The sequence below is a fragment of the Quercus suber genome, unplaced genomic scaffold (assembly GCF_002906115.3).
Source record: "Quercus suber isolate HL8 unplaced genomic scaffold, Cork oak 2.0 scaffold_627, whole genome shotgun sequence".
NCBI lineage: Eukaryota > Viridiplantae > Streptophyta > Magnoliopsida > Fagales > Fagaceae > Quercus > Quercus suber.
In genome coordinates, this window is record NW_027070069.1 from 10573 (window position 1) to 82661 (window position 72089).

Here is a 72089-nt window from a genome sequence, read left to right on the forward strand (position 1 = left end):
AGAATACGAAATCCAATCAAGAATTCGTAAATCATCAGGAAGATGTGGGGGACGTAGGCAGCATCATTCATTCTAAGAAATTTAAGATTGTACATCTTGGAAAAGGCCTCACGGTTCCAATGTGTCTCTTGTGCTTTGTCATAATTATCCCAAATAACCATGGCTTGAATAGCTTCTGTTCCCTAATAATCAAGAAGGAAATGGTGAATTGCAAAATATTATTAGCAAAACAATTCAAATTTCAAATTTGTTGAAGATGAAGGTAGGGAATGAGCTCAAATTCTCTACATAAACCTCTTACCTTATTTTTTCTTAACACTTTGTCAATGTCCTCATAACGCCACAATCTACTATGCTTCCCAGGATCATCAGGGTACTCTTGAGAAACAATGCTCCTACCCATTTCTTCAAGTAAATCATGCATCCACACTATATCCTCATTAATAATCTTCAAGAGAGATTTATCAACGAGTTCCTTCAATCCTATACCAGGGTAAAGGCCAAGAATGTTTAGTTTTTCGACTACATAATCTTTTTTATGATGATTAAAAAAGCACGCAATATGCAAGAATATTTCCTTCTGTGGTTTCTGTAGCCCATCAAAACTTATTTTAAGTACTTTGAAAATATCTTCCTCAGGATACTGTTTAAGTCTCTCTAGCACACTATTCCATTCGTCAAGACTTCTTCCAATCAAAAAGGAACCCAAAACCTCAAGAGCTAAAGGAAGGTCGGCAGCATAACTCAAAAAACGGATAGATGGCTCTAAATAATCATTTGGACATGCTTTTCTTTAAAGGCTTTTGAGGAAAATAGTTGAAGAGAATCTTCACGATACAATCCTTTAACTTCATATATTTCATCCACTCCATGTGCCTCCAACACATGCTTATCTCTTGTTGTTATGATAATTCTACTGCCGAAACCAAACCAATCACGCTTCCCAGCTAACATTTCTAAATGAATCAGTTTATCGATATCATCAAGAACAAGCAGAATCTTTTTCTTACATAACCTATTGTAGATCTTGAGAACTCCATCATACTTCTCTTGTATTTTCATATCCTTTTCCTTCAAAACTTCAATAATTTTCTCTTGCAGTGGAACAATACCATTTTTTTCAATCTTTTCCCTAACATCCTCAATAAAAACACAATCTTCAAATTTTTTAGAAATCATATTATAAACAACTCTAGCAAGTGTGGTCTTGCCCATTCCCCCCATTGCCCAAATTCCTATAAAGCGAACATCATATGATCCTAGAGCTAAACTTGACTTCAGTTCCATCACTCGAGGGTATATTCCTACTAGGTCCTTGGCAATATATGGGAATGCATCATATTTCAAGTTAAGTGATATCCATTCCACTATGTCTTTGATGTCTTTTATCTCAGGCCTGCAATGAATAAAGTACAATATACATGCCTTGAGTTTGAACCACCCAAATAATATGATACATATTTAATGTTCAATTCTGTTGACTGAAACAAAAATATGTAAATCGATTCGCTTAGGACAAAATTGAAAGAAGTACAATGAAGCATGTACGTAAATCTGCATAAGTTTCCAAATAGAGTTATATTAAATTACCATGTATCCTCTAAATGCCATCCGCGAATGTTGGCTACTTGTCTCAAAGCATCACTCCACTTTTCCACCCTTTCTTTGTTCTCTTTTTCTTCATGTTTAGCAAATGCCTGAGCAAAAGTTCCCGTTGTTTCCGTACATCAGATGGGTCAACATAGTGAAAGACAGGCAAAACTGTTATTCCCATCTCGTTTTTGCAGTGAATGATCTTTGCAAGTTCATCTAAGCACCAAGTAGAAGAAGCATAGTTTTCTGAGAGAATAACTATAGCAAATTCTGATTCTTCTATCGCTTTCGACAGCTCTGGCGAAACGGGTTTTCCTCTCTCGAGTTTTTCATCGTCTTTAAAGGTGACAATGCCTTTCTGTATCAAAGCTTCATAGAGATGACCCATAAAATTGTTGCGGGTGTCCTCGCCTCTGAAACTGAGGAAGACATCATACTTCTTCCTCCGAGCAGTAGTAGAATAAGAACTTGGGAAATATGATGAGTCTGTTTCCATCTGCAAGCAATTTTTTATTTTTTTTATAAGAACCGAAGAAAGATTAAACAAGAAAATTAGAGGAAAAGAAACTACTTGATCCCAAAACTGAAAATGAGTTGAATTGGAGAGATATGAATCGAATCTGAAAATTGGAACTGATGAGCGAGAGAACTGAGGAGAAGATTGAAAATTCCAAAGCTCCTTTTTATTTTATACAGTATTATTTTTATTAGTATCACCTCTATTGCTCCACCATTGCTCGTGGAATGTAACTTTTTTTTTTTTTTTCTTTCTTTTTGATAAGGACAACAATGCTCGTGCAACAGTGTATATATTTTTTAGAATCAACAATAATATATATATATATATATATGTAAGAGAAATGATAGCATTATCTTGTGAGCCACGTCACTTATCTATCATTTTATTAAAAAACTTCTATTTATTTAAAATTATTGAATTTATAATTAATTTCTGTTTAAAAATTTTTCTAACTAACAATTTTAAATAAGTAGCAATTTTTTAGTGGAATGGTGAACCACATCACTTGCTTACTACGTAAATTATGTAATTTTTTGTGCTGGTGTAATAGAAAAATCTCTCCTCCGTCAGCATGAGACCTGTAGGTAGGCCCCACATCCTGTGTCAGCATGAGATCTGCCTGTTGCAAGCAGGTGGACCCCACACATGTAGGGCCCACATGCTTGTGAGAGGATGGCTTCTTACTCCTGGTCCTGGAGCATAAGATGCCATCTCTCATGTAATATATCTTTATATATTCTCTTTTATTTATTTAATTTTTTTTTTTGGTCAGCATTCTCTTTTATTTTTTAGAGTTAACAAAAGTGTACCATCTTTATATATTCTCTTTTATTTTTTAGAGTCAACAAAAGTATATCTTTATATATTCTCTTTTATTTTTTAGAGTCATTCTACCATACCCCCTCTTTTTTTAGGGGGGTGCGGTACCCTCTTTAATCTTGACCATAGATTTTACGCATTTGAATTCTGACCATTTATTTATTTTTAATGAAAAACAAGTTACCGGTTAAGTAGGTAATATATAAAAGCAAGAATACAACAACGAATGAATTAGTGTTCTGTCTCTTGTGTCTTCTCTCTCGCATCTTCTCTCTCAAACTGAAAACCTTATGGGTGTTCCTTCATTTACTTCAAAATACTAAACGATGCATCTCTACAATGCTTGGCTTCCCCCACCGATGGCCCTAGAGAGAGAAGGACTCATTCTCTCGGGTCGTGTGCTTTGTCAATAACTGCTTCAAACCTAATGACCTAGATTTTGTCTACTTCACTCTCAAATGGATCTCTATCATCAACCTGTGAGATTTCTTCAATTCCCTTTACTCTTAATATTTTTTTTTTAGTCTTATCAATTTTTATTTGATATTGGGTCTTCCTTTTCTTCTTTTATTTTTATTTTTATTTTTTTCTCATTTTGACTCTAAATTTTTGGGTACTTTTAACATTTTTAGTATCATTTCAATTCTGGGTATATTTTGTTTTTCCTTATCTTAATTCAAGTTGAAAATTCGTTTTGTTTTGTTTTGTTTTTGTCTCTAGAATTTGGTTATGCCTTTTGTTTGCATGAGTAAATAGCAATAATTTGCTGTCTCTGAATTGTGGATTATTAAACACCCATTTGATCAATGATTGAGTTAAGAAATGAATCACTGACGGTGAATATTGGGGTTTAAGGTAAAGTGAGACTACATAACGAGTTGTTCTTCACCTATGGTTTGGCCCTTTTCCTTTTTGTTTCATTTGTCATATAGAAAGCTTGTTTTGCTTATATTTTGTCCTACCTAACAATGTGGGTGGTTGGGGGTATTCGGATGACATTTATCTATGGAACTGCTAATTTCACTTAGAAAAAATGTGTTTTTCATTTTTTATCTTTTTTTTTTTTAAGTTAAATTAATTAAGCAATGGTGATAGAAGACCTTTAGGGGTTGATTTGTGAAATGCAATAGATAATGAACTTGTGTATCTGTCTTGATATTGAGAAATGGAGGAATTTCTAGTTATCTACTGAAATGCTAGCTGTAAAGTATGCCTTATCTTGAGTCAAGGAGTAGGGAAAGTTGCGAGGGAGTAGAGTTGTTATTTCTTCGTTTCTATTTCATTTCTTTTCTATGTGGTGTACATCTAAGTTGTAATATGTGTAGTTGGAATCACAATAAAGAAACTTTTATTGGTAAATAAAATTATAAGATATAGTTAATGATAAATGCAGAGTATGTTTTTTGGTACTAGTGGAGATAAATGACAGAAAAGAAAGAAGCAGAATGTGTAGAGAAGAATAACCTTGTTAAACATGTTAGAGACTACTAAAATATTAACAAATTCTTTGTATGACTGAAAGAGATTAATTATATATATATATATATATATGCATGAGTGACTGCTTGTTAAAAATGATGTTGTGTACAATTTTGAGCTTGCAATTGTGAACTTTTCTTTGTGAAAACTTGCAACTGATAAACAGGTATGAGGGTATGCTAGATGAGAAGAGTGTAGCCTAATCACGCCAACCAAAGGCCTTAGAAAGATCACGCGTAGTGATGTACCCTTTCCTACTATACAGGACTTTGGTATGTTGTTTGCTTATTCTATAAAGATTGGAATAACTTGAGATTTAGACAAAGGTGATTATGCTACATACCCTTTTGATATGCATGTCTCAAAGAGTAGTTTCATTAATTTAAGATCTCCTTTGATTTTATGGGCATCTTGTTCAATTCTCCCTGTAAATGTACACTAATCTTCTAACTTTGGCTTTTCATTTTAGATAAGGTATGCCTGGTATGACCACCTATGCTGGTTTCCATGAAGTTTGTTCTCCTTAGAAAGGAAAATATGTCTTCATTTCAACAGTATCTGGTGCCGTTGGCCAGCTTGTTGGACAATTTGCAAAATTGTTGGGTTGTTACATAGTTGAAAGTGCTGGAAGTAAAGAAATGGTATATTCTATTTGTATATATACCTTTTAGTACTCACTAGCCCTACTTTATCTACAAGATGCTCTTTATCTAATTCCACATTGATCAATTCGGACAGCTTGTTGGACAATGTCACATGTGATATTGGAACTACATAATGTGAGAATAGAACAGTCAAATGTGAGAAAAAAGTTAGAGAACCGCCGAATGTGACAAAAGAACTGTCACATATGATGTTGAAACTACACAATTTGAGAATGACACCTTCAAATATGAGAGAAAAGTAAGGGAACCACCAAATGTGACAAAAGAACTGTTACATGTAATGTTGAAACTACACAATGTGAGGATGGAACCATTAAATGTGAGAAAAAATAAGGGAACCACCAAATGTGATAAAAGTACAGTCACATGTGATGTTGGTACTACACAATGTGAGGATCATACCATCAAATGTGAGAAAAAATAATAGAACTAACAAATGTGATAAAAGAATTGTCACATATGATATTCGAACTATATAATGTGAAGATGGAACTGTCAAATGTGAGGAAAAAGTAAGGAAACTGATGGGTCCAACAAATTAGTAAGATCGTCAATCCTATAAGGACGATGCAGAAGGACGATCTCATTTCTATCACAGTACGAAGAAGGCCGCCTGACCAACCCAACCAAGGACGGCCGTTACGAGTAGCTGCAATAAACACCAATGCCGTTGGAGGCACGCCGGTTAACTTAACACCTGACACAAGCGTTACGAGCCCAAGCAATAATGCTCCCATAATGACGGAGCCAACGGCTAAAAGGGCACTGAAACAACCTATATATATCCTTAAACAAGATCCAGAAGGGGTAAGAAAAATCACATCACTCTATCCTCATTTTAGTTTTCTCTACTTGACTCCGCTTGCTGAGCTTCTCTAACTTAATCATCGGAGGCGTTGTGGGCAGCACCCCACCGATGATTCTTTCTCTTTTGTTGTATCCCAGGGCTGATACCAGAGGAGGACGATCTTCATCTGGACGAACATCTTGACTGACGATCCCAGCATCATCAGAAACCACCAAATGTGACAAAAGTATAATCACATATGATGTTGGTACTGCACAATGTGAGGATGGTACCATCAAATGTGAGAAAAAATAATAGACCTACCGAATGTGATAAAAGAACTGTCACATATGATATTGGAACTGCACAATGTGAGAATGGAACTGTCACATGTGACATTAGAACTGCACAATGTGAAGATAAAACCATCAAATGTGAGAAAAAAGGTAACCTAATAAAGCAGATTAATTACTAGTGGGTATCATACCCCCTTTTTTTGAGGGGGGTACGATAGAATTACCCATATTGTGATAGTTGAAACTATCAAAAAAAAATTATATATATATATATATTAAGATACTTATATTTATTCCAATATGATATTCTCAAATTTATTCTAATTTGAAATTATTATTTTGTTAGTTTGTGTATTTTTGTTTCTATATTTTTTTTACCATTCTCACGCTTTTTTTTTTTTTTAATTTTTTTTTTATATCTCTTTCTCAAGTCCCTTTCCAAAGTTCCTTTTCCTTGCTTTCTCCCTAACCCTTTAAGTGATCACTTCCCTTTTTAATTTATGCTCTATGCTAGTAAGTAGTTAATTATGTTCTTAATTTTCTACACATGCTTGAAAAAATGCTTAACAAGTCATTATTTGATTCTTTCATGATATGCTTGGATGAACATGCCTATCTGTCTCATTGATATTCCTTTTACATGCTTAGATGAACACTTCTAGGCTAAAGCACAATTTTCTCTTGAATGCTTAGATGAACACTTCTAGGCTAAAGCACAACTTTCCCTTGAATGCTTAGATAAACATGTCTAGGTAGTTGTTTTACTTTTTTTTTAAATGCTTGAACGAACATGTCTAAGTGCTTTGATTTTTTCTAGATGAACATATCTAAGGATTTTCCTTTATTTTTTTCATAATTGCTTGGATGATCAAATATGCTTAAATGTTTTTTTTTTTTTTTCTCTTTGCAATTATGTTGATGACAGATAATATGACAACTTTGTATGTTTTTCTTCACATGCTTAGATGAACATGACTAGGCTAAGAATTCTTTGTTTACATTGATTTCTTGGATGAACATGCCATTACATTCATGCTTTCTTTACATTAAAATTGTTATCTAACAAATTTCACTTTTTATTTCTCTTTATGTCAAATTCCCCTAACACATATTTGTTTACAAGTCCTACAAATTAACATGTTTATATGACATATTGTTTGTATTTGTTTGACATGACATGATATTGACCACCTTAACCTAAGAGACTGGCTTTACCAGGTGAGATGGGTGCTTAATCCTTTCCCATCTCATAAATTAGCCTCCGAACCAAGATCAAGGGTTCTAGACTATACTCTTGTATTTGCAATTTTACATTTTTTTAGAATGTAACTAGAAATAAAGCAATGTAATTTACTTTTCTTAGATTGTATCTAGGAACAAAAAGCATTGTAAATTTTTGTTACAAAATTGATGTAAATTGTCATATACATTAATACAACAGAAGCAATTTTTATATTGAAAGTTTTCTTATTTTTCCATTTAAATTAAATAAGTGGCGACTCCATGTAAAACCCTTGATCTAGAGGGGAGTACATTTTACAATGAATTTGATATTTTGAGCATCACGATCCCACCTGTTCACACGAGTTAGGCCCAATATAAGAAAAATTGGCAAGCAAAGGTTGCGGTTGCTCACACTCATGCAAATTGAAAGGTGTGTCGTATTTAGAAGCAAAGGTACATGCATAATATATATATATATATATATAACAAGCCTCATCACAAGCGTTTTGTGCGTGTGATGAGGCTCTTTTTTTTTTTTTTTCTTTTGAAAATTCTCCAGATATTTATTTTACTTTACTATCAAAGTCTCATGATTCCTTGATTTTGGATCAAATAAATAAAATTTAAATATATTTATATTTGAATTAAAATTAGTTTAGCCACGTACACATGTAGTTTAATTTGAATGCAGCCTCAAACATTCCATTGTCATACTTTTTGCATAGAAATTATAGAAATTACAATGATAAGGCACAAATCACAAAAATGAAAAAAGAACATTTATTCATTGGGTGTAAAGTTCATACAAGTTGAAATACTTATACAATTCTTCAGTATACACATTGTGTACATCCAAAATTTGTGTACATCCAAAATTAATCCCTCCAATATCTCATTTGTTGCTCCATCTAATTTATGCTTCTCACTTCACTCTTCTACAAAGTAATGATTTTCACAATATTAGAGGAGAGATCAAAGGACTTGTTGAAGAGATAGAGAAGAAGATATTAAAGTAACGTAATATTATTAAAAAATCAACAATGTCAAAGGATTTCTCAAAAAAGAGAAAAAGAAAAAACAATGTTGAAGGAACAGACCTTTTGAAATGAAAGATAATGATATAGTGAGAAAAAAAATTATGGGGATCAAAGGAACTTTGGAAAGGGACTTGAGAAAGAGATATAAAAAAAAAATTAAAAAAAAAAAAAAGCGTGAGAATGGTAAAAAAAATATAGAAACAAAAATACACAAACTAACAAAATAATAATTTCAAATTAGAATAAATTTGAGAATATCATATTGGAATAAATATAAGTATCTTAATATATATATATATATAATTTTTTTTTGATAGTTTCAACTATCACAATATGGGTAATTCTATCGTACCCCCCTCAAAAAAAGGGGGTATGATACCCACTAGTAATTAATCTGCTTTATTAGGTTACCTTTTTTCTCACATTTGATGGTTTTATCTTCACATTGTGCAGTTCTAATGTCACATGTGACAGTTCCATTCTCACATTGTGCAGTTCCAATATCATATGTGACAGTTCTTTTATCACATTCGGTAGGTCTATTATTTTTTCTCACATTTGATGGTACCATCCTCACATTGTGCAGTACCAACATCATATGTGATTATACTTTTGTCACATTTGGTGGTTTCTGATGATGCTGGGATCGTCAGTCAAGATGTTCGTCCAGATGAAGATCGTCCTCCTCTGGTATCAGCCCTGGGATACAACAAAAGAGAAAGAATCATCGGTGGGGTGCTGCCCACAACGCCTCCGATGATTAAGTTAGAGAAGCTCAGCAAGCGGAGTCAAGTAGAGAAAACTAAAATGAGGATAGAGTGATGTGATTTTTCTTACCCCTTCTGGATCTTGTTTAAGGATATATATAGGTTGTTTCAGTGCCCTTTTAGCCGTTGGCTCCGTCATTATGGGAGCATTATTGCTTGGGCTCGTAACGCTTGTGTCAGGTGTTAAGTTAACCGGCGTGCCTCCAACGGCATTGGTGTTTATTGCAGCTACTCGTAACGGCCGTCCTTGGTTGGGTTGGTCAGGCGGCCTTCTTCGTACTGTGATAGAAATGAGATCGTCCTTCTGCATCGTCCTTATAGGATTGACGATCTTACTAATTTGTTGGACCCATCAGTTTCCTTACTTTTTCCTCACATTTGACAGTTCCATCTTCACATTATATAGTTCGAATATCATATGTGACAATTCTTTTATCACATTTGTTAGTTCTATTATTTTTTCTCACATTTGATGGTATGATCCTCACATTGTGTAGTACCAACATCACATGTGACTGTACTTTTATCACATTTGGTGGTTCCCTTATTTTTTCTCACATTTAATGGTTCCATCCTCACATTGTGTAGTTTCAACATTACATGTAACAGTTCTTTTGTCACATTTGGTGGTTCCCTTACTTTTCTCTCATATTTGAAGGTGTCATTCTCAAATTGTGTAGTTTCAACATCATATGTGACAGTTCTTTTGTCACATTCGGCGGTTCTCTAACTTTTTTCTCACATTTGACTGTTCTATTCTCACATTATGTAGTTCCAATATCACATGTGACATTGTCCAACAAGCTGTCCGAATTGATCAATGTGGAATTAGATAAAGAGCATCTTGTAGATAAAGTAGGGCTAGTGAGTACTAAAAGGTATATATACAAATAGAATATACCATTTCTTTACTTCCAGCACTTTCAACTATGTAACAACCCAACAATTTTGCAAATTGTCCAACAAGCTGGCCAACGGCACCAGATACTGTTGAAATGAAGACATATTTTCCTTTCTAAGGAGAACAAACTTCATGGAAACCAGCATAGGTGGTCATACCAGGCATACCTTATCTAAAATGAAAAGCCAAAGTTAGAAGATTAGTGTACATTTACAGGGAGAATTGAACAAGATGCCCATAAAATCAAAGGAGATCTTAAATTAATGAAACTACTCTTTGAGACATGCATATCAAAAGGGTATGTAGCATAATCACCTTTGTCTAAATCTCAAGTTATTCCAATCTTTATAGAATAAGCAAACAACATACCAAAGTCCTGTATAGTAGGAAAGGGTACATCACTACGCGTGATCTTTCTAAGGCCTTTGGTTGGCGTGATTAGGCTACACTCTTCTCATCTAGCATACCCTCATACCTGTTTATCAGTTGCAAGTTTTCACAAAGAAAAGTTCACAATTGCAAGCTCAAAATTGTACACAACATCATTTTTAACAAGCAGTCACTCATGCATATATATATATATATATATAATTAATCTCTTTCAGTCATACAAAGAATTTGTTAATATTTTAGTAGTCTCTAACATGTTTAACAAGGTTATTCTTCTCTACACATTCTGCTTCTTTCTTTTCTGTCATTTATCTCCACTAGTACCAAAAAACATACTCTGCATTTATCATTAACTATATCTTATAATTTTATTTACCAATAAAAGTTTCTTTATTGTGATTCCAACTACACATATTACAACTTAGATGTACACCACATAGAAAAGAAATGAAATAGAAACGAAGAAATAACAACTCTACTCCCTCGCAACTTTCCCTACTCCTTGACTCAAGATAAGGCATACTTTACAGCTAGCATTTCAGTAGATAACTAGAAATTCCTCCATTTCTCAATATCAAGACAGATACACAAGTTCATTATCTATTGCATTTCACAAATCAACCCCTAAAGGTCTTCTATCACCATTGCTTAATTAATTTAACTTAAAAAAAAAAAAGATAAAAAATGAAAAACACATTTTTTCTAAGTGAAATTAGCAGTTCCATAGATAAATGTCATCCGAATACCCCCAACCACCCACATTGTTAGGTAGGACAAAATATAAGCAAAACAAGCTTTCTATATGACAAATGAAACAAAAAGGAAAAGGGCCAAACCATAGGTGAAGAACAACTCGTTATGTAGTCTCACTTTACCTTAAACCCCAATATTCACCGTCAGTGATTCATTTCTTAACTCAATCATTGATCAAATGGGTGTTTAATAATCCACAATTCAGAGACAGCAAATTATTGCTATTTACTCATGCAAACAAAAGGCATAACCAAATTCTAGAGACAAAAACAAAACAAAACAAAACGAATTTTCAACTTGAATTAAGATAAGGAAAAACAAAATATACCCAGAATTGAAATGATACTAAAAATGTTAAANTGAATAGTTTCTTAAATTCTCAAATGACTTGAAAGAATTCTCTAATTGAAGGCACTCCCTTTTGTTTGTTTCCAACAAATGTGACTCCCAAATTTGGGGCACTCCTCTTTGTTTCTATCCCACCAAAAAAAAAAAAAAAATGTCCCCTAAACTTGAAGCACTCTAAAAAAAAAAAATACATGACTCTCAAACATCTCTACATTTCATTTATTTGATTGTCTTTGAAGACCTAATCTGACAATGTTTAAAAAGAATAAGCAAATTTGATTACATGTATTTAATGAATTTGATCCTTTTTAGTCAAAAACATTGACTTGACTCTTAAACAGTATGATATGCTAAAATAGTTGTTGAAAGGATTATCTCATGATCATTTAGAAAAGGAAAAGAATTTTCTCAAAAGACACCACTATGCACCAAATGGTTTTTCAAGAAGAAAATCAATTTCTTTCAAAAGCAAAATTTTTCACGGTCAAGTCCATTTGGAAAATGCCATGCAAGGTTTGGTTGGAAGCCATGGTCATCTTTTGGGTGGACTTGATGTCTTCCCTACACACTTGAACTATGTCTGACCTTGTCCTCTTGAAGAAGGTGCGTAGGCAACCTGTTAAAGGCTCTGTAAACAATAGGCACCAAATCAAGACAATGACCCATAGTTGTTTGCAAATAGCTTTAAACTAGGGGCATTGGCCCATTTGCTTTTTTTCTCTACATTAAGCATGCCTAAAATATGAGCATTGGCCCATTAGTTTTCATATGCAAGCTTTTCATCTATTTTTCTATGCAAGCATTATACTAGGGGCATTGGTTCAAATTAATTGGTTTCTAACAAGCTTGAGAAAGGAAAATTTTCATCTTTGCAAGAATTAAGCAAAAATCTCTCATTCATTTCAGCATTCAATAACGGCTTCAAGTCCAGATCACCAAATCAGCTAAGAAGTCTCACATCTCTCATGGATCAACTAAGAAGTCTCCCACATCACACAAGGCTTGACTAAGGAGTCTTTTGCATTCATTGAAGGTGGCTAGTATTGTCCAACATCTTAGGCTCTAGGGTTTGACAAAGTTTTTTCTTGAAAGTCACAAAAAAAATTTCCAAAAAAAAGAAAAGAAAAATCCAATAAGATTTTCAGAAAAATCATAACTTTTTTCAAGGAAACCTGAAAGTTTTTCAAAATTCTTACAAATTTTCAACAAAACCCGCCAAGGTTTTCATACTTTATTTAACAAATTTTCAAGAAAAAAAAATCTTAAAACCCAATAAGGTTTGTGAACAAAATCTTCAAAAAACCCAACAAGGTTTGTCAACAATTTTTCAAAACAAGGTTTTCATAACTTTCTCGAAAAATCAAACAAGATTTTCAGAAAATTTTAGCATCTATCTCAAAAAACCAGACAAGGTTTTCTAATAAAATTCTCAAAACCCGACAAGGTTTGTGAACAAAATTTTCAAAAAATCCAACAAGGTTTGTCAACAATTTTTCAAAACAAGGTTTTCATGACTTTCTCGAAAATCAAACAAGATTTTTAGAAAGTTTTAGTATCTTTTTCAAAAGTCAAGGAAAATCCTACAAGATCTTCAAACATCTCTCAGAAAAAGAACGCTTGACAATGTTACACAGTTTTCACAAAAACCCAACAAGGTTTTTATCAAATTTCCAAAGACATGAAAAATTCATTCCAAGAATGCCCAACATGTTTTCACAAATACAAATTTTGATAAGAATATCAAAATTTTCAAGAGAAAATTCAACAAGATTTTTAGAAAACATACAAGTTTTTAGAAAATTTGCCAAGATCTTCATAAGAAAATCCAACAAGGTTTTTATCAAATTTCCAAAAGACATGAAAATTTCATTCCAAGAATGCCCAACATTTTTCACAAATACAAATTTTGATAAAAATATCAAAATTTTCATGAGAAAATTCAACAAGATTTTCAAAAAACATACAAGTTTTTAGAAAATTTGTCATGATCTTCATAAGAAAACCCAACAAGGTTTTTATCAAATTTCCAAAAGACATGACAAGATCATTCCAAGAATGCCCAACATGTTTTCACAAACACAAATTTTGATAAGAATATCAAAATTTTCAAGAGAAAATTCAACAAGATTTTCAACAAGTTTCAGGTTCAAAAATTTTCAAAAGACAAACAAGTTTTTAGAAAATTTAAAATTTGCCAAGATCTTTACAAGAAAACCAATAGAGTTTTCAAATAAAAAAATTTAAAAAAAAAAAAAAAAAAAAAAAAACCCAACAAGGTTTTTTTTAAAATAATTTACAGGTTCAAAATTTTTGACAAAAAAAATAACAAGTTTTTTTGAGAAAATTGCCAACACATTTTGGATCAAAAATTTTTGGAAACCAACAAGTTTCCAAAACTTTAACAAATTTCCATCACACATTGGTTAAATTTCAAGTTGCAAAATTTGGTGTCTTTTAAATTGACATTCGCTTTTCAAACTTTCCATCACACATTGGTTAAATTTCAAGTTGCAAAATTTGGTGTCTTTCTTTTAAATTGACATTCGCTTTTCAAACTCTGTCAATGAGACGCATTCTATAGACACTCCATTTTACAACTTGCATTTAACCAATCGGTAGATCATCAGATTTGTGATACAAAACAAATCTTAATGCTCTAACGATCATAATGGTATATCATGGATTTTGATCGAACCACTTGATCAAAAATTATCATAAAAACAATTTTCAATGATCATGGCTCACCTACATGATAGGCCTGATCACGTCCTATTTTAAACACTTAAATTTGATTAGTTCTCACAAGAATTAATTTAAAATTAATTAAGTGTGATTTTTGATTGGATTTCATTTTATTTCATTTTAAAAAAAATAATAAAAAAAATGTTTTCCTTTATGGCATCTTATCTGCTCTTTTGAAAAAATTTTGGAGATAGAAAAAGATATGATCCATGAAAAATTCAAAAAAACAGAAAAATGCTCAAAAAATGTCATTATCTTCAGCAGCAACTTGAATCGCATTTTTGGCCTGGAAAACGTTGAAATTTGGTTTTCTCTATTTCTATTAAAGTCGTAGAGAATTGAATTTCCTTTCAAAAAACATCAATACCGAATCAATTGAAATTATGAGCAGAAAGTTATGGCCAAAATACGAAACAGGTGCAGAAGATAACACAAATTCAGCATCATCTTCAATTTTCTTTCAAAATTTCAAATGGGGATCAACATCAAATCTGTTCAAGCTTATCTAATAGGCTTATCCCTTCCCTTAGCTTCAGAAAAAAGTTTTTTTTTTTTTTTTTGAAAAATAAATTGGATAGAGAAACAGATACATCCTGTGAAAATTTTCAAAAATGCTCAAAAAACATTACTATTTTCAGCAGCAATTAGAAACGCATTTTTGGCCTGGAAAATTTTGAAATTTGGTTTTCTCTATTTCTGAAAAAGTTGTAGATAATTTAATTTAATTTCAAAAAACACCAATCTTGAATCAATTGGAATTTTTAGCAGAAAGTTAGAGCTAAAATACGAAGCAGGTGCAGCATCATCGTCAACTTCCGTTCAAAATTCAAATGGGGATCAACACCAAATCCATTCCAGCTCATTTAAACAGGTTATCTCCTCCCTTAGCTTCATAAGAAAGCTAATAACTTAGCTTTAAAGCTAAGCCATCCCTTCCCCTATAAATAGAGAAGACCTCTTGCATTTTCTGGACCCCAAATTCCCTCTAGAGAGCTAGTGAGAAAGCAGAAAAGAAAAGCTGTTGTGGAACCATTGATATGCTTAACAAGTCATTATTTGTTTCTTTCATGATATGCTTGAATGAACATGCCTATATGTCTCATTGAATGCTTAGATGAATGTCTAGGTAATTGTTCTACCTTTTTTAAAATGCTTGAACGAACATGTCTAAGTGTTTTAATTTTCTCTAGATGAACATGTCTAAAAGATTTTCCTTTTTTTTTTTTTTTCATAATTGCTTAGATGATCAAATATGATTAAACACTTCATTTTATTTTATTTTATTTTGTTCTCTCTGCAATTATGTCAATGACAAGTAACATGACAACTTTGTTTTTTCTTCACATGCTTAGATGAACATGTCTAGCCTAGGAATTCTTTGTTTACATTGATTTCTTGGATGAACATGCCATTACCTTAATGCTTCTTTTACATTAAAATTGTTATCTAACAAGTTTCACTTTTTGTTTCTTTTTATGTCTAATTCCCCTAATACATATTTGTTTACAATTTCTACAAATTAACATGTTTATATGACATATTGTTTGTATTTGTTTGACATGACATGATATTGGCCACCTTAACCTAGGAGACCAGTTTTACTAGGTGAGATGGATGCTTAACCCCTTCCCATCTCATATATTAGCCTCCGAACCAAGATCAAGGGATCTGGACTATGCACTTGTATATGTAATTTTACATTTTTTAGAATGTAACTAGGAATTAAAGCAATGTAATTTATTTTTCTTAAATTGTATCTGGGACAAAAAAGCATTGTAATTTTTTGTTAAAAATTGATGTAAATTGTCATATACATTAATACAACAGAAGTATTTTTTATATTGAAGGTTTTCTTATTTTCCATTTAAATAAAATAAGTGGTGACTCCATGTAAAACCCTCGATCTAAGGGGGAGTACATTTTACACTATGGTTCAGAAAATGGGTGGAAAGAAAGTAGTGATGTTCTCAAACTCAAGATTAATTATAGGCCAAGTAAAGGGAGAGTTGGAAGCCAGGGATTTGAGAACGCAAGAGTATTTGACCCAGGCTAGGCACTTACAATCAGGTTTTGAATCTTTCACTTTACAGAAGATCTCGAGGAGCAGAAATACACATACTGACTCTCTTGCCACTCTAGCAACGTCCTCGGCACAAGCTTTACCTCGAGTTATCTTGGTTGAAGATTTATACAAGCCCATTGAGGCGAGGAAGGAGAAGGTCCATATTCATCAAGTTAGGGTATGGCCTAGTTGAATGGATTCTATAGTTCTATTCCTCAAGGAAGGTACTTTGCCTAGGGAGAAGGGAGAGATAGATAAAGTACGAAAGAAAGCTCTCGTTTTTGGTTGTCCAAGGAACAAAAGTTGTACAAACGTTCGTTTTCTGGACCGTACTTGTTTTGTGTCCATCAAGAAGCAGTGGAGCCACTCCTAGAGGAGTTACATGAGGGAATTTGTGGAAGTCATACAGGGGGCAGATCACTATCTCACAAGGCCATCACTCAAGAGTATTGGTAGCCAAATATGCAAAAAGAGGTACAGGAATATGTGAAAAAGTGTGACTAATGTTAAAGATTTGCTACAAACATTCATTAGCTAAGAGGTGTCATTAATCCTCTGTCTAGCCCATGGTCTTTTACTTCATGGGATTTGGATATTGTAAGGTCATTCCTTAAGTCAGTAGCAAAAAACAGATGGCTTCTTATTGGCATTAATTACTTCACAAAGTGGGTTAAAGCTAAGTCACTATCTAATATTAGGGATGTAGATTCAAAGAGGTTTGTATGGAAAAATATTGTTACTCGAGTTGGAATTCCTCACACCCTCATTTCAGATAACGGGCTCCTAGGAGGTATTATTGTGAATTGGGTAATAAGAATAGATATTCAACTCCAGCTTATCCTCAGGGAAATGGGTAGGTCGAGGCTATTAACAAGGTTATAGTGAATGGGCTTAAGAAGAGGTTAAATGATGCAAAGGGCAAGTGGGTGAAGGATCTACCACATGTTCTCTGGACATATCGGATTATTTCACATCGGTCAACTGGGGAAACACCATTTTCAATGACTTGTGGGTCCAAGACTGTGATACCTCTAGAGACTAGATTTCCAACGTTGAGGACGAGCTTGTTCACTCTAGACAATAATGACAACCTATTAGAAAAGAGTCTAGATTTGATTGAAGAACGAAGAGAAACTGCCATGGTTCAATTGGCGTATTATCAACAGAAGCTCAAACAGAGGTATGACACAAGTGTGAGGCTAAGGCCATTAGCACCTAGAGACTTAGTGCTGAGGAAGGCAATGAGTACTGCAAAAACTCAGCATGGAGAAAATTGGGACCCAATTGGGAGAAGCCATACTGTATCACCTCAGTAGCCGATATACGTGTTTATTTCCTAGAAGATTTAGACGAAAATGTTATACCACACCCTTGGAATGTAAATAACCTATGAAGGTATTATTAATAATGAAAAGCAACTTTGCCAAGTTTTTATTCAGGATATTATGTGTTGTGTAAATTATTTGTTTAAGTATTAAACAGAACTTTGGTCATGCCTGGCTCCTTAGACCACATACTTTGGGTAAATTAATACTCCTTATTATTTGTTTAAGTATTAAACAGAACCTCAGTTATACCTAACTTCTCAAACCACATATCTTGGGTAAATTAATACTCTTTAACAAATAGTCAAGTGCTAAACAAAACCTTGGTCATGCTTGGTTCCTCAGACCACTTACCTTGGGTAAATTAGCACTGCTCAGTATCTCTCTAGGAGTTAAACAGAACCATAGTAACATTTGGCTCCTCGGGCCATAAACTATGGGTAAATTAACACCTAATATGGTTTTAATCTGCTACTAAATGGATGGGTATGTAGAACCTTGGTCATGCTTGGTTCCTCGGCCACATACCTTGGGTAAATTAATATTCTTGGTTACTTGTTTGAATATTAAACAAAACCTTGGTCATGTCTGGTTCCTTGGACTACATATCTTGGGTAAATTAATATTCTTAGTTACTTGTTTGAATATTGAACAGAATATTGGTCATGCCTGGTTTCTTGGAGACTCAGACCATATACCTTGGGTAAATTAATATTCTTGGTTACTTGTTTGAATATTAAACAAAATATTGGTTATGCCTAGTTCCTCGAACTACATACCTTAGGTAAATTAATATTCTTAGTTACTTGTTTGAGTATTAAACAAAACATTGGTCATGCTTGGTTTCTCGAACCACATACCTAGGGTAAATTAGTACTCCTTATTACTTGTTTAAGTATTAAACAAAACCTTGATCATGCCTGGTTTCTCGGACCATATACCTTGGGTAAATTAATGCTTCTTGGCAAATATTTAAGTGTTAAAAAAAATCTTGATCGCCTGCCTCCTCAGACCATATACCTTAGGTAAATTAACACTGTGTAGTATCTCTTCAGGAGTTAAACAGAACCTTAGTAATATTTGGCTCCTTGGACCATGTACTATGGGTAAATTAACGCCTACTACAACCTGGGTCTATTGCTAAGTGGAATGATGTGTGAAACTTTGGATAAGTGAATTTCTTGCCATTGCTCAAAAGTAAGAAAGAAAGCCTAAGGCACATATAATCATATGAGCAACTTGTCTCAACTATATAAGGTATGTTTTTGAAGTCAAATTTATACTTTATCAAAGGTTGTAGACTGGGAAAGGTTAGCCTGTTATATTGTTGAGAGCATAGAATGTAGCAGTTATATTATCAATTGTGTAGATGATTGATAAGGTCAAGAATGTGGGAATATCTTGAATTAAGTGAAATTATACTTCATACTTATGTTAATTACGTGCAGGGTAGAACAGAAATCATATTCAACTTTGCACAAGTACAATAGGGCATAAAAGAAAGTTAATACTTTTCATTAAGTAAAGGCTTGAACAAGGAAAAATAAGTACAACTTCAAACATGTAAACAGCAATTACATAAATAAAACAAAAAAGATCTACCTATAAAATCTAACTTAGGCCTTATTTAATCTTAAGGGAAGGGTTGTCTTTTGTTGTGGCCTTAGTAGGTTTAGTAGTTGCAGCTGTTATAGAAGCTGGACCTTTACCCTTAGGATCTTCCTTGGTAAGTGTAGGGAGGGTTGCCAAAACAATTTCTAGGCTCTAGGAGACTTCTTTATCCTTAAAGGGGTCCTTGGGCGCAGCTAGAGGCTTGGTAGCTTCAGGGACTACTCCTTTAGTTGTATTCTCTTTTTCAGCTAGCCCAACTTGCTCTGCCTCTTTGGAAGGATTTTTGGAGGAAGGGAGAGCCTTAGCAGGTATGTCCTTGATAGGATCTAGACCCTTGGGAGTAGTTTCAGCTTTGGAACTTGAAGGGCCTGATGCTCGGATGGTTGGGGGACAATAGACATTTTCTGCTCTCCTTAAGGCAGAAGAGGCCTCAACCCCAGCCTAGTTGAGGGCCTCGTTCCACACCTAGAGGCAATAGGTTCTACAAACCCCCGAGACTTCAGCCCTAAGGGATTCCTCAGTCTTTGCCACCCTAATATCATAGCCATCTTGCTTGACTTTTTTACAACCTTCTCCACCTCTTCCAGTTTCTTCTTCAAGATCCTAATCTGCTCCTTAGCTGCAGATAACTGATCCTCAGTTTGGCGGACCTGTTTGCATTAAGTTTCTACCTGCTTCTCGACCCTGTGCAAAGCAGCCTCGGCATTCTTCCTCTCCCTATTAGCCTCAATCAATTAATTGTTTAAGTTCTTGGATCCTCTTCTCAGCTAGGGAGAAGGCTTCCACAGTAACTAGCCTCCTACTTTCCTCCTCCTTCATTTACCAATGGGATTTGGTCACCAGCTCCTTGACCATGTGCACAGATTGAACAGCTTGTAAAAGAAAAAATGCAATGATTAGAGAAAGCAATTATAACCGTAAGTAAATAAATAAATAAATAAATAATTTTACTAGCACAAGGTCCCTCTTCAGACTTAGAAACACTTTGTGTTTCTTCATGGTCCTTAGGTTAGCCATATCTCTAGGTAGCAATTGGGCTTGCTCCATAGCATCTACCACATATCCAGCCCTTCGCTGCTAGGAGTCCTTTATCAAGGAATTTGAAGGAAGAGGAGACCCATTCAACAAAAAGGGAGAATTCCAAGCTTGGATCTTGGTGGAGCGATCTCGCCCCCTCTCCACGATGGATCCTTCACTAGAGGACCTTGATTGATTGGTCCTAGCTACTTTGGCCCCTTTTTAGGACTCAACTTCTTTAGAGGGATGGCCATTTCCTTCTTCCACCACCTCCTTGACCTTTTGGTCTCGTTTCCCCTTTTTATCTATGGTGTCAAGTTAGGGAGCCTGGGTAGAGGGAGGAGTGGGGGGATTGGTCTAGATTGCCATCTCAAGCGCATTGCCTCTTGCATAGGACTCTAGTAGATCCAGAAGGCTTGTTTTAGTTTTGTATTGTAGCACCATGGTGTCAGGAACACTTGGAGCTTCCTGAGTGCTGCTAACTTGGGTTAGAGGAAGGTGGCTAAAATCACTAGCTGGAAGTTCTAGGGATTGAGGCTAGTTGAAAACCTCAAAGTCATCCTTGGAGTTAGAGATTTCAACTATTTGTTCTTCTTCCTTAATAGTTGGTTGAGAATGAGTTGCTTCTTCCTCGGCTGTGTGCTGGAGGGGCAATTCTACTTATTGTATGCCTTTTAGGACAGGGCAAATCTCAAGGAAACCAGGCATGACAATGTTGATCTACTGTAGCTGAGGATCTCTGGCCTTGATTACGTACTTCGAGGCTAAGAAGTTGGAGGAAATTGGATTGTAGCCGAGGATGAGGTGGGCTGCTCTTAATTGCCCGTTAGTATGAACGAAGATTTCGGCCTTGAGTATCCTTGTCAAATTAGGCTCGTTGATAAGGTTGAAGTTCAGGATAGCAATGTACTTATTTGCCAATTCACCGAAAACAAACACGTAGTCAAAAAAACAGCACAAATAAAGTAAGATCATATTTGCAAGTAAATATGGAAAAGATAAGCACAAAAAACATTAATAATAAAGAGGGTATTGTTAGAATCATGAACCTAAACCTAAGTACCCCACCTGGTGTACCCTCCCGTGTTGGGCAATAAAGTCCATCATGCCAATCCCCTGAGACGATTAAGTAATCCTTATCCATACCCTTGTGGACTCAAGAAGACATGACAAAAGTCTGACTATGGGGACTCTAGTTTTCAGATAGTACCCATGCCCTATTAGTTTGTGACAATTGTAAACCCAATTAACATCATGGTAAGTAAGGTTCACATTCATCCTTTTGAAAGATAGTTGAAGGAATTGGGAAGACGAGGTAAAATCAGAAGGGCTGAAAAGAAAAAGGGTTCTAAATTTTTTTTAAAAAAAATGCTAAGGGTAACTTATGATAGAGAGAGAAAGCTCATCGAACTAGTTCTTGAGTGTTGAAGATAAAAAAGGTAAAGCAACTAAAGGGAAAAAGTGAGCGGTACAATTCCCGTCCAAGGTCCCGTAAAATTCTCCACCATAGGATCTTCATCACACCGTAGAACATGCGAAGCATGTCGCCGTAAGAATTAAATGCAGATGCATCCGGATGCCGAAACGTCAGGAACGTGCTTTTGGGCAATTGAAAAGACACCTACATAGAAAGAGGTGACGTAAGAGCAGAGCAGAGTAATTTTTGGAATATCGAAATCCCTTTTTTTTCCAAGGAGCAAAAGAGTAGAATTTCGAGGGGTTATTGTAGAGATGAAGGGCCTAGGAATGTATATTGGGCCATGGGTCTTGTCCGAGGACATTTAACTGTCCGAGGATAGTCAGACATTAACGAAGACGTACAAATTAGTAAGTTATGGAAGTATTTTGGTCATAAAGGTTTAGGAAAGTAGTTTGAGGAGAAATGCCTCCTCGGCTAAACAGAGTAAAGGTAAAAGGTTTGACCTACCATCAAGAACAACACACCGAACAATTTTACTGGTAAGGATAAGCATTAGGAGGGAACAGGGCAAAGGGAAGCTAAGAAATATCTAGGAGAAAGCTGATGGAACAAGGATCAGAGCTAGCAACTTGACCTACATGTGGAAGGCTGAGATGAAGTAAAGTAGGGGAATATAAAGAAGAAATACCTCATTACAAGGGGGGGAGCTAAAAATCTAGAGAGGGGAGAAACACTGAATGCTCAAGAATTGTAATTGAGTTTAAGTCCAAAAGAAATATATAAGAATTACTCTTCTCGGACGTTGCCGAGGAATATTTTCTTTACATAAACTTGTTTATTTTCATTTTCTAGCAGCTTTTAATCTACTGTGATTGTTGTCTGACTCATTAATGTCCAGTTCTTAGCCCACTCTCTACAAATTCACTGTATTGAGCTCTTTGGGCCTAAGTCCTTTTACATGTTGGGCTTGGAAAACAAATCGTGGCCTTACAGTATCTATTAAATAACTATTTTGTTTGTTTGTTTAATTTATAGGTAAATCGTTGTTTAACATTTTTTTTTTTTTGGAGTAGAGGTGAATCAACAATAGTTTAGATATATATGGGGAACTTTATTTTCAAGACTTTCTTAAGTTTTTATGTCTCTCCTCTTTTGGATAATGATTCAAAGGATTATAATGAGTCCACAATTTTCCATGTTTTCTTTACACACATATATAATGATTTTTTTTTTTTTTTGCAACAGTTTTTTTTTTTAATAAACAGTAATACTTATTAGAACATACACGAAAATAATAATAGTGTTTAAAACCGAGTTTATAATACATTACATAACCAGAGTATAATTACAAAAGAGTCTAATCTTTGTAGTTGTAGACTGGGGCTATAAACAATAGACACTAAACACACACAACTAATGTGGGATAAACATCCCTATTTTTTTTTAAGTATACAATAATACTTATTAGAACACACACGAAAATAATAATAGTGTTTTAAACTAGGTTTATAATATATTACATAACCAAAATACAACTATAAAAATGTCTAACCTTTGTAATTGTAGACTGGGGTTATAAACAGTAGACATTAGACATAAACAACCAATGTGGGATAAACATCCTTATTCTTTTTTTTTTTAGTAAACAGTAATACTTATTAGAACACACACGAAAATAATAATAGTGTTTTAAACCAAATTTATAATACATTACATAACCAGAGTACAATTACAAAAGGGCCTAACTTTTGTAATTGTGGGTTGATGTTATAAACAGTGGACACTAGACACACATAACCAATGCGACCCTTTTGCAGTTGTAGACTGGGGTTATAAATAGAGGATACTAGACGCACACAACCAATGTGGGATAAACATCCCTATTTTTTTTTTAGCAAACAGTAATACTTATTAGAATACACACGAAAATAATAATAATATTTTAAACTAGATTTATAATACATTAAATAACTAGAGAGAATAAGTATTATAAACAATAATACTTTTTTTAGAATTACAATAACAACCAACTTTTTAATGCATTCTCAACAAATTATATGAAAAGAAACAAACAAAAGAGAGATTAATTAACATTATAATATTCTATGCAAAATTTCCATGAATAGGATATTTCTAATAGAAGGACAATTTCTTTGTTTTTGCCTTATTAAATTGCAAAATAAATATATAAATTACTCGAATCAAAGTATCATACATATTTATAGCATTTATTGTTGTTACATTCCAGTTAAACCACATCAGCGTCATGTCATCATTTATTTTAATATTTTATTATTTTTTTGATTTAATGGTTGATATTTATTGATCATCTCCTTAGATTTAGGTGTTACCCTATCTATCTATAATCCAAACTCTCCATTAATCCAAACTCTTCAAATACCGCATTTATATGGAATTTTGACGATCACCAAAAGATTACAACATCCTCACCTCCTTTTTCTATCTATCTATAATTTATATATAATATAAAACGGAAGATTTTGACTTTTTGTTGATCTTTTAAAATTTTGACACATCATCTTGGCAAGCCTCACAAATTTACACCTCATTATAATTTATTTTATTTTATAATTGGATTGCAATATTAGAGAGACTCATGTTAGGATTAAAAAAAAAAACTCACATTAGGATTCAAAAAAAATATATGGAAAAGCATAGAAATTGTAGTTCTAAGCAGAGAAAAGCACATAATTACTTTGTAGGTTTAGTAACTATGCTCTTGCAGTGAGCAGTTGACAATAGAAGCACATATGTCTAGAATTAACAGTTTATAAAATTTTGACCAAGCAACCCAATAGCATTCTATGTTATACAACACTTCTAAACTATGGAAAAGCATAGAAATTAAATATTTCTTCCCATTGTATTTTATTTTATTATGACCATTCATTTTTTTTTAAAATGCTATCTTGCAAAATGTCTATAATATGCATATTATTAACTCAATTTCCTATTATTAAATTTCATTAGATCTTATTATCAATAGCTTTCTCGTGCATCACACGGGTTGGCGACTAGTTATCTTATAAAACTAGAAAATATAAAATATATTTATCTAGCCTACCTTCATTTATCATATCGGTTAAGTTTGGGTTGCCCCTTACGAATCCGATATCAAGCACTTGCATTTTCCTAGTATAAGGATTGATGAACCCAATGATTCCCAAAACTTTGAGAACCCCATTTTGAACTTCCTTAGAGCATTCCCATTAAGGATGCTAAAAGTGGTATATGCTAAATTTTACCATCAAAACACAAAAAATGCCACTCCATCAAAGATATCAAATGGAAAAATTTTTGACACACAACTACAGTGAGCTTGTATCAATACAAGCTCACTTTAGCATAAATCTTAAACGAAAAAAATAATATTTTATTCCCGGTCACTTTTCCCTTTCTTTTTTTTTTTTTTCTCTTCTTTCTTCTCTCTCCTCTCTCACTTTCCTCTTCTCTCTTTCCCTGTAGCTTATGTTTCTCTCAATTTCACGGTTTGAGCTCCTACCCTCCAAGGTTCATTGGTCAAAACTTCAAAGCCTAAATGCCACTAAACAATAAATGCTCTTTGCCTTCGGAGTGTTGCCGTCAATATGGAGGTAGAGCTTAATAGCGGGGTGATTTGATTTTGTGGGTTTGGGTTTATGGGTCTGGGTTTATAGGTCTCTGACCGGCATGGGCATCTACGTTGAGGGTAGATCGGCGTTGGTCATCGACCAAGAGTTCGGCGTGGGTCTTTGATCGCGTGGCTCTCTCTCAATGGTTGTTTATCTTTTTCCTTTTCCGATTGTTGGTGGTGATGAGGTTGTGGGTATGTGATTTGGTTGTGATTTTGGAGTGTTGTTTTTCTTTTTCTTTTTCCGATTGTTGGTGGTGAATGGTGATGAGATAGTGGGTTTGGGTTTGTGATTTGGTTATGATTTTGGTGGCTGGTGGTCATGGTTGTGGGTGGTGGTGATAGTGGCAGTTGTTGTAGCTGTGGTGGCGCCCGCGGGTGGTTTTATTTTATTTTTTGTTTTTGATGGTGGTGGCCGGCAGCGGCTAGCCGTGGGTGTGGGTTTGCAAAAAAAGTGGTGGGTTTTCAAAGAAGGGGAGAGACAGAGAGAAAGAAACAAAGAATAAAAAAATAATATTTAAATGAAATGGTAAAAAAATAGAATATTTGATGTATGATGTATTATAAAGTGAGATGTTAAAAGCTAAAAAGTAGTGTTTTGATATAGTATATGCTAAAAAATTTACTTCCCTTCATGGGAATGCTCTTAGAAGGTAATACCTATTGAAAGGTATGAGCACAGGTGAGAGAACAACATCAAGGTTCAACTTCCAGAATTTCAAAGGTGTCTTAAAAAATGAATCAACTAATGACGGTCAAGAGAAAGATTAAAGATTGGTGCAACATGAAGAAGAATCTTAAGCAGTAATTTACCCCCTTCAATTACATGAAAACTTTGTACGAGAAGCTACACAACCTCATACAAGTTGGTAGTGTATGGGAGTATACCAAGGCATTCTATTAACTTGTAAAATGAGTTGGTTCAAATGAAAGTGAATACCAAATGGTGTCATACATTCAAGATATCCCTGGGTTGCATTTGATTTGAATGGTTTTCACTTTTTAAGGCTTATAAGTTATAACCAAACCTTGTTTGTGGGGAAGTAAGAAAGTCTGAAGCGTTTCAAGGCATATGACAGCAATTTCAAAGCTACTCCAAGGCCAATTCTTCTTCAAATGATGGAAAAGGAATTTGATGACAGCAATTTCAAAGCTACTCCAAGGCCAATTCTTCTTCAAATGATGGAAAAGGAATTTAATGGGTAGCAAGTGAGAACTGATTAGTTTTTTGTATCACATCCAACCGATCCAATCCTAATTGTGAGGGCATTGGAAATTAATCCCAAGTAGATACTTTAAAAATCTGTTTAGATACCGTTTATTACTAAAAACTGAAAATACTATAGCAAAATAATTTTAAATGTGTGAATAATACTGTGAGACTCAATTTTAAAGTTGTTTTTATTGTTTTTTTTTTTTTTTTTTTTTTTTTTTTTTTTTTTTTTTTTTAACCTTACGAGTTTCGTAAATAGTGCACAAAACCCATAAAAAACACTAAATACGCAAAAAAAGCTAGACGCGGCCGTTATCCAAACATACACTAAACATTTAAAGTATGGTAAATCTGGTCACTACTCTTTGGATTGAATCCTTCATCAGCAAAAGTTTGCACAATCTAGATCTAGATCCATGATCTTTATCTCTTACAACCTATAGTAGCATTTTTATGACCCTAATCTGAACAAGCCTATCACACTCTACACTAAAGAATAATAGTGTGCCAGCAGGCTCACTAAATCAGGACCTCAATAAAGTTGCTCGGCTTTTGCAACAGACAGCTATGAGTTGTGAAGGATAATGCAGACATAAATATTGGGGATAAGTTGTCGTTTCAAGTGCCAATACTTTAACTTTCATCAAGGCAAATAATGATGTTTGAGAAACCTCAAAGTTGAAACTTGAAATTAACTAAAGAACAGAGACTTTAGCCCAGGTAGTCCCACACTAATTGCTATTCCCAACTCTCTCTATCTAAGTCGATGAGTTTTTCTAACTTTCAGCCCCACACATAGCACATCATGCTTTATTAAGAGAAAGGGATACACCTATAAGGCTATTCCCTTCCAACTCTACCATTCCTTTTATAGGTATAGACTTTTTGGTTTTCAATCTCTTTCAGAGTTATGGAATCGTTTATTCTTGGTTAACTGAAATAATTAATATTATTTGCAAGCATGATTGAAGTTGCTGTTTGTTATAACATTATTGTTGAGGTTGATGCTTTGAATGTCCTAAGCCAATAGAAAATGCAACAGGCATGCTCTCACTGGACCATAGGAAACGATTGTGGAAGACATTAGGCTATTGCTCAATCACTGTTGTTGTTGGAATGTATCAATTGTAAGTAGAAATGTCAATTGAACTTTTTTCTTGTGATAAGTTTGAACTTATTTCCATACATGGCTTGTTGGACCAAATCTGTTTTATTGACAATTGGTTTTCTTCTTAGTTCTTACTCTTTCTAATAAAATGTTTTGCTGAAAGTTCTGATTTGACCCAAGAGTTTTGTAATTTAATAGGATTCTTTCATTCTTATGTTAATAGGAATCCTTTAAGCATCCCACTTTTTTATCTTCCCACAGGATTTCAATTGCTTAGGAATTTCATTTCCAACTCCAATTTTTTATGCAAATTCGCTTTTTCGACACACCTATAATTCCCCATGTATAATAACCAATACCCACTAACCAAAAGCTGCATTATTGCTGGCCCTCGAACAATTGAAGATTTGAGAAGTGGCATTCAAATCCATACAAAAAAGAGAATATAGAAAACAAGGATAATCACTGGTTATTTGGATTTGTTATGTATTCTGCGAATAGAAAAACCCAAATGCATTCCCCCAGGTAAAATAGATCAAATCAAGGAAAAATGTAAAACATAAACAAACCCTTTTTTTTTTTTTTTTTTTGAGAATCACATAAGCCTCCTACTGTTTATTTAATAATTTATTCCAAGTGTTCAACTTTGTATATGCAATTCACCAACTATAATTTGATATTATATTTGTGACTTATTCATTAGTGGGTTAGTTTCTTATTTGTCTTGGGAGTTAGATCTCCTCCACTGGTTAAAAGAAAACAATTACTTGAATGAAGAGCATTTTATGAAAAACAATGCGGCTACTTTTTTTTTTTAAGGCAAAAGATCCTGCAAGTGGCATGAATAGATGCTGTGTATTTTTTTTGCTAAGAAATGCTAATCATCTTCTTATTTTATAGGAATAGCCAATAGGATAGATATAATTGGTTATAATTGAGACATACATTAGCAAGTTACACACTTATAGCTATATTAAATTAAAAGTCTTATTCAGCATATTATAGTGGAAAATAACATTGTTTGAGTATAGAAAGCAAGTCATTAACCCCTGACGCACGTCACGGAACACCAACTAACAAAGGTATATATATTAATATTACTATAGTGGGTTTTAATTAATTTAATTGGTAAAAAAAATTGTTGTCAAATAAGATATATGGAGCTTGATTCATGCCTATACTATAAATCGATTGGTATTTTAAACTGATAATGAAGACGATAAATTTTCAAATTCTTTAAGACATTGCAGTTATTATTCATTGATGGTGACAACAATAATCTTGATGGATTATTAGTCTTATTGTTGTGTTGTGTGTATCACGGGCCTCTAATAAAGATTTTCTTTTTCTGATTTTTAAATGGTGGAGAATTTTGTGTAAACTTGCTAATTGATTTTCTGATAGGAATTGTTTTTGAAAATAGACACATTCAAGATTATATTTAGGGAAAACTTACAAACAAAAGAGATATCATCATGAGGAACTGTAGATATGCTTTTAACTGTTAATTTGGCTTTTATATCTTTGGGTGTAGCTGCTGCAGGAGCTCTGTCAATATCTTCTCATGGATCCTTATCCATATATTTTTAAGAAGGTTTAATTTTTTTTTTACAACCACTATTTTTTTCACTTTAAGTGGATAAGGTTAACAGAAATTTAGTGAATTAAGATTTTTACTGAATTAAGTTATGACTAAATATACAAATCACACACAAAATACCACAATATGCTTGACTTCGTTTGTTAAAAAAAAAAGTCACAAACCTGACTTGTTGGCTCTTACATTTGACTTTTTCTTGTTAGAAGAAAAATACGTTTGACTCGATTTTTCTTAGTAACGAAAGTAAAATTTTTCTTTCCCTTTATTTTTTATTTCGTATTCAAAGGTCTCAGTTCAAGAGGAAAAAAAGGTTTTCAATTCTCTTACTTTTCGTCATTAAAAACTCACAGGATGCTGAAGTTCTTTTCTTATCAATTTGGTAAGTTTGAGTTAGCTCTCTTCTGTTTTTCTTTATTTCTTTCTTCCTTTCTTTTTTTAAATGAAGTTTCAGTTAGCTGAATTGGTAAAATATTTATTAATCGAATAAAATATATATTATATACGATTCGATTTCTTTCTACACCAAAAACTAATTAACGTCTTAATTTAATAATAATAAAAACAATTATTAAAAATAGCCATCATAGGTAAAAACTATCTCTAAAAAATTCATTGATGGAAAATCCATCTATTATTTCAAAAAAGTAAAGGATATTAGGAGGAATTAACCTAAGAAACAAGCTGGAAAGGTCATTGTTAGATATAATCAATTGGACCACGTTAGGCACCTATTATATTCTAAATGGAAGCCAGCAGAATCCATTATCTTCCAAATTTCAAATCATGAACTCATTTGCTCGAATCAAAAATTTTGAATAGCCTTTCCACCTTTATGACCAGCACTGACATCTAAATTATTAGCAGTAACTACATTTTTGGGAATAATAATTTTTCCTTTTATTCACATCAACGAAAAGAGAGAGAGAGAGAGAGAGAGGACAGTATCAGTATATCACAAGCCCAATTGCCGAAAGAGAAAAAAAGTCTAAAAATAATTTTCGCTTTCATATGTAAAGCATGATGTTCCATTCAACGTTCAACCGAACTCAAAAGTCGTAGAAACTATAATAAATAAAGTGATATAAAAAGTATAAAAATCAGTAACATGTTCTTCTATGTCTATAGATTTTGACTTAACTTATACATTTGTAAAAAAGTTGAGCATTTACCGCACTTTCACAGTATGTTATAAGTAACATGTTATTATTAGTTGAGTAAAAAAATAATATCAACAATAAGTTTAAATTATAACCAATAATAATTAAATATTTATAATTTGTTGTGAAAGTGTTATGAATAAACACTTCTCTATTGAATTACATTATTTATATATGAAAAATGATATGTCTACAATATGATATATTCATAATATTTTTATAATACTTTCACAATAAATTTTAATTGACAAATTGTTATTCGTAGACAAAAAAGTAATTGTTTAATAAGTTTAAATTAAAACCAATAATAACTTATCACATCTAATTTATTTTTTTAACCAATTATATATAATTTGTTATAAAAATATTATAAAAATCTTACGTGACACTTTTATTTACAAATTTATTATAAAAAAAATTTAAATTGAATTCATTCTTACGTTAAAAACTAATTAACATCTCGTAAACAACAAACAGGATAAGTTGAAACTATCATAAACCAAGCTCTGTCAAAATGTATGGGCCTAAAAGTACAACCCAGCCACAAGTCCGATTTGTCGCGAAATATTTGCAATATTTCGTGGCCAATTTATCGCGAGTGTCGCGTTCTGAGAGGACAAAGTTTAATGCAGTACACAGCTGGCAGAGGAGAAGCGATAGATCCGAGCGCAGTGAGGGACCCTACTTCACGTGCCATCATTCCCCTTCCATTACGTGAACCCATGGAGCAGCCACGTGGCTCAAGAACTTGTACAATAACACGTGGCACAATCCTCGAACGTATAAACAGGACCACTCTGTCCACTTTTCTAGAAACCCAGGTGAGATTAACTCCCCCTCTCCCCAATCTCAACGTCGCGACAAAATTCGTGCCCACCCACAGTACTATAAACATAATGAATTAACCATCAGAGACAAATTTCGTTTTCCCCAAAATACCCCTCCTTGTCCACTAGCAATCGTCAAACAGCTACACGTGGCATTGATCAACGGCTTGTACCATCAATAAACTCACACGTGTCTTCATCGAAGCCGTTGGATGTCAGTGTTAAAAAAGAGAAAAAAAATGGATAAAGTAGTTTAGTTTTTTTTTTTTTCTAAAATTTTTACAGTTAAAATGGATAATGTAGTTACTATTTTATCCCGTAATTTTCGAAAAATTAATTTTAAGATAGGACATATTTTTATAAAAAAGTATATTCCTAAAAAAAGGAAAAAAAAAACTTCTAGAGCATATGCTTGGGGGGGACAAACAACACAAAAATTGAGTGGATAATGGAGAAAAATGAGGTGGGATTTCCTCGAAAAGCGCGGGGTTTTTAGGTAATTTAAACGCACGCAATTGCGTAGAGAGCGAGAGAGAGAGAGAGAGAGAGAGAGAGAGATAATAAAGGTAAAATAAGCCTTATCCACTATGAAAAGACAACGCGTCCCGAACATTTATAAAATGCAGATCGAAACCCCTCACTTCTTCAGAGACAAAGACCCAAAAACCAACTCCTTTCTTTTCTTTTCTTTTCTTTTCTTTCGCAGAGAACAAAAACACACAGCAGAGAGAAAAGGAAAGGCCGAGACGCAAAGCGAAGCCGAAATATCGGACCGATATTTTTTTGTTAAAGAACATGGCAGCCAGTAAAAGCTACTATGCTCGCCCAGGCTACAGTTTCTTGCCGAACGAGCGCGACCACCACCTCGTCGCTCAAGACTCGGCATTCGAACTCGACGAGTCGGATATCTACAACTCGGTCCGCTCCAACTCGCCCGAGTTCCGCAAACAAACCACTCCGAGTTCGCGCGTCTCCAAGAAGCCGTCCTCCAAGGCCTCGCCGGCTGAGCGCGCTGTCGTCGTCGGAGCCACGCCGTCGTCGCTGCCGGTGAACATCCCGGACTGGTCGAAGATCCTGAGAGACGAGTACAGAGATAACAACCGGTACAGGGATAACGCCGACGACGACGACGAATTCGACGGCAACGAAGAGAGCGAGAACGGAGTGCGAGTCCCGCCGCACGAGTTTTTGGCGAAGCAGATGGCGAGGACGAGGATCGCTTCGTTCTCGGTGCACGAAGGCGTTGGGAGAACTCTGAAAGGAAGAGATCTCAGTAGGGTCCGAAATGCAATTTGGGAAAAAACTGGGTTCCAAGATTAAAAATATTACTACATAAAAAAATAATAATAATAATAATAATAATAGAGTGAAGAAAATCCAGAAACATCAAATATGGCGGAATATTCTTTAGAATATTTTTTATTCCGACGGTAGTCTTAGTTTATAGTTTCTTTTTTTTTTCTTTTGTTTTTTTTACGCGTTTAAGAGAGAGGAACATTTTGGTGCATGTAATTTTTCTAACTTGGGAGATTTGTATTCGAATTTGCGGAGAAGTTGCCTTTCACTTTCCTCGACTTTGAGTATTTTTGCCTTTTTCTTTTGTACTATTTTTCTTCGGAGACTTCATTGTTAAGTATTGAAAGTACAAAAATTGTAGTAGTTGAAGAGAAAAGAGTTGGGGGGCCAATTATGAAATAAATAAAAATTTGAAAGTAGGCCCTGTTGGTTCACTGATAGGTGGGGTTTGGGTTATTATTATTTTTTAAATGTGGGTGTGGGGTAGGTAAGAAAAAAAAGGATAGGCTGAGTTTGAGATAACGACCCGCTTCAAATAAATTTTGAGTTACGTTATTTTTATGGCACAAGATTTTCTAATATGTCCTTGCCAAGTTTTACTTTTTGGTGAGTATATTGTGGATATAATATTTTCTAATTGGATATTCTGCAAATTGTGTACCTGGACTGATATTAGGACAGTTGCATTCCAAGCAATAATGGGCATCGTGGGGCGTCCTTGGACTATATGGCTTCTAATTAATGTGATAAAGAGTCAGACACGCGAGACACTTGGGAAGAACCACACGGTGTGTGGCCGGTGGCGGAGTTCTTGTCCCAGAAGAGTGGTTGGAGTGAGTCCCGGTGATATTCGTGAAATACACGTAATTTTAAGTCGTCACATAAAGTGAGATTGATGAGCTTATTGGAGACTTTTTTTCAAAGAAATTAATTAAAAAAAAGAGACTTGAGAAGTTGGAAGTCCCTACTTATTGTTATCCAAATCCAATTAAGAAACACGTAGAAGAAAGAAAGGTAAGTAGAGGATGATCTAATCCTATCCTTTTTTTTTTTTTTTTGGAATATCATTAAATTTTAAAATTGTCATTTAATTTATTGTCGAAACACACTTTTCTTTTCTTTTAATGTACCTTAATTATTTATTATTTCAAACATTAATTGCTTATCTATTATTGTAAGGGTATATATTGAATAAAACAATATGCTATGTTAATGGTTAAGTTTAGATTAGTAATTCTTCTTAAAAGAAAATAACAAAGTTTAACTACAAAATTAGTTGTAAACTTGTAGTATAAGATTATTACCTTACTTTTTATTGAATATAAATTTTAACAAATCTACCGTTGAATTATTTTTCTTCTTTATATCCTTTGTACTTAGAAAATTTCTAGAAAATTAAAAATTAATAGTTATATTATCAATAAATTGTTTAAATTGAAAGTTTTTGTAGTTTAAAATTATACATAAAATATAAGGTTATAGATCACATAGTAAATAATGTTCGATTGACACAAAAGTTTACATGTATATTAAAAGTGTAAAGAACATGCAACACAATGGTTAAATTTTCAAAATATGTAGTAATGTTTATTTTATTGAGTAAAATTGTAACTTTATGCTATAATTTATTTTGTAGCTAAACTTTGTCAAAAAAAAAATGTTTAAGATTAGCAAGCTACTTGAAGAAAACAAGAAACAAAACAAGTTTGCTTCTTAAAATAACCCCATTAAACTTGTCAAACAATAAAATATATTATAAAATAAACCCTAATTAATACTTAACCATAATAGGAATCAAATTTGACATAAAAAGTGTTAAAAGCACCTAAAAACAAGGAAATAATAACCCTAAACCTAAAATTCTGAAAATTGCAAATTAAATACCAAAATTGATAAATAACGAAAATCTAATTGTAGATTCTATCTGACATCATAAGGAATGTCTCATGGGTGAGAAATAGAATAGTCAGGTAAATTGTTATACTATTTTTTTTTTTTTTTGGAAACAATTGGAATACTACTTAGTTGTATATAAAGTTATAAACAACAACAACAAAACATGCAAGTATATTGTATAAAAAAGATATTGTTGTGATATTTTTTTTTTTTTTGGCACTTGCTTGGAGGTGGTCAAAACAAGAATCGGGGTAGTGTTTTGAGGTGCTTGAAACTGGATAGAAGGGAGAGCGAAGCGGCAATGCGAAGGCAATTAATGGTAGTTGTGGAAGAGGGTGTGGGTGAGGAGAAAGTATACTATATTTCGGTAATACTAACTCAGCATCAGATCTTCTATATTATTGGGAAGATAAATTAATCATTTATTGGAGTAATCTAATGTGGTTTTTTGAAACAAGTGTTACTCATTTATTAGGTAGGAAATATCAAAACATACGCTGAGTTGGTATTATCGAAACATGGTATACTTTCTCATGAGTGAGAGATATAAGAGTAATGGTAGGGCTTAAATGAGTTGTTATTATAGGAGTCCCTAGTCTAGCATTAAAATGATGCATGTTTTTTTGCCATAAATTAGAAGAATATATTCTAAGACACTAATTTGCAAATGGCCTTTTTCTACGCATCACTTGAGAAAAATACTTGAGCTATGTTTAATTTCTTATGCTTTTTTAGATTTCTTACGCACTTTTATTTATGAAAACAAGTCTTAAAGAAGTCCTCGAACCAGATGATATGGATTAGTTAGCACTCCACTACCGATTTTCGTAAGTGTTTAAATTTAAATCTAATCATGCCCGAAGTCCTCGGACCAGATGATATGAATTAGTTAGCACTCCATGACAGTTTTTTCATAAGTGTCTAAATTTAAATCCAATCTTACCTGAAGTTCTCGAACCAGATGAAATGGATTAATTAGCACTCCACTATAGTGTAGGTGGCACTCCATTACGATTTTCGTAAGTGTTTCAACATTCGCTTACAATTTTCTTGTTATTATTCATATAAGCTCAATTATATGTAAAGCCCTCGGAGGTATTTAAATAAACTAATTTACGATAGGCCTCTTCAGCCGTATATTTAGTTCAAGATCAGTGCTCAATAATACTTTCTATAGGTGCTATGCAAAAGCCAAGTTAAGTTACAGTAGTTATCGGTCGAGCGTTATTTGCAACAACAATAAGTCTCATAATACATGCAATGAAGATATAGGAAATAAAAGAAAAACGATTTCGTTGATTAAAAGAAAGTACTTAGCAACTCCTTACATTAAAAATAAAAAAAATAAAAAAAAACTAATACAATTATGGAATAAAACTCCTAAATATTTAAGTCTTCATCTGGAGGTATTGAAGGGTCGATAGTCTGGCTAGACTGGGTAGCAATAGCATTTAGGGCTTGATCTTTAAGTTTGGGAGGAGTTTTCTTCTTCCCCAAGTCTTTACCCTTATCCTGAGTATCCTCAGATTGCTTGCTCGGACCACCAGGCTTACCAGACTCTTTGGTAGCTTCAATAGGAGCAAGAGGGATCTGACTGACCAGGGGCTGCTCCAAGGCTTTTGGGAGTTGTTTGGAGGGAGAAGAGTCAGAACTTGGGAGTTCGCGAATTTCAGGGTCGTAGTAGATACTCCCAAGCTGCCTTAAGTCAGACTATGGAGAGATCCCAACAGCATCAAGGGCTTTACCCCAAGTTATGTCACAATAGTCTCTACAGACTACGGAGAACTCCTCAGTGAGTTTGACTTGGGTCTCCTCCACCCCAAGCTTGTATGTAGCCTGCTTTTTAGCCTCCACTGCCTCCTTGGATAACTAAGCATTCTTCTTGGCTAATTGAGCAGTTTCCTTGGCTTTCTGAAGCTCAGAACGAAGATTTTTGACCAATTCTCTCTCTGTTTTCAGATTGATTTCGGTCATGTGCAATTGCTTACATTGGTCTTAGGCTTGCTTCTTAGCATTTTTAAGGCCTGCATCAAGACTGTTCCTTTGCTTAGTCACCTCTTTTAGCTGCTCAGACAGCTTATCATAGTCCTCCTGAAGGCCACCCATCCTCTTCTCAACCTCAGACCGGGAATAAGCCTCCGCCTTGGCTTCATTGCGAGCGTGTTTATTCTACTCCTCGGCCACATAGACTTGTTGCGTAATTTACATAACACAAAGAAAAAATTTAGTATTAAAAAAAAAAAGTAGAAATGGTTAACATTTAGAGTTAAAAAGTGAATTAATTCACTTACCATGGCTAAATCCTTTTTAAGGGACAAGAAGAGTTCTTGTTGGCTGAAGTGCCTGTAATCCTCCATATCCTTGGGTAGGAGAAGTGGCTGTTCCAAGGCTTTAGCGATGAGACCTGCCCTTCCCCCTTGATAATTTCTAACGGAGGTATCCTAAGGGAAAGGAACACCATCCAATTCCAGCTTAGGACACCAGGTGCGTTTTCCCCGTCGCACCTCAGCAACGAGAGGGTCTTCTCGGCTTTTAGTAGACGAGGCTCTTTTGCTCCGTTGATCCTTGACCACTTTCTGTTTCTTAGGTCCTTTTGGAGGCATCACCTTCCTTTCTTCAGTATTTGTCATGGGCCTTTTCTTCTTCAGATCTGGTAATGGCTGTAGGCCGAGATCTGAAAGGACCTGAGGAGGTGGTGGAGGAAGCTTAATGGCTAGTTGAGACGAACCAGTTCCTTTGACCTCAGGCCCTTTGTTCCTAGCCTTCATTAGGTCCCTTAGGCTTGCCATTTCCTCCTCTTCTTCTGAAAAATCGTTTGGAAGGGCAGTTATTAGGACAGAAGGGCGGACGCTGGATTGCCTATCAATCTCTTCCTCAGCGTCCGAAACTGGAATCACTTGAACCTTTCCTGCTACCTCTTCTTCAAACTTGACCTTATCAATCTGCTCCTTAAGTGAAGAGGTCAAAGAAGCAACTCTTTCCCTTTCTGCAGCCTTTCCAAAGGAACCTGTTGAATTGGCTGGATAAGTTATGGCACACCCTGCGGATTTGGATGTGGTACTGGGGCAAGATCAAAGGGAGCTAAGAAATTTGGCCGAGAGACGTCTATTCAATTTATACGGTGGTCTTCTTGCCTTATAGCGTTGCCGACCGGTTGGAAAACGTTTGAGAGAGGCTTAAAACCAAGAATGAGGTAGATGGCCTGAAGCTGCCCATCTTCGCTTACAAAATTTTTTGATCTTAGTAAGTAATTGTGCGTAACAGTATTAGTCAGACTAAACCAAGGAGCAACGTGCCTTTTGTTTGTTAACATCAAAACAAAATTAATCATAATCAGAAACATAAAAGACATTGATACAAAGAAAAGAAAAATAATGTTGAGTGATGAAGACCCTAAATATATTGTTAGGAAACCTAAATCTAGGATATCCCACCAGGCTCTCCTGGTTGGGTTGGGCAATGAAGACTGTCATGCCACGTGCCCGAGACGATCAAATAGTTATCTTTCATCCCCTTGTTAGACTTGGGAAGACAGGAGATGGGCTTAACAACGTTGGATCAGGATTTAAGATAATATCCCGCACCCTTTTGGCTATGACATTCGTACATATGTATTATGTCAAGCCAGGTGAGCTCCAGGCCTAAGTGACGATTCAAAGTGTCAATCGCTTCTAGGATCCTAAAGACGTTAGGTGCACATTGATCAGGAGAAAGCCTATGGTTATGAAGATAATCTCTTGTAATAGGACCCATAGGGAGAGTCATTCCCCCTTCTATGAATGCTATCATAGGGATTATGACTTCTCCCACCCTTCGGTCGGTTAATAATCCTTCCGGAGGACAATACCTCAGGTTTACTCCCTGTGGTATGTCGTATGTTTCCTTAAATGTCTCTATTAAGGCAAGACTATCGACCAGATAATTAAATCTACCCATATCAGATAAGCAGAAAGAAAGAAATATTGAGAATAATTGAGAAATGAGAGCTTAAGGGCTTAGGAAGTTGGCCGAAGAGAAAACAAAGGTTTCGAGGAAATTAGAGCTTACCCAAACTGGGCTGGGAGGTGATCCTTAAGTCTTTGGAAGGATTTTCGTAGGTTTTTAAAGAAATGAGACAGATAATTGGAAAAGTTTGATGAACTTGGGTGTTTAAGGTTCGCTAGAGAGTCTTAAGAAATTGCGAAGTAAAAGAGAGATGATCTTCTTTGAGGCTCTATATAGGGGTTAGAAAATGTGTGGGAGTTATCCCGCCTAAATTTGGAGGAAAAATGTCGTCTGTTGGATCAATAGTTCACTGTTGGATGTCAAAGACATAACGCCACCTGGAGTAATTAATAGCGCTTCGTGAATACCGAAACATCAACAACAATGATGAAGCGCCTGAGTCTATGCTCTCGCACGTGTAAACACATGTATTTTGGTAGTTTTAGCCCTTATTTTTTAAGACATATCAAAATCCCATTTTTTCTCCTCAGATGCGAGGGAAAAACTAAAATTTTGAGGAGCTATTGTGGGGGTAAAAGCCCAAATTTGTATAGTGGGCCTTGGGCCCTGTTTGAAAATGTAGGTACGTCCGAAGAGTAGCAAAGGCTTAGGAAAGGCCCCGGGCTGGAAGATCACGTAAGGAAATGATAAAGAAATATCGTCCGAGGAGTTTATCCTTTTAAGATATGAAGAATACCGTCAAGCAAATACCTGGGCGGCTTCAGCAATCTTCCAGGAAGTTCCAACGATAAGGATGAATTTCATGCACGTATAAAGATGATAAGAATAGAGAAATATCTAAGGAAAAAACTGCTACCACCGCATTAAATACTTTGCAGTAACTTTTCTAGCTGCATTTATGTGGAGAAGACCCTGAACAGTGCAACATCAGCTACCACCACTCATAGAAAACTAAAGATATCTGATGGGACAGATACTAAAGTGGATGCTTAGATGAAGAACAAGTGTACGATGAAGATAGGAAAAGAATAAAACTATATAAATGTAAAGGATCTCACATAATGGGGGATGGGAAAAAAGAGAGAAGAGGAGAGAAAAAAGGTTTACTGTAGCTTTAAGAATCATATAAATGAAAGTTTTTCTCCTCGGACAAGAATTAATCCACGTCTCAAGTTTGTTCTTGCAACCATTTACCAGTTGAACCTTTGTTGGACATTGCTTAGTTCACTATTAGCCCAATTCTTTCACCCACTCTTTATAAATTCATTGTATTGGGTTGGTTGGGCTCATATTCCGTACCTCTGGGGTTTGGGCCACAAATGTAGACTCTACAATCTTATTTGGGAGTAACATGAAGAGAATGGAATGGAATCATTTTATGATAATACTAGTTGCTAACCCATACGATACACGGGATAGTTAAATAATAAAATAATTAAACTACCTCACGGTAAAAGGAAAGGCTAAAGGAATTGATAAGAGGTTGATTTGCCCATCAAGGAAAAATCTAAAAGAAGGAAAAAAAAAGAAAGGGAAAACTATTTGTAAAGAATTGCAACCATTGTATGTTTACTTGGCTTGTCTCAAAACCAAAATCCAAATTTAATTTTGCAACAATAAAAACATACAAATTCATATTAATTGTAAATCAACCTCACTACATGAATCTAATTTTCACTCTACTATATTTTTGGAGATCATGCTCCTAAACATTCAATGTGTCAAGAATTTCAATAAACACTATTGCCACATCTATCTTTGTTCTAGACATTTAATTTACACATAAGCCAATGGCAACCGCAATTAGACAATCTTGACCCAAGCATTCTCCTTCTAAAATCTCATTTATTTCCTTTAAGCCATCAAAAGTGATTTCAAGCAAATATTACATTTACACAAAATCTAACCAATCTAACTCACCTTACATCTTATAATTAAGCTAATAAAATCTTATAATTTCATCAATGGAGCCAACAATGCTCCCCTGTGACAGAAACAAAGAGACGTTAACATAGCATCACTTACTAACGATGATCCTATCTATAAGACAAAAGAGCAAGAAAATCACCAAACCTGCCCATCAGGGCGATAACACACTACAATGACAATTTCTCTTACATCAGTCCAGTCAACAACTTGACAACCATGAATAGCCCAAATACGAACTTTTCCATCTATTGAACCACTGATGAAGTAATTATCATCAACATGGTTAAACTGAACGCAGGTCACTGCATCATAGCATAACGTAAAAATCAGCAACAATAACTCCAGCATAATAAAACAAATAACATCGGGATAGTGCCCCAACATTTATCCAACCCTGGCTGGTTCCTTAACTAACAAAATAGATGTTAGATTGAAACAATGAAACATAAATGAGCTCACCATAATTACTATGTTTAAACACTTTGAGTCAATGATCACATCCCACTCGCCATAGACGAACAGTATGGTTGATTGATTATGAGAGCATATATTGCATCAAAATAAACATCACATTCATGAAAATCAATAACAACTATACTTAATCCATAAAATTAAATTGGCACTGGAATAATTTTACTTACATTATTCCTAGACCATGAGAAATCCAATATATCACCACTGTGCCCGTGGAACTCGTGTAATGGTTTCTCCAAAGTCTGGAAAACTTTAGGGGGGAAAATTACACATGCTGTGTCTGATGATTTCCTTGGGCTGCTCACTTTACACATTTTCTCTTTATCAGCAAAGAGATGTTTTGATTCAGAGAGATGAATAACTACAAAGGTAAAAATTTTACCAAGCCTTAAATTTTTACTGATTCTAATTTCACTGAGACATTTTGTCAAACACTTAGGTTGGTCTATACAAAGGATACCAATTTTTAAATCATTTTTTCAACCATTATACCAGCAAAAACATGAGAGAGAATATTACAGAGAGACTACGCAAGAAAACTGGTGAGACTCTGTATGTTTTTGAGAACTTGATCCCTAAGTTTTAGTTAAATATATTTTGGTTGGGTTTTGATCAAGATCAAATAGAAAGATCGTCCACATATACATAAAACAGAGAAGAATTGAATAGGATGAGTCAAATCAGATTGCAAACATATATTATTAAAGAGAATAATATAATTAAGAAATAAAAACTCACCTGGAGAGGATACAGATTTTGAACAAAGGGTACCTATTCATGGTGATGGGGTTGACCTATTTTTACAAAAGGATATTGGTACCATTGATTATAAATTAGAGGTCAAGACTTGAGCCAACAAAGGCTATGAACAGAGTGAGCGAGATTGAGATAAGAGGGATGCTCTGCGTTTAAGCCAAAGAGAAAGGATTGAGGGGCAGCATGAAAGAGAGGAGCAAACCTGCGTGTTGAGTTTGTGTTTGTGTATATTAGGTTTTGTTTATTTTTAAAGATAAGTATTGGGTTTTATTAAAAAAATGGTTTTATATATATATATATATATATATATATAGATAGATATAGATTACTGTGGAGGTAAAAGCTCAGAGTTATGTAATGGGCCTAAGGCCCTAATCGAAGACTAGGGCGTGTCCGAAGAGGAGAAAGTGATTGAGAAAGGACCCAGGTGGGCAAAATATACCTGGAAATGAGCGAAGAGTATAGTCCGAAGAGAGCGTCGGTGGTCCGAAGAGTATGATCTCCTTGGATACGGTGATTCTCAGTCAAGCAAGTACCTGGGTGGTTCAAGTGGCCTTCCTAACGGTTTCAATAATAAGGATAAACTTCAAGCATGTATGAAGATGATAAGAACGGATAAATATCTGGAGGAAAAGCTGCTATCACTACATTAAATGCACTGCAATAACTTATCTAGCTGCATTAATATAGAGAAGACCCCTAAACAGTGCACTCTCAACCACCACCACTCACAGAGAACCAAAGAAGAGGTCTGATGGGATATATACTCAAGTAGATGCTCAGATGACTAACAAGTGTACAATCAAGATGATTCAAAAGGCACTATATAATGTAAAAGATCCCCCATAAGAAAGTGAGGGAGGAAAATAGAGAGGAGAAAAAGAAGAGAAACTGCAGTACAAAAGATTGTTAGAGTTCAAAAATAAGATTATAATTTATGAACTATCTTTTCGGATGTTTATTCAGTCAGGCTTTATGAGTGCCTTTATGTTTATTTATCTTTGAATCTCATGCTAACCATTGTTTAATTCCTATCCAGCCCAGCTCTTTCACACACTCTCTACAAATTCATTGTCTTGGGTTCATTGGGCTCAGACTCTAGATCTTTTGAGCTTAGGCCATAAAAATTGACCCTACAATTACTATTAGACCCTTATTTTAAAATAAATGGTTGAATATTTAGGAGTATTTTGAGAGTTTTAGTAAAAAATTCATTAAATCTAATTTCATTCTCTCCTATTCATTCCTCCTAATTTAGGGAGGAATGAAAATTTAAGGTTTTAAAGGAATAGAGAGGCATGAGTGTTCCCTCGTACCCATTCCATTCTCTCACACTTAAACTCCTAAACAAGAGAATGAACTTTCCATTCTTTCCATTAAAACTCCTAAACAATGGAAAGGAAGAATATTCTAAAGTTATTATTTTCATTTCTTTCCATTCCATTCCTCCTCCCAAACGAGGCCTAAATAGAATGTGATAAATCCATACGTTGTTGCCAAGATCTTCTTTGTCCTTTCATCTTCCCCTCTCCTCCCCCTTACCCTATACTTTTCTCTTCCTCCAAACTTCTAAGCACAATGAGTGTTCCTCCCTTCTCCCCTTTTTGGATTCCATTTTGATCTTTAATGTAAATATAATTTGCACAATCCTATAGAGGTGACATTTCAAATAAAGAGGTATCAAGTGAGCTCTAATTATAATTAACCCAGACACCAATACCTCTTGGACGTGGCAAAGTCTGGAAATAGAAAACTAATGTTGAAGGAGTGTGTATGCCTATGATAAGTTGGAAGTGGTTGCAACATTTTTATTTGGTATGATGCTTGGATTCATAAACCCCCACCCTACAACTATTTAATCAAGATATATCAACTGAGTTATATTTTGCTTTTTACAAACCGAAAGCTAATGAGATATTAGGTGCCAAACATGACTTGGAATTGAGTTAAGAAAAAATGAGGAATTATGAGTTATGAATTATGAGTGGTGAGTTATAAGAACTGAGATATGAATTATGAGATATGGGTGAGGTGTAAACTAAACAGGGCCTAAAATTTTCAAGCTCTCTTTCTCTGGACAAGACACAATGTCAATCAAAGGAGTCCCAATGAGCCATCATGAATTTAAAGGCTGATGAAAATTTTCTATACCTTAATGATTTTTTGGAAAATTTAGCAGATGCCTTAACGAAATTAATTTAGAAAATATTTTTAAAAATTTTTAATAAGAAGAAAAAGAAACTGGGTTTTTTTTTTTTTAACTTTTTATATTTTTTATGAAAATGATATCAATTTTTTTTTTAAATTTATCTATTAATAAATGCCTTAAGAGCATTTACTAAAAGCATCACGATTTTTTAAGCACCTTGGGTGTAAAATTCAAATTGGAGATGTAATTCCAGTTTTTGAATTTGTGTTATTTAATTATAACTTTATAAGCAAAGATATTAGTTGTTTGGACTATTGGGCTCTGGTTTTCGGCCTTGATCCATGCAAGGACTAAACTCCAGAATGTCCGTTACAAAAAAGAAAAGAAACAACTCTTCAATAAGGTCGGCCACACGTGGACATCATCGAAAGAGACCGAAATGAAATCGGACGGCCCAGAGAGCTGCGTCAGGTTGAAGCTACCACTAGGGCCATTCAAAAAAATTCCTCTTATTATATATATATATATATAACATATAAAACCCCTCACAAAATCTCACAACGCTCCTTCTCTCTTATTTCGTAGCTGCGCCACTCACCCAAATACTACTCACAACAACGACAACACAAATTCAAATATGGTACGCCTTCGATCTTTCTCTTTGTTTCATATTTTTCCAAGCCACTCTTAAAAATAAAATAAAAAAAATTGTTTTAGTTTTAATTTTATATTAGAAACCAAATGTATAAGCTGTTTTGCATTTTTTAGATTCACAGATTTTTTGGGGTTTTTGTGGTTTTTTTGTAGGCTTTGCCGAACCAACAGACCGTAGAGTATCCAAGCTTCAAGCTTGTTATTGTCGGCGATGGTGGAACCGGTAATTTTTTTTTTTCATCATTAATTTGATTTACCGCTCAAGATCTGTTTGGTTCCTGAGAAAATGTAATGATAGGAGAAACAAAAAAAATTTTTTTTTTTTTTTTTTTTTTTTTTTTTTTGGGAATTCATATTGGATTTTGTCGAATCGATCTTTCGTTTAATTTTTTGCGGAGTGAAAATGAAATTGAATGTGTTGGAAAACTGCAGGTAAAACAACATTTGTGAAAAGGCATCTTACTGGCGAGTTTGAGAAAAAATATGAACGTAAGTTCGATGATCTTCACTTTTATTTCAAGTTTCTTTTAAGAGAAGCATTGTTGAAAGTGATTGGTTTGTGGGTTTTGGTTTCTTTGTTAAGTTTTGATTCATTGTTGATGTTTGAATTCATTTTTACATACAGCAACTATTGGTGTGGAAGTTCATCCTTTGGACTTTTTCACTAACTGTGGGAAAATCCGTTTCTACTGCTGGGACACAGCTGGGCAAGAGAAATTTGGAGGTCTTAGAGATGGATATTAGTGAGTACTCTGTGAATTTAGTTTGGCAAATTTTCTTTGTTTTCGACAATAATATTTGCTTTTGAGGCATATGAATTACAAGTGAAGAATGGTAATCCTGTAACTATGTACTTGGTTTTGTTTGCAATTACAACCTGCTAAGCTAGAGGCGTTTTTGCTGATTAAATTGTTCAATATAACTTGATGTGAGCTTTGTATGAGCTTTGTATGTGAGCTTGGTATGTTAATGTGAATTTCTCAAATTTTGTATCGATTGCCTGTTAACATGCACATATGAGTTAAAGCATACATAATCTTCTTCATGCTTACCATGCTCAGTTGAGAATTTACCAACCGCTCAAAACAGCATCACCAAGGCCCATGTCTTAATCCTTAATTATTATTATTCTTGACTTCTTGAACGGCAAGAGTTAAAAGGTTTTTGTATTTGAATAAAAATATTGTTTAATTTTTTCCCTTAAAATTTTTTTTGGATGTTCGATAATATCACTAGAGTCTGGAATCTTGCAAATGTAATATGTCTGTTTTGGTTATTGTATTAAAAAGCATGTTCATCATGCAAATGTAATATGTCTGTTTTGGTTATTGTATTAAAAAGCATGTTCATCATGCAAATGTAATATGTCTGTTTTGGTTATTGTATTAAAAAGCATGTTCATCATGCAGCATCCATGGGCAATGTGCAATTATCATGTTTGATGTTACTGCCCGGCTGACATACAAGAATGTTCCAACATGGCACAGGGATCTTTGCAGGTATGTTTAAAAATGCCAACTTTTCACCTGTTAGGTTTTAGTGCCTTTCTTCAGGCTTTGTTGGGTCTCATTGCCACTTCATGTGTTGCTGATTTTCAGGGTGTGTGAAAACATTCCAATTGTTCTTTGTGGGAACAAGGTTGATGTGAAGAACAGGCAGGTCAAAGCAAAGCAGGTTACTTTCCACCGGAAGAAGAATTTGCAGTACTACGAGATATCAGCAAAAAGCAATTATAATTTTGAGAAGCCGTTCTTATACCTTGCCAGGAAACTAGCAGGGTAAAAACTTGTAGTTTCTGATGGATAGAAGCTATTTCCCCCCTTTACTTTCAAACCTACCTATAGTTTTACAGAGTTCATTTTAAGTAATATTATGCTTGTTGGTGTAGGGATGCTAATCTGCATTTTGTTGAATCTCCTGCTCTGGCTCCCCCAGAAGTGCAAATTGACTTGGCTGCACAGCAACAGTAAGCCTTCTTTTATAACTATAAATTTCCGGTTTTACATACTAGGTATGAGTTCTTTTGAGTCTCCAATTAATTTGGATCTTAAACCTTTGTATATCTGTTGGTGATTTCCGCAGGCATGAGGCTGAGTTGCAGCAAGCAGCTAGTCAACCTCTTCCTGATGACGATGATGATACATTTGAGTAGGATGTTGGGGTATTCTTGTTGGCAGAGTTTCTTATCAAGATTTACCTTGAGCCATTTTTCCAATTGCTGGCATCTGCATTATATTGACAATCATATATTTTTGGTTGTATCATTTTTAGGATGCCGGTTGTCGTACCAGTTGTGTGTGCTATGTTTTGTTTTTACTTGTTTTTATGTCTTGGGGAATTACATATGTGATATTTCTACATAGAAGAAATTCAGTGTCTTTTAAGTTTTGAATTAATTCAGTTTATCGCCCATGTGGCCCGGTTCAGATCTTTTGTTGCCTTGTACGCTGCCACCTCTTTATGGCCTGAGAAATTTTTTGTTTTGGTAGGGGGTTCATACCGCTTGGCAGATGTTATATGTGAAATTCCAGCATTTAACTTTCTATGGATCCAGGTTGGGAAATGATTCGTAGATGTGAGATTTTTTTTTTAATAACTTTTACGTTCTTTTTAAATAGATATCAATAGTTAGGTCCAATTAGAATGAGCTAAATTTATTCCGTGGATTTTTCCCATCTCGAAGAGTGGGGACGAGTAGGAAATAGCCTTTTTCATCTTTTTAATATATATATATATATATTTTTTTTTATTGACGGTAAAAAACGGATTTCATGAACAAAAAAAGTAGTAATAAAAGCTGTAACTCAAGCAATTTTGACTTAGTTGTTTCAAACTTTCAGACTCACTTTGTGATGAAATGATGGAGATGATAAGGAATTTTTGGTGGGGTAGGTAAATTGTATTGTTTTAGTTGGCAAAAAATGTGTGAGCGTGTAATGGAAGATTAGGTTTCAAGAATTTAAAATAGTTAAATAAGGTTTTGCTTGCGAAGCATGGTGGCATCTTCAAATGGGAGGTAATTCTCTTGTTTATAGGGTCTTTAAGGCTAAATATTCCTCAGTAGGTGATTTTGTTCATACCCTTCTTATACATGGTGGAGTTTAATTTATGCCCAAGCTTAGTCATTGAAGGGATGTGATGAAGGGTTGGTAATGGAGCAAATATCAAGATTTGGCAAGATAAGTAGCTGCCAGGGGTTTCATCTCATAGAGTACTTTCTCCAAGGATGTTTTTGAGTGCTGATATGAGTGTTGCTGACTTGATAGACTTAGGAACAGCCAAGTGGAAAACTGAGATGATTGATAATCTCTTTATTTTTCATGAAGTTGAATTAATCAAGAGCATTCTTGTGAGTGCTACTCTACCAACAGATAAAATTGTTTGGGCTGGAACTACCAATGGAAACTTTACTGTTAAGAGTGCTTATAAATTAACGGTCAATTTGTTCAAATCTACACAACCTGTGGAACTACTTCTGATGGTAGCTTATTGAAGAAGTTTTGAAAGAAAATTTGGTCTTTGTCCATTCCTCATAAGTTATGACATTTTTATTGGCGTGCTTGTTGTGACACTTTATTGACCAAAGTCAAGTTAAGCAGGCGTAATGTAATTGCTGAAAACGTGTGTTTGTTGTCATGATAAGGCTGAGATGAATGGTCACATTTTTTGGGATGTCTGAAAGCACAAGAATCTAAGGCTGTTTCGAAATTACACCTATTGCCTTTAGAAGTTCATCTTGACTCTTTTTAGGACCTATTATGGTTTGTCATGATGACTAATGCCTCTTGAGAGGAGAAGTAACGATTGCTTGGGCACTCTAGAGTAACATGAACAAAATTTATCATGGAGGTGAAGGAAAATTAGGTCTGGCTTTGGTTCTTTGGGCAGCAAGTTATCTTTAGGAGTACTGGTTTGCAATGGATTCATGTGTTGATGCTACATCAGATCTGGTTTTGCCCTTACCTGACGCACAACAACAGCCTTTGCACTCGGCTTGGTTGCCTCCTTCAGTGGGTTTATTTAAAATTAGTGTAGATAGGGCTCTTTTTACATCAAGGAAGCAGGCTGACATTGGTGTTGTAATAAGAGATGTTGAAGGCAGATTAATGGTAGCTTTGTGCAAAAAAATCAAAGCCCCATTGGGGGCACTTGAAGTTGAAGCTAAGGCCTATGAAGCTGGTATGTTGCTAGCAAGACATTTGGGGTTGCGAGATAGGGTGTTGGAAGGTGATTCCTTGACAATTTCTAATGCTCTCAAGCAACTTACACAGCCACCCACTTCGGTTGCTGCTATTGTGGAAGGCATTCATGAGTTAGGAGCTGAAATTGGTGTTGTTAATTTTTCTCATGTGCGCAAGACTGGCAATAAGTCAGCCCACATTCTAGCAAGACAAGCTCAAAACCTTGTCGATGATGTAATTTGGATTGAAGAGATTCCTTGCTGTATTCAGCAAGCCCTTATCCATGATGAATTTGGATTGTGATGTTGTTATAATAATAGTTTTTAGTGTGTTTATCAAAAAAAAAAAAAAAAAAAAAAAAAAAAGAAAGAGAGAAGAACCAACACCTACAGAATTTAGATTACTGTGCCCCTTATAAATATAAACCCAAATTGTCATGAAACAAGCCCAATTGTTGTAGGATATAGGTTGCTTTTTCATAGAATGGAATGGTATTTTTTACACATTGTTATAGTGGTTTAGGAGTTACTTTTAGAAACTTTTTATGGAAAAAGAGAAAAAATTTTAATTAGAATTGTCGTAAGGGCACTTATTAATATGACCATTTAAACACAATATATCCTATAACATCTCTATAAACTCTTCGTTGAGTTGGATTTTCAAATGAATATTAGAATAAATTAGGTGTGTGGGTGTGCATATTCTTTAACATGTGATATTATATATATATATATATATATTTGGAGAAACAATATGATAATATGTTGGGATTGAAGGATATAAAAATTGGATTATACACCATATTCTTATGGAACTTAATTTTTAAAACAAAAACATACATAAATCCACACAGATTATAAAAAATTAATTTTTTTTTTAATTTTTATATAAAAATCCTTATCAAGAGTTGGACATCTTCTTGTTAAAGCGTCGACACATTTGTTTGCTTCACATACACATGACTCATTTTCACTTAAAAATTTTGGCTAATGAGGGTTTTGCAATCCAAAACAAAAGAAGCATGATCTAAATTATTATTATATTCCTCCGTTATCCGTCCAAACACAAATTTAGCATCTATTTTAATTTCCACCATCACAAGATTCAAATTTCTATACGCTATTAACCCTTCTCATAAAGTTCATAGCTTTGCATCAACACTTGTGGGAACGCCAATAGGCACCAGCCAAACCCAGATTGTCCAAAAATGAGCCATCCCAATTCAGCTTAAACCAGCTCAGCTCATTTCGTAGTATCTTATTTATAATTTATATTTTTTATACATATATTATGATCATTCCCATAACATTTAAATTCCATGTCTCTCTCAGCACGCAAGGCCACCCCTCCCTTCTCTTTCATCTTTATTAAGGAAGGTCATGGTTGACATTTTCTGTCCTTAGTGGCTTTAATTCATGGTTAGATTTAATTTATGTGAATGTAAAGGTGTAAATGATATCATGGTATTTAAAATTCAATTCTACGAAATAAGGGAGGCAGTTTGGTAGCCCTATTTATGAATAATTGGTGATTTCTTTTTTTTCGGTTTTAAAAACACAATTAAAATACCAATCAAAAAGGCCCTTAAATCATAGTTATTAATACCGTACTTAATTATTGGTTAAACTGCAAATATCGTGTTCCATAAGATAACACAAATTGTTTTGAAGATGAATACTGTGTTGAGGAATTATGTGGTTTCATTCCATTAAAAACTGTGGAACATGTTGATTAATTCAATTGACTCACGGATGAAACACAATATCTCATAGAAAAACAAGAATCAATATCTTTAGTCACACTCTCCTTGTATTACTATGTTACACAAATAAGGACCTGGCATGTGGCCACTTATTTAAGAAAATCCTAATTCTATACTTATTTTAGTTACCTAAAAATAAATATATAGCACAACACATCTCCGCTGCCACCATCAACCACCACTCCACTAGTACCACTAGTAGAGGTAGTCGACAACATCAATGTCACAATTCACGGCCATCCATCACCACCAAGGTCGTTGAGAAGAATGGGAGAGGGGTGGTGAGAAAAACCCAACACATCACCACCACCACCATGAACCTTTGTTAGATTCAATGCCATCAATGCTACCATAAACTGCCTTCTATTCTTGTTTTTGTTTTTGAATGATTTTGATTGAACATTGGGATGTGTAGATGGAGTTGCTTGAAGATTGATGAATACTTTGGTGACAATTCTTGTTTTGTGGTTTTAGATCTTTGAGCTTTAATTGATTTTTGTACCATTTTTTGAAATACTGTGTCATCTCCACCCTCCCTCCCACTCTCAATCTTCTCAAAGACCTTAGCGATGGTGGATGGTTGTGATTGGCAGCCTTGATGTCGTCAGCAACCTCCACTAGTAGAGCTGGTAGAGTAACACAAGCGGTGGTTGGTGGTGGCAGTGGGGATGTGTTGGGTTACACACATGTGCGCGCGCACACACACATACACACACTAAAATAAGAATAAGCATAAAATTAGGATTTGCTTAAAAAAGAGGATACATGACAGGTTCTTATTTGTGGAATAGAATGTGTTACAAGGAGAGTTGAACAAAAGATGTTCATTTGAAAAACATAATCCTAATGCAAATAGACCACTTTTAACTTGTCGGGCACACCCCTACCCACATGGATTGAGATCAGGTGCACTACGTAAGGTATTACACCTAACGCAATAACTATCAAGGGTTGATATTGAGAGTTGAAAAAAACAACTTCTAATCTTAACCCTTGAATAAAAGAAGTTAAAAAAAAAAAAAAGAGTAAAAGAAATTAAAGTTAAAAAGTAAAAATGCTTGTGAATGGGGAGGGGATAATTGCATTGGATGGTATTGCACTCGATCCTAATCCCTACCCACACAGCTACACCTACTTGAGTTGTCACTCCATTTGTCACAAACTCACAAATATCTTCTATTACTACCCTTTTTTTTTTTTTTTTTTATAAAAAAATATCAAAAAGACTATTCTAATATAAGGATAAAAGGAGATCCGAAATCTGCCTTTAATTTTCTTAGTTCACAGATTTTTTTATAAAAAAATTATCATATATAAATTATGATATTATTTTATTTACTTCTAGGATTTACTTTTCTATATAATTAAAATTATTAGTTATTGGGTTTTATATTTTATATTATTTTATATATAAATTAGGATAGATGTCTGCATGTCTCAATATATAATTATGTATAACCTTTTCTTAATAATTCAGCTAACAAATTTGTTTATGTGATGTTGTGTTAAGATTTTTGGACGATATGATTTGGATATTGGATAATCTACACGAATGTTGTGTTTAGTTTTTTATATTTACTAAAATTTATTTCATACGATATAATTTTTAAAATTTTGTGGTTATAATTTACATTGATTGAATATTTTTATTTATTTTTAGTTATTTTGAATAATTATAAAATATATTAATTAATTGATTAATTTATGTACGATTCAATTAATGAACAACCGGTTTTTGTGTGTGTGTATAAGATGAACTTCTGATTGAACAAGTGAACTAGTCCTTTAGTCGTGTCAACTTTCAAGTCAATTTTGATAACTATGCTTTAAATACATAAATTAAATGAATCTCTCTAAATGTTATCTTTTTTGGTATTGTCACAATAGGTTTTAGAAATTTGTTATTTATTGTAAGAAAAAAAAAATTAAAATTTATTTCCTAAGTGTTTCTATGCTTCATATATATAGAATGATGTTGAATTTTATCAAGGCGGAGCCCTTTAGATTCATTCCTGAGGCGTAAACCAAGAGTATACAATTCTACCAGCGAGAACCGTGTATCATGTATCTTCTTTTTATTCTTTATTTTCTCTCAGCCATTCCTCTCTCTTTGGTTGGCAACATTAGTGGATGTAGAGCTCGAGTCCGAGTCATCAAAAACCCTATGTTTGGTTTATTCCCATGAATCTTAAATGAATTATTTATTTTTTCTATTCTATTTTTAGATTTGAATGTGAACTACCAAGTCATTTAAAAAAAAAAAAGGTTAAAATTGTCAATTTATAAAAAATATAATTTCTTTTAAGTTTGGGAATTGGGATTCCCACCTATTTTAAAGGGAATTCATATTTCTATTGAGAGGGGTTTAAGAGGGGAATCCAGATTCCCTTGGCATCTGATTCCCTAGCATGATTTACAACAAAACATGAGAATATTTAAACATTCCTAGAAATTCTAAAATATTACCTTGTACCAAACGTCACATAAAAGGTTTGTTGCTGAAGCCAAGACACCAAGCCCAAGGTTCAAGTCTAATTTTTTGGCCCAGGCTCACTCCACAAAGGTAGGTTGATCAAGTTCATCTACGCCAATTTCGATTCCATTCTCAACCCACTCACACCGCATTAGATAATAGAGTTAATTGGACCAAGTCCAAGCGGTGGTATAAACAGAAGAGCAGTCTAAGTTTAAGATAGAATATAAAGTGGTTTAAGTTTAAAATAGAAGATACATCATTTCTCACCAGGAGGATAAACATAAGCCAACTTTAGGAAGTTGATCCACTGTTTCCATGTAGTTATGCTGAATCTTTGACTTCATGAAATGCCCCAAGAGAATTCCTGCATTCATTCATATTCGGGTTCAAGAGCCTATCAGAATTTGAGTTGCTTGAGAGATAGTAGCGTGACAACTTCAGACAGAGGCATCACAATCAACAATTATACTAACAAAGCCCAGATTTGAATATGAGGCCCAATTAAATGAAGAAGGGACCTGGCCCACTTTGGAGCGAAAGATAAAAGTGTTTCTGTAGAATTGAATCTTGAATTTTGTAACTTAAAAAGAGGATCAAAGTGTTGGAAACAAGAGAGGATTCTTTCACATTTTATAAAAGCTAAAATGGAGGAATTTTTGGTGTCCCAATTTCTGATTCCAAATAATTTTTAATTTCCTACGCAAACACATATTCAAAACGGAATCTCAAACTTCTGGGTTCGAATCGAACCCAAATAAAACCAAAAAAAGTGGGGCAGGAGGAAACGCTAACTTGTAGAGGAGAGAGAGAATAAGGCTTAAAAATAATGCTACGTCCATCACATTTTCACATCAATTTTACAACATATATTAGTATAAATTATTAATAGTTTTAATCTAGGTCTACTATTAATAATTTTTTTTAATCCAATAACAGTTGCCACCTAAAATTTTTTATGAGAATAAAGTTAATATATAACACTAAAGACTTGTTAAGCTTATTGAACTTAAGAAGTGCTGCGTTTATAACATTTTTATAATATTTTCATAACAAATTATAAATACTAAGTTGACCCTATCATTGAAATTATTTTTTTTACACTAATAACAGTTAATAACAACTTATTACTTAAAATTAATTGTAAAAATATTGCCTGAACTTGTTGTAAAAGCATTGCGGGGAGATTGCATTTCTCTTGAAACTTGCACAAAAAAGGAAATTGCGTGTAGCGTAGTGGAAGTGTAACTGACCGAAAGAAGTGTAAAGGTGGAGGCAATAATTGAAGCGGAAAATTTAAGCGGGATTGGTACAAATAGCGTGGAATAAAAGTCAGGAACCCGTATATAAAGATCTCAAGAGCCATCAAACAAAGCACATAATAAAAACTCTCAAATTCCAAATACAAAAATCCCTCTGTTTCGTATCAACCAAAAATTGTGAGCCCCTTTCTTTCTCCAGGTAATTATTATTGTTGTTGTTGTTGTTGTTAGGGTTATTATTGTTTGTTTGTTAAATTCTGATGTAAGTATTCACATGGCAATCCATGGTGTGTATTACTGTTATTAGGCGGCAATGAATCAGACTCAGGCCTCCACTCATCAGGATCCCCCTTGCTTCAAGCTCGTCATCGTCGGCGATGGCGGAACTGGTATATTTAAATTCTGACAATCCTTGTTGATCAGTGGTGTTTTTTTTTTTTTTTTGGATTGATTGATTGATTGATTGCGTTTGTGAATTGTGCAGGCAAAACCACGTTTGTGAAACGCCACCTTACTGGAGAGTTTGAGAAGAGATATGAGCGTAAGAACATGAATACAACTCAACTAAACAACAATCTCATAAATTTCTCCTTTTGTTTTTCTGATTCTGATTCTGATTCTTTTAGGTTAGGTTAGGTTTTGCTCTGTAAATAATTAGTAATAATAGAATGTGGTAAATTGTGTTTTGATCACAGCAACAATCGGCGTGGAAGTTCATCCGCTGGACTTCTTCACGAATTATGGGAAGATCAGGTTCAACTGCTGGGACACTGCTGGTCAGGAGAAATTCGGTGGACTCCGCGACGGTTACTAGTACGATCTTAAACCTTTATATGAAAATTGAGATTGAGTTTTTGGTTATTGCATGTATAGAAACTTGGAATTGCTGCTTATATTAATAATGCCTTTTAATTTCCTTCTACATTAAGAGAATACTAAAAGAACAAGAAATTGTGCTTTGCTAAATAAGACCCTCTTGTGTTGTTTTGGATTTTGATTCTGCAATTTATAGTGTCTGGACTCTGGTTCTGTCCTGAGTCACTCTGCATTTTTTTTTTCTGAACCTTTTTGTTTTGTTGTGTTTAGTTCTACTTTGTTATGGGTAAATTGGTTTAAACATTTCATTCATTAATATCTGACATTTGGTTTTTCTGAACTTTTTTGATTTGCAGTATTCATGGACAGTGTGCTATCATCATGTTTGATGTCACAGCTCGATTGACATACAAAAATGTTCCAACATGGCACCGGGATCTCTGCAGGTGAGTTAATGTAATTGATGACGCCCTTTGGTTTTATTTTTTTTAATTTTATGTTTCATCTAATCTACCATAATGCTGCTACAATGGCTGCTGTTTTTAGGACTAATGAACTGAGCTGATCATGAACAGTTGGAGCTCGGCTCGGGATAATTATTGTTCATGTTTGTTTTTGTAACAAATGAGCCAAACTTGGGCCTAATTTAGGCTTTAGTTTAAACAATCTCAGCTCAAATATAATATACATACATGTTCATAAACATAATTGTGAATGGCAGACTCGATTTAAGTATATGTAATATATACGTATGTATGCATACATGTATATAAATACACTTATGTAGACTTGAGATTGGATTGTGTAAGTTTGTAAATGAATTTATAAGATATCAAATTGTAATTTATAATTTATAATTTATAATTTATTAATAATATAAATATTCAATTTTGTAGTAAAAATTATATATAATTTTCAACAATACAAAGTTGGTGAATCTAAAATTTATAAGTTCAATAGTTGGCTTGGCTAGACTCTTGACTGCTCTGTCCCTTTTTGCCTTGTATAACTGGTCTTCTAAGTGACTTATTTGGTTCTTTTTTATCAGGGTCTGTGACAACATTCCAATAGTTTTATGTGGTAACAAGGTAGATGTCAAAAACAGGCAGGTGAAAGCAAAGCAGGTTACCTTTCACAGGAAGAAAAATCTTCAGTACTATGAAATTTCTGCAAAGAGCAATTACAACTTTGAGAAACCTTTCTTGTACCTTGCCAGAAAGCTAGCAGGGTAATGTTCTAGTGTATTTATTTCATTTCATTTGAATTTTTTTTTTGTTGTGTTTTTTTTTTTTTTTTTTTCATACCGTCTCTGCTGACTGATATGTTCACTGTTAACTGCAGAAATGTTGATCTACGCTTTGTTGAATCACCTGCCCTTGCTCCTCCTGAAGTTCAAATTGACATGGCTGCACAAGCACAGTAAGTGATAGTCCCTCTCTGATTTTTTATTTTTAACTTTTAAACATGCTTTTTAATTCAATATAAGGGAAAGCACCATAAATAGACATTGGCTGGGAGTGAGAAAATCTGACAATTTACTTGGGCTTGAGCCTTGTGGACTTTTGATGTGCATTGTAGGAACTCAGGAACAGTCAATCATCTAGCCATTCAATAACAAAAACTACCAGTCAATTGTCAGTTTTCCATAGGTCTGACTGGGCTAGCCACTTTTGTGTTAAATTATTTAGTGTGCCCGGTTTACATTTCCTCACATAAAAGGTGGACCTCCTCATGTGGTTCCACACGAGATCCACATTTAGGTGAGGGGTGTAATAAACTGGGTGTATGGAATAATTTCTCCAGTATTGATAAGCTAAAATGGTTTAATAAAGGAACCAAACTAGTTGAAGTGGTGGCCCTGGTGGGTGATCATCTACTGCTTAGTGACTCCCACTGAAGTATAGTTCTTAAGAAAATTCTTCCAATGATATATTATAATCATTATTCTACTAAGAAATTTTGTAATGAATAGCATGTTCACTGCTATTCCTTTGCTGAATAACTCTTGCTAACATAAATTATGGTTGGATTATTGTTCAGGCATGAATCTGAGTTGGAGAAAGCAGCTGCACAACCTCTTCCTGATGAAGATGATGAAATTTTTGACTAATGGGGTCCTGTTCCTGAACTTTATTAGGCTGTTGCTTCACTAATAGTCTCACAGGTTTTGGTTGTGTACATTGTAAACTTTGCAATGATGGGTCGGTTTGTCATATACCTGGGGTTGCTTGTGATAGGTTTCTTGTCAAAAGCTTAGGCACATTCTGCCATGTTTGCGTTTGGACATGTAGGGTTACATTTTTAGTTTGCTATGTTGAATGAAAAATTTTAGTTTCACAAATTCTTGCTTCTTCAATTGAAATGTTTGGATTGGAACTAGAGAGAATATTTTGCAATATGCATCCAGGAAATTTATCAGTGTGCACATGTGGATGGGCGGGTGATTGAAAGTGCACAAGCATCAGGATGTGGCAGATATATCAAAACATTACACTTCCAATGATACGGTTGAGTAGTGCCTGCTGCGAAGTTATTTTCTGTAATCTTCTAGAGGTTTATCTCCACGTCCTGGATTTTGTGTACATTGTAGTTAGAAAACATGAGGTCATGTTGCGTACAAGTGACAACAACCATGCGAGAGAAAAGTGAATTGCTTCACTTTTAAAAGTCTTCATTATATATTTTGTTCTTGAAATGACACCATTTATCACCGTTGAACTGTGCGCTCTCCCTGTTCTTCTTGATGGTTGGAGAAATCATGACAAGTTTTTGAACTGAGAGCGGTTTGTTGGACCACAAACAGCCGAGGTCCATTTGAAGTTATTGTTTCTTTATGATGTTAAAAGGTATGTTGTTGGCAATGATTTGTTGTGAGATCGGTACATTTTTTTGATAATGGGGTTTATTTATTTATTTATAATTTATTATTATTATAAAAGCTACAGTTATAATAGTAAATAAAAGCTGGTTGCTTTAAAAAAAAAGAGTTTGAAGGTCAATATATATATATATATATATAGTGGGAGTTACAAATAGGACAGCTTTGGTCAAGGATTAACTCCCTTGAACCCAATACTTCTTTTTTCTGAGGTGGAGCCCCATAGAAAATTCATGTTTGCTCAATCAATTACTTTGCAAACCTTACTTTGAAGCAAGGTCCCTTGCATGACATAATCGGGAATTGGACCAGAGGAAGATTGAATAAGAGTGCATATACCAGTAAGAGAGAGAAGGCTAGCTTGCCAACAGCCAACTTTTCTTAAACCTTTTGGATAACAAATTCAAAATCTCTGGAGCCGTGGTTTGATACTTTCAAATAAAATCCATGGTACTTGGCAAATTTTTTTTGTTTCTGACATACCCAAGGAGCCACAGATGAGCTTTTGGGTCTCAAGAGATGTGTTTTTTTAGAAAAGGATACGAGATTTATCCTCACTTTTTAGCCCAAGTGGTTATAAAAAATGGACAGCACATCGTCAATAGCAAAAGAGTTCTCAAGTGTTGCTCGGCCGAAGAAAATTAGGTTATTAGCGGCTTTGATGGGTTTCCAAGTCTTTTCAGCATTTTTTTCCATAGATGAGAAGCCCAAGATATTCTAGACATAAAAAAAATATGTAGGGTGACAAGGAATCCCTTTGGCGGATTTCGTGAGATTGGTTAAAAGGCTGAAGCTTTTTTCCATTTCCCCAATTGAAACAAATTTTTGAATTCTCAATTCTCTACGATGCCTTGGGGATAAAATTTTTTCAGGAAAAATAAAATCATAATTATTTTTGTCTCTATTTCCAGCTATTTTTTAATGTAGTGCAATGGATTCATCAAAATCTTTCTTATTCTTATTTCCTCACTCATCTCTAAAATTTCTTTGATTCTATTTCTATGTTTGATTTCATTTTTATCGACGTTTGATTTCTTGATCTTAATTTCTATCATAATTGCACTGTTGGGCCCTACCATCAAGGTAGTATTTGTCTTATAATTTGGCTCTTTTAGAGTTCTTAATCACTTCATTTTCAAATTTTTAGGGGTTTTGTTTTCAGTTTTTTTTTTTTTAGTGCTTTGATTGTTGTTTCAATGTTTTGGTGGTTTTTGAAATTGCTTCTCTTTCTTCAACCACCCCCCCTTTTTTTTCATTTTTATTTTGTAATTATATTTTTTGTCCCCAATTTGTCACATTTGACTTGTACTTCAAAAGTCCTTACTCTAATAATATGCATGAAAACTGTTGGCATAGCAAGTAAAATTCTTAAAATAAGATCAATTTAATGACTTGAGCAAATAATGTGAGAGTAGTTTTGTTTATCATTTCAGAATTTCTCATTCATTAGATGCTTGTGGGGCCTGTTATTTAAAAAGATATAGGAATCCTCAGAAGTGGGCTCAGGGCCCAACGGCCCAATCCGAGGACGCTTAGTTATCCGAGGATAGTGTAAAAAAATTATTGTTAAGGGGATAATATAGGAGAAAGGGGTGGATATTGTATATAGCGGCATGACGCACGTCCGAGGACACCAAAGTCCGAGGTGAACGTAACTTTCATTTTATTCAGGAGATTCCACAAAGTTATATCTGAACTGGAAATTGAATATAAACCTAAGGAGGAGTCGGGGAAGGTAGCAAATATCTTCCAAGGCTATCACCTCCCCATTAAATGCTTTCCAGCTAACTCTCTGGCCGCATTAATGTGGAAGTGATACCTGAACAGTAACTAAGCAGCTTTATGGCCACTGAGCAAAGGTTCCGGTAGGTGCTGGATGGGACAGAAAGGAGTTCCCAAAATAAAAACTACAAGTGTACGATGGAAATGGAGGAAGGAACGTAGTATATAACATGGAAATGGATGACACCAAAAAGGGAGAAAGGAAGGAGAAAGGAAGAACAGATATTCCATGCATAAGAGAGGCTCACTAAAACCTAGCCGAGGAGAATTTTTCTCATACAATCAGCCTTATATATCCCTTATTAGTCAGCGAATATAACATTTCCTGTCGAACAGTACTAGTTCTTGTACCCATACTCTAAAAATTTATTGTTTGGGCTTGTTGGGTTGAAAACCCATGCATACTCTGGGTCCAATCCAAGTTGAGTCCCTACAATTGGCGCCATCTGTGGGAAGAACTTGATCTGTTGAGAAGGAAAGGCAAGCGTGATACTCGCGATGGAAGAAGGAGTACCGCAGCAACCATTGACGGGCCCGCAACAGGTGGATGCTAACCAGCACCAGGCAGAGTCTAGGGGCTCTCAGCACAGTAATCCATTGGTAGCCCACGAACACAGGGGGGATCATGAGGGAAGTACACGAACGACCCATACAGATAGAAGCCGCTCTCGGGGGAAAGGCCATGTTTCCCCTGTAAAGAGCGAAGGAAATATGCAGCATGAGATTAACAAGTTGAAGAGGAAATTGCGACATGAGCGACGAAGGCGTAAGGCTCATAACTCTGGGCACTCCTCTGAGGAGTTGGATGACACCAGTTATAGGCGAAGGTCGAGAACTCCACCTAGCGAATCTTTTTCGTGTGAGGAGGAGTACCACTATGGGCGAAGGAATAAGAGTCCGACTCACCAGGGTCAGGGGAATGACGCCTTAAACAAAGCTTTGAGTCAGGTCTCTAAGTCGCCCTTCACGCGACATATTGAGGACGCTAGTCTTCCTCGGTGATTCCACCAGCCTGTGTTCACCATTTATAATGGTCGAACAGATCCAGTAGAACATGTTAGTCACTACAGCCAGAGAATGACTATTTATGCCAGGGATGAGGCCTTAATGTGCAAGGTTTTCCCGTCTAGCCTGGGCCCAGTGGCAATGAGATGGTTTAATGGCCTGAGAACTAATACTATTGACTCTTTTGAAAAGCTCACCCAGGCTTTTGGTGCCCGTTTTATTACATGTAGGAGGGTTGTTTAACCCTTGGGATCGCTACTATCCATGTCTATGCGGGAGGGGGAAACCTTGAAAGCCTACTCGGATAGATATTGGGAAATGTTCAACGAGGTAGATGGAGCTCACGATGACGTGGCTATGAACACTTTTAAGGAAGGTCTTCCAACTGAGCACGGTCTGAGGAAGTCTCTGACTAGCAAGCCTGTTACTAGTGTGCGTCAGCTTATGGATCGGATAGACAAATATAGAAGAGTAGAGGAGGATCAGATGCAGGGCAGAGGAAAGTCTAAGGCAGTAACTCAGGAGATGAGGGATTTCAGGCCGGACCGGTATAATAACAACCGACCTCGGAGGGACTTTGGGGGGCAGTCAGGACCTGCCAACTCCCAGGTGGTTAGTGCCGTGTTTCGAGAACCAGTACAGCGAGTTCTAGAGAAGATAAAGGACGAGTCATTCTTTAGGTGGCCCAATAGGATGGCGGGGGATCCTGCAAAGCGTAATCGGAACCTTTATTGCCAGTACCATCAAGACCATGGACATATCATCGAAGATTGTAAAAATCTGTAGGACCACTTAGAACAGTTGGTGCAAGAGGGGAAGTTGACCCAACTTCTGCATCACTCCGGCGGCCGAGGAGGCCACGTAGGCTCGGCGTTTCAGGGGGATGCTTTGAGGGGACCTCTTTTGGGCACGATAAACGTTATATTTGCTGCCCTAGGGAGAACCGGGTCTTGCCCTTCCAGGGTAATGTCTGTGTCTCAATGCTCGGAGGAGGGCTCCAGTTCAAGGCCGAAAAGAGCCAGACCGGGCACCTCGTTGGTGTTAGGCTTCTCAGAAGAGGATAAGAGAGGAACCATACAACCGCATGATAATGCTTTGGTGGTTACAATTAGGATCGGAGGTATGACGTGAGAAGAGTGATGGTTGATGATGGAAGTGCCGCCGAGGTGATGTACCCTGATTTATTCAGGGGGCTGAATTTGAAACCTGAAGATCTGACAACATATAGTTCCCCGCTGGTGGACTTCGAGGGCAAATCAGTCGCTTCGTTGGGGATGGTTAGATTACCTGTGCAGACTGGTTCAGATATGGTGGAGGTGGATTTTATTATGATGGATGTTTTTTCTCCATATACGGCTATTTTGGGCAGACCTTGGTTGCATGCTTTGGGGGCTGTTTCTTCCACTCTTCATCAGAAAGTGAAGTATCTCTCGGGAGGCGAGGTTTCAAAAATTTTGGGAAATCAGACCATGGCTAGGCAGTGCATGATAATGACCATTCAACATCGGCCAGAGATAAGTACTTCGGCTGCAGCCGAGGATGATTTATAGCAATCAAGGATTCAGGGAGCCCAGTTCGGCGCTTCCGCAGAGGAAATGAGGTGTGAAGATTTAGAAAGGGTGAGCGTTGGTGATGATCCAGAGAAGTACTTTCAGGTCGGGGCTCAGTTGCCTTTGTCAGAGAAAGAGCAGTTGGTTGAGGTTCCTAGGAGAAACGTTGATGTGTTTGCATGGAGTGCCTATGAAGCCCCGGGAGTGGATCCGGAGTTCATTTGTCATCATCTGAACATCAATCCCTCGTGTATTCCAAAGAAACAACCACCTCGGCGTCCGTCCAGGGTACACGTCGAGGCTATTAAAGACGAGGTGACCAAGTTAAAGCAGGCTGGGGCTATCAAGGAGGTATTTTACCCTCAGTGGTTGGCCAATACAGTTGTAGTGAAAAAGAAAAATGGAAAATGGCATGTGTGTGTTGATTTTATGGACCTCAACAGAGCGTGCCCAAAGGACCCTTTTCCTATGCCCCGTATAGATCAGTTGGTGGATGCAACAGTGGGCCATCCTCGAATGAGTTTCCTAGACGCCTTTCAAGGCTACCATCAAATCCCACTGGCATTGGGCGACCAGGAGAAGACCGCTTTTCTCACTCCCACTGGAAATTATCACTACAAGGTAATGCCCTTTGGTCTGAAGAACGCGGGGTCTACCTACCAGAGAATGATGACGAAAATGTTTGAGCCGCAGTTGGGCAGAAACATTGAGATTTATATTGATGATATGGTCGTAAAGAGTAAGGTAGTGGCCAAGCACATGACGGACCTTAGCCACACTTTTGAGATTTTAAGAAGGCATAAATTACGGCTGAACGCATCCAAATGCTCATTTGGAGTAAGTTCAGGTAAGTTCCTGGGTTACATGGTGACTCATAGGGGAATTGAGGTCAACCCTGATCAAATTAGAGCTATAGCTAACTTGCAACCACCTCGGAATCCCAAGGAGGTCCAGAGGCTGACCGGGATGACCGCCGCATTGAATAGATTCATATCTAGGTCGGCGGATAGGTGCAGGCCTTTTTTCTTGCTGCTCCACAAGTGGAAAGGATACGAATGAACTGAGGAGTGTGCCTTAGCATTTCAGCAGCTGAAGGAGTATCTAGCTCGGCCACCCATCATGTTTAGCCCCGAGGTAGACGAGGTTCTTTTTTCCTACCTAGCGATCACCACTTATGCGATTAGTTTTGTTCTGATACGAGTGGACAATGGAGTACAGCGGCCAGTCTACTATGTGAGTAAGTCTCTTCACGAGGCCGAAATACGCTACCTGCCATTGGAAAAGGCCATTTTAGCAGTGGTGCACGCTACCAGAAAACTTCCCCATTATTTTCAGGCGCATACAGTGGTTGTCCTGACTCAATATCCGATCAAAGCAGTACTTCGAAGTGCAGACTATACTGGTAGGGTTGCCAAGTGGGGCACAATTTTAGGGGCTTTTGATGTCAAGTATATGCCCCGTACTTCCGTGAAAGGTCAAGTGCTCGCCGATCTAGTGGCCGAGTTTGCTGAAGGTCCTGAAGAGATAGAGACAAGCCCAGGTGGCATGGATGAAAAATCGGTTGGCCTCATTTCCGCGCAACCTATCTTACCCTGGACGGTGTATGTGGATGGGGCAGCAAATCAGCGGGGGTCTGGAGTGGGACTTGTATTGATATCTCCTGAGGAAGTCATCATTGAGAAGTCTCTTAGGCTGGGATTCTCAGCTACTAATAACGAAGCGGAGTATGAAGCCTTACTAATAGGAATGGCAATGGTCAATAAGCTGGGTGGAAAAGCTGTGGAAATCTTCTCGGACTCGGGGCTTGTGGTGGGCCAGGTCAGAGGGGAACTAGAGGCTCGAGATACAAGAATGCAGGAATACTTGAGCCAGGTTAGGCGTATACAAGTCAATTTTGAATTCTTTAAAATAACCCATGTCCCTAGGAGTGGAAATGCCCATGCAGACTCTCTGGCTACTCTTGCCACCTCCTCGGCTCAAAACTTACCTCGGATGATCATGATCGAGGACTTGGGCACACCTACCCGAGGAACAACAGAAACGCTACAGGTCAATCAAATCAGTTCAGCGCGTAGTTGGATGGATCCTATAATACTATTCCTTGAGAAGGATATACTGCCCGAGGACAAGTCAGAGGCAGAAAAGATACGAAGGAAGGCTCCCCGATTTTGGCTATCCGAGGATAAGAAGTTGTACAAACGCTCTTACTCTGGGCCTTATCTGCTCTGTGTACGCCCTGAAGCGTCGGAGGATCTGCTAGAAGAACTACATGAAGGAATTTGTGGCAGTCACACTGGAGGAAGGTCTTTGTCTCACAGGGCGATCACCCAAGGGTACTGGTGGCCAGGCATGCAAAAGGAAGCACAGGAGTATGTGAGGAAATGCGATCAATGCCAAAGGTTCGCACCAAATATTCATCAGCCTGGAGGAGTTCTCAATCCTCTTTCTAGTCCTTGGCCTTTCGCTCAGTGGGGCTTGGATATCGTTGGCCCTTTCCCTAGAGCAGTAGGAAATAAGAAGTACCTGCTGGTTGGCACGGATTATTTCACGAAGTGGGTTGAAGCTGAGCCTCTGGCTAACATCAGGGATGTTGACGTCAAAAGATTCCTATTAAGGAATATCATTACTCGATTTGGGGTTCCTCAAACTCTCATCTCGGACAACGGTCTGCAATTTGATAGCAAGGCTTTCAGAAGGTATTGTTCCGACTTGGGGATAAAAAATAGGTATTCCACCCCAGCCTATCCACAGGGAAATGGACAGGCCGAGGCTGTCAACAAAGTCATAGTGGGTGGACTTAAGAAAAGGTTGGATGATGCAAAGGGAAGATGGGTGGAAGAACTTCCGCATGTTCTCTGGGCGTATAGGACGACGCCCCGACGATCAACAGGGGAGACCCCATTCTCAATGACGTATGGAGCTGAGGCCGTGATCCCTATTGAAACGGGCTTTCCAACACTGAGAACTAGTAATTTCACCCCAGATGGAAATGATGAGCTGTTGAGGAAAAGTCTAGACTTGATAGATGAGCGACGAGAGAAAGCTATGGTTCAATTAGCGTACTACCAGCACAAGCTGAAGCAGGGCTATGATGCAAACGTCAGACTAAGGCCGTTAGCTCCGGGAGACTTGGTGTTGAGGAAGGTCTTGGGAAATACCAAGAACCCAGCCTGGGGAAAGTTGGGGCCCAATTGGGAAGGGTCATATCGTATTACATCTGTAGCAGGGATAGGGGCTTACTATTTAGAAGATTTAGATGAAAAAACTATACTCCATCCCTGGAATGTAAGCAACCTGAGAAGGTATTATTATTAACAAGTTGTGCTTTACTTTCCTTTATAATTTATCTTGCTCCTGCAATATGTGCTTCTGAAACGAATGGAAGTATTAAACAGAAGCTAAGTCATGTCAGGTCCTCGGACCACAACTTAGTGGAAATTAGTACACTATGAATGGAAGTATTAAACAGAAGCTAAGTCATGTCAGGTCCTCGGACCACAACTTAGTGGAAATTAGTACACTATGAATGGAAGTATTAAACAGAAACTAAGTCATGTCAGGTCCTCGGACCACAACTTAGTGGAAATTAGTACACTATCAATGGAAGTATTAAACAGAAGCTAAGTCATGTCAGGTCCTCGGACCACAACTTAGTGAAAATTAGTACACTATGAATGGAAGTATTAAACAGAAACTAAGTCATGTCAGGTCCTCGGACCATAACTTAGTAGAAATTAGTACACTATAAATAGAAGTGTTAAACCGAAACTAAGCTATATTAGGTCCTCGGTATTACTTTTGGGTTAAGGTATAACAAACTATCTAGACATTAAACTCAGTTGGAATCTATATCTTCTAAAAGGGGTTCGTGTGACTAGAGATACATATCGAAGTAGATGCTATGAGCATCACTTAAAGCGTTTCAAGGGGGTCAATACCTCTCTGGATGAAATGTAAAAGTGCTATCCTAGATACGTATACTTTTTTAATGAATACTACAGGGAGCCTTTATAAGGCCGTGGAGGTCACTATTATAGCCTGTTTTGAGTTCTCAATGATTGTGTATAAAGTTATGATTCTTCCCTATAATGTCAACTTTCATCATTTTACAGTCCGAGATCATAAGAAAAGTAGATAAATAAACGTAAGTAATGAAGAGCAGTCATACAGGAAATTATATAAGTGATAAACGAAACCCAATATCTCTTATAAGTTTTCAAAAAGAATTACACATTGCAACCAGGAATATCCTTAAAAGGATTTAAAAAAAAAAAGAAAAAAAAAAGAAAGGAAAAATGAAATGAAAAGGACACTAACAGGAATTTGACTACAAGTAATTATTTGGTTAACTTTATTTGGAGCTTGGGTGGAGGGGCCTTGCCAGCTGCCTCAAGAGGAACGTCCTTTTCCTGCGCCTTAGGAGCTTCTCCAACAGGCAGGGTGGTTGAGGCTAAGGTCTGTTCAAAAGTTTGAGAGGCCGCTCCGTTTTTGGGCCCTTCTACTTCTTTAGCCGAGGACAGATCCTTTGCTTTTTCAGGCATTTGTGGCTGCTCTTGCTGATTGAGCGAGGGAGGAGCTTGAGTTTGTACTTCTTTAGGTGGCTCAGCAGTTGTAGAGGATGCCTCCCCTTGTGGAGTAGAGGGAGTGGAGGCCCGAATAGCTGGGGGGAGATAAACATTTTCAGGTTTCCTCAACTCTGATGAGGATTCAACCCCAGCTCGGTTGAGAGCCTCTTGCCAGGTCAAGGAACAGTACTCCCGGCACACAACGGGCACCTCAGCTCGGAAAGTGTCCTCTGTCTCAGCGACGCCCACATCGTAACCATGTTGCTTAGCGACGTCTCTTTCTTTTTCAGCCTCAGCTTTGGCTTTTCAGTCTGATTTCTGAGCTTCTGGACTTCCTCCAGTTGTTTCTGCAGAGCTAACACCTGTTCCTTAGAGGTTGCTAGCTGGGCATTGGCGTCACGCAGAAGCTGCCTTTGGTCCTCGGCCTGTCTTTGGAACCCCTCCAGAGCTGAGTCAGCACTCTTCCGAGCACTTTCTTCGGCAGTTAACCTCTTCTTCAACTGCACGATGTTTTGCTCATAAGCATTGAGTGTGCGCACAGCTGCTATCCTTTTCTTCCTATCCTCGTCTATTTGCTGGTGGCAGGATTCAGCTATCTCCTCCAGCCTGAAGGTGGCTTGAACAGCCTAGAGTAAAAGGAATTAAAAATACATAACAGAAAAATGTGTATGATAAAAGACAATAAAAATATAACGGTAAAATCGTCATACCATGCCCAAATATCTTTTGATATTTTGAAAGACCTCGTTTCTCTTGATTGCTCTCAGCTCAGCCATGTCCTTGGGAAGAAGAAGTGTCTCCTTTAATGCTGAGGTGACTCGGCACCCAAGTCCGTCACTGAAGTCCCTGATTGAAGCATCTTCCCTCAGAGGCTTCTCATCGAGCATAGGGGCTAGGAGCCAGGCCCCAGGTTCCGAGGACTGAGTGGTTGTCTTATCCAACCCTCGCTATGACCCATGGCTTGTTTTCTGCTGCTTAGCAGCTCTTTGGTCCTTATCTTCACGGGTAGTGTGAGGCCTCCCTGCGTCCATCACTTCTTTACCCTTTGGTTCTCTCCTCCTCTTTGGATCGCTGGGCTCGGTCACAGTCGGTTGGGGTGATTGAGGATGTAGAGGAGGAAGAGGTGGGGGGTTGGGCTGAACTTGCTTTTCCACCACCCTGCCAGGCTGGCCCTCAATTACGTCTTTCAAGCTCCTCTGGCTTCTCCTTTGGATACCCATTTTCTCAGACGTCACCTCGGGAGATTGGGGTTGGTTGAAAACTTCGAATTCGTCGGCAGAATCAGACAACTCTACAAGTCCTCCCGAAGTTTCTTCTTCTTTTTCTTCTTCTTCTTCTTCCCCTTCTTTTGCCTCTTTTTCTCTTTCTTCTTCTCCCTCTCTCACTTTTTGGGGAACGGAGCGTGATGATGAAGCTCCTGTAGAGGGAATGGCCTTAGGCGATGGTTCAGTGAAGGGTACACCTTCAGGAATGGGAGTGCCCTCAGGACCGATGAATCCCTCAAAGGCTACACTAATACGGTGGAGCCGAGGATCTTTTGCCTTTATCACGTACTTGGGAACCTGAAAGGCTTTTGAAACGGGGTCGTACTTGAGTATTAAATGTGCTGCTCTTAATTGGCCGTCAGAGGGATTCACATACACCTTGGATCGTAGGATTCTGTCTAAGCTCTCCTTATTGATCAGCCTGAAATTACGTCTAGTGGCGCGCTTGTCTGCAAAATCATTAAAACATGAGAGGAAATTTTTGTCAGAAATAAAATAGCTTCAATTAAAAATTTAATCTGACTTATAAGGGGCGTACATCCTAGGAACCCAACCTGGTTGTCCCTCTTCCGTCGGACAAGGCAAACCATCATGCCACTCCCCGAAGAAAATAAGGAAATCGTTTTTTAAACTAAACCCTTGTTTGAGGTAAGGAGGCACTGGATCAATCTTACTACAGGGTACCTAGACTTAAGGTAATATCCCTGATCCTTCAAGTGATTGAGGTTATATACCCAGTTCACATCGTGATGGGTCAAACCTAAATTGTACGAGGCATTTAGAGCCTCTATACTCCCAAGCACCCTGAACATATTCGACGCGCACTGTGTGGGAGATAATCTGAAGAACCTGAGGTAACTTCTAGTCAGACTACCCATTGGGATAGTCATCCCTCCCTCGATAAAAGCTATCATAGGGATGACTACTTCCCCCGTTTTTCTATCGTGTAACCAAGTTTGTGGGGAAGCGTATCTTATACCCACTGTTGGGGGAATCCTATAGTTAGCCCTAAATGATTCTATTTGCTCCTCGGAATCAACTAGATACTTAAATCTACCCATTTTCTAACAGTAGTAAAGAAAAACTAACGCAGAAGATGGGAAACTAGGGAGGGTTAAGGAAACTTAGAGGTTTGAAAAATAAGCTTTTCGGACGGGCTCCTAGTATTTATGAGAGCGTAGAGTAATGAGAGAGAGAGAGACAGCTTTAATGAATATGTACTGAGACGGTGTAATTTGTAACTGAAGAGAGATTTGATTTGAAAGGCACTTTATAAGGGCACAGAAATTGGGAGCGGGAAAAATCCCGCCCATAAATGCAAAGGATCCCCCACCGTTAGATTTGCATCAGGTCGTTGAACGTGTGGGACAATAAAGCAGTTATCATTTAATAATGGCTTGCTCCTGACGCCGAAATGTCAGGAGCATGCCTTGGGCAAGCAAAAGGACATTCTGAAAGCAGGGGAAGTCTACGAAATAAATGAAGGTAGGATATCGAAATCTCCCTTTCTCCCGAGGTGACAAAAAGCGAGATTTTGAGGGGCTATTGTGGGACCTGTTATTTAAAAAGATATAGGAATCCTCAGAAATGGGCTCAGGGCCCAACGGTCCAATCCGAGGACGCTTAGTTATCTGAGGATAGTGTAAAAAAATTATTGTTAAGGGGATAATATAGGAGAAAGGGGTGGATATTGTATATAGCGGCATGACGCACGTCCGAGGACACCAAAGTCCGAGGTGAACGTAATTTTCATTTTATTCAGGAGATTCCACAAAGTTGTATCTGAACTGGAAATTGAATATAAACCTAAGGAGGAGTCGGGGAAGGTAGCAAATATCTTCCAAGGCTATCACCTCCCCTTTAAATGCTTTCCAGCTAATCCTCTGGCCGCATTAATGTGGAAGTGATACCTGAACAGTAACTAAGCAGTTTATGGCCACTGAGCAAAGGTTTCGGTAGTGCTGGATGGGACAAAAAGGAGTTCCCAAAATAAAAACTACAATGTTCGATGGAAATGGAGGAAGGAACGTAGTATATAACATGGAAAGGATGACACCAAAAAGGGAGAAAGGAAGGAGAAAGGAAGAACAGATATTCCATGCATAAGAGAGGCTCACTAAAACCTAGCCGAGGAGAATTTTTCTCATACAATCAGCCTTAATATCCCTTATTAATCAGCGAATATAACCTTTCCTGTCGAACAGTACTAATTCTTTACCCATACTCTAAAAATTTATTGTTTGGGCTTGTTGGGTGAAAACCCATGCATACTCTGGGTCCAATCCAAGTTGAGTCCCTACAATGCTAATAAAGACTTTTTATAACACAGTAACACACTAGCTTAAATTCACATATAATGAATAAAATATTGCATCTCAAAGCATCTCCAAATTCTATAGGACAATCCTTTATTAGGCTAAATTCACATATAATGAATAAAATATTGCATCTTAAAGCATCTCCAAATTCTATAGGACAATCCTTTATAGGCTAAATTCACAAATGATGAATTAAATATTGCAACTCAAAGATCTCCAAATTCTTGCCCAAATTTATCCCACCCTTTTATTTTACCTCTATTGATGGTCGTTTTTGCGACAAAATTTCTAGAAGCCCAATTCCAACCAAGCTCGATTTTCCTGTTGGCCTAATTTATGTATTATATTATATTTATTCTTTTAAGTATGACCCAAGCTCATGTGACGTCATAGAAATTTAAAATTTGAGGGAGTGTAGTTTGAAGAGTATGAGTTGACTCCTTTTTAGACCTTTTGCATAAGCTCAAGCCATGCATGTTGCTAAGTGGGCTAGGGACACTTGCACCTAAAGCTAATTAAAATGGTCAAGTGTTCAAAAATTTCACCCAAATGGATACATATAAATCCTAACGTATTTGGCTGAAGCTTTAAACAAACCAATTTAGGCCCCTAAAAATGAACTAACTCCTTGACCAACTTTTGATAGTTTAGCCACATAGGGCAACTCCCTTTGGGGCTGAATTAGCTGGGAATGTGTAGCCCATGTCAACTCATGAAAAATTATGCAAAACGGGATTCTAATTATAGTAATTGTGGTATACCCAGTTATTGTTCACATGCAAAAAAGTTATTTTAATATTTTCTTTACTCATATATATATATATATATATATATAAGAGAGAGAGAGAGAGAGAGAGAGAGAGAGAGAGTAATAAAAAATTGATAAAGAATTAATATTTGAATAAAATTTAGTATAAAATAGATAATATAATGTTGGTGTTTTTGAAAAATGATTATGTGAAATAGAAAAAATATGTTCTTATACTAAAATAAACAAAAAAAATTGCATGAGTTAATGCAAATGCTCTAAGTACTTCAGTTCCCACTTCTTTCTCTCAATCTTAATCTCTTGTTGTAAATAAATACTGCCACCATACCAACTATATTAAGGGTTTGTTTGGATTGAGGAGGGAGGAGGTGGAGTGGAGGGGAGTAGAATAGAGTTAGTTGAAAATAGGTAAATTTTAGGCCAACTCTACTTTACTCTATTCTACTCTACTCTATTCCCTCTCTTTTCCCCCAGTCTAAATGGACCATAATATTAGAGCCTCAGCTTTCAAGCTAAGAAATTACTCCTACATAAATAAATGAATTTAACTAAAGAAGAAGCTAGAAATTTCACGTACCATTTTGACGTTAGAGTTTCCTTTCTTTTTTTTTTTTTTTTTTTTTAAATTTTATTTTTGTGTTTAATCAGACCAGAGCAGCTTTTTGCATTGGAGTCGTAACTAAAAAAAAATCTCAGGGAGATTTGGTTGTGTTCTTGAGTTGTTGTGTTGCTAAGAAAGTGGAAGAAAAGCTAAATTTGGGAAGAAATTATACAGTTCTCATGATGAACCACATCACTTGTTCACTATCCCAGTAAAAGACTTATACCTATTTAAAATTGCTGAGTCAGTATTCAGTTTTTATTTAAAACTCCACAATTTTAAATAAGTGGGAGTTTTTTACTGGAATGGTGGACCACATCACATGTCCACCATAAGGACCTTATGCTGGCCAAACAGAGTTCCTTCCACACGTGCACTAAAACCAAAGTTTGCTACTCGCCTTAGGCAAAACCCAGAGTCTTTTGCTTGAACCTCATTCTCATGTCTTAAATAAGGCCAGAACGGTGGCAT

The 72089-nt window shown here is 36.0% G+C and overlaps 4 protein-coding genes and 1 long non-coding RNA gene across 5 annotated transcripts in view; 3 read left to right on the forward strand and 2 right to left on the reverse strand.

Moving 5' to 3' along the window:
- Positions 1–1726, reverse strand: part of LOC112040007 (disease resistance protein RUN1) — a 2670-nt gene extending 944 nt beyond the window's left edge. Inside the window, exons 1-3 of the mRNA XM_065765431.1 lie at positions 1591–1726; positions 302–1396; positions 1–182 (exon numbers count right to left, since the gene is read on the reverse strand). The exon at positions 1–182 is cut by the window's left edge and continues 93 nt beyond it. Of these exons, the coding sequence (XP_065621503.1) occupies positions 766–1287 (522 nt within the window). The 5' untranslated portion in view covers positions 1288–1396; positions 1591–1726 and the 3' untranslated portion in view covers positions 1–182; positions 302–765. The remainder of the gene's footprint in view (positions 183–301; positions 1397–1590) is intronic.
- Positions 1727–31911: 30185 nt separating this feature from the next.
- On the forward strand, positions 31912–32856 carry LOC112038293 (protein S40-4). The gene has a single exon (XM_024071093.2). The coding sequence runs from the start codon at positions 32088–32090 to the stop codon at positions 32610–32612; it is 525 nt and encodes a 174-aa protein (XP_023926861.1). The 5' UTR covers positions 31912–32087; the 3' UTR covers positions 32613–32856.
- Positions 32857–40340: 7484 nt separating this feature from the next.
- On the reverse strand, positions 40341–41794 carry LOC136064114 (uncharacterized). Its single transcript, XR_010625758.1, has 3 exons — positions 41571–41794; positions 41000–41193; positions 40341–40660 (listed from the first exon to the last, which is right to left on the reverse strand). It is a non-coding gene; the product is annotated as an uncharacterized LOC136064114 (long non-coding RNA).
- Positions 41795–44243: 2449 nt separating this feature from the next.
- Positions 44244–46821, forward strand: LOC112003964 (GTP-binding nuclear protein Ran-3). The gene is made up of 8 exons (XM_024036189.2): positions 44244–44377; positions 44545–44614; positions 44824–44880; positions 45017–45134; positions 45801–45890; positions 45990–46169; positions 46280–46357; positions 46474–46821. The coding sequence occupies exons 1-8, from the start codon at positions 44375–44377 to the stop codon at positions 46541–46543; spliced, it is 666 nt and encodes a 221-aa protein (XP_023891957.1). The 5' UTR covers positions 44244–44374; the 3' UTR covers positions 46544–46821.
- A 7191-nt stretch (positions 46822–54012) lies between these two features.
- On the forward strand, positions 54013–57226 carry LOC112003963 (GTP-binding nuclear protein Ran1A). Its single transcript, XM_024036188.2, has 8 exons — positions 54013–54268; positions 54377–54458; positions 54554–54610; positions 54765–54882; positions 55242–55331; positions 55934–56113; positions 56227–56304; positions 56926–57226. The coding sequence occupies exons 2-8, from the start codon at positions 54383–54385 to the stop codon at positions 56993–56995; spliced, it is 669 nt and encodes a 222-aa protein (XP_023891956.1). The 5' UTR covers positions 54013–54268; positions 54377–54382; the 3' UTR covers positions 56996–57226.
- Positions 57227–72089: the final 14863 nt, after the last annotated feature.

Excerpts from the sequence above, each read along its gene's own strand:
- LOC112038293 (XM_024071093.2), top strand. The coding sequence starts at position 32,088 with ATGGCAGCCAGTAAAAGCTACTATGCTCGCCCAGGCTACAGTTTCTTG.
- LOC112003964 (XM_024036189.2), top strand. Across the intron at positions 44,881-45,016 it reads GTTTGAGAAAAAATATGAAC|CAACTATTGGTGTGGAAGTT; the intron begins GTAAGTTCGATG and ends TTTTACATACAG. Across the intron at positions 46,170-46,279 it reads CTTGCCAGGAAACTAGCAGG|GGATGCTAATCTGCATTTTG; the intron begins GTAAAAACTTGT and ends TTGTTGGTGTAG.
- LOC112003963 (XM_024036188.2), top strand. The coding sequence starts at position 54,383 with ATGAATCAGACTCAGGCCTCCACTCATCAGGATCCCCCTTGCTTCAAG. Across the intron at positions 54,459-54,553 it reads CGTCGGCGATGGCGGAACTG|GCAAAACCACGTTTGTGAAA; the intron begins GTATATTTAAAT and ends TGAATTGTGCAG. Across the intron at positions 56,305-56,925 it reads GACATGGCTGCACAAGCACA|GCATGAATCTGAGTTGGAGA; the intron begins GTAAGTGATAGT and ends ATTATTGTTCAG.